At 40.9% G+C, this 72,089-nt stretch overlaps 1 long non-coding RNA gene across 1 annotated transcript; it reads right to left on the reverse strand.

The window, feature by feature from the left end:
• Positions 1-23,918: 23,918 nt before the first annotated feature.
• Positions 23,919-57,070, reverse strand: LOC125166212 (uncharacterized). The gene is made up of 3 exons (XR_007152397.1): positions 56,989-57,070; positions 56,600-56,638; positions 23,919-24,093 (listed from the first exon to the last, which is right to left on the reverse strand). It is a non-coding gene; the product is annotated as an uncharacterized LOC125166212 (long non-coding RNA).
• Positions 57,071-72,089: the final 15,019 nt, after the last annotated feature.

The following is a 72,089-nucleotide window of genomic DNA, read 5'->3' on the forward strand; positions in this document are numbered from 1 at the left end:
CAGACTTTGTGTCTCTGCCCCACTGGAGTAATACTTAAATATTTCAGTGAGAAACCTCTTCGCTCGAGCAGAAAAGATCAGTTTGAACATCATTACAGTGTTAACTCTTTTTGAAAAGGGCAGGGCACGCTCAAGCACACTCGCTGTCATTTGCTGGGTTTTTAATTTTTTCTTTCTTTTCAAAATGTTTAGCATCCTGTGGGCAAAACCTTTCTCTTCCCTGTTCTCAAATAAAATTGTTGGATGGTGCTTTCCTCCAAACTGCCAATTTGAAAATTGTCAACTACTCTTATGAAACGATAAAAATGAATTATTCTCTTTAATACTAAATCATAATATTTATTTAAAAGGCTCTGTATTTGTCATATTTGGACACTAAAAAGGAAAAGAATTATAGTATTTCAAAGGCTGTGTATAAACCTGTGTAAAATTGAAAAACCCGTGTCTAAGGGCTCCTGGGTGGCTTAGTCGGTTAAATGTCCTACTTCAGCTCAGGTCATAATCTCGTGATTTGTGGGTTTGAGCCCCCCATTGGGCTCTGTGTTGACTGCTCAGGGCCTGGAGCCTGCTTCAGATTCTGAGTCTCCCTCTCTCTCTGCCCCTCCCCAACTCTCACTCTGTCTCTGTCCCTCAAAAATAAATAAATGTTTTAAAAAAATTAAAAGAAAAATAAAAAATAAAACAAAAATTAAAACTCACGTCTATTTGACCTTAGGAAAACTAAACACCCCACAACAGTTACTAATTTCAGCGACTTAGAAACATTTTTACTACCTGTGGGCCCACATTTCCGCCAAAACAAAGCTAGCCAAATGAGAATTAACGGTCAACACATTTAAAATTATTACAAGAACTACAAATATCTAATATTTTATTGGCTATTCCAACCTAGAGAGTGATTTTAATTGTATAAGAGTAGTGTTGCCATTACTGATTTAATCAACACATCCATGTACGCAGACCATTTCAAAAAGGAGTCCCGGGGCGCCTGGCTGGCTCAGTCCGGTGGAGGGTGCAACTCTTGATACTGGGTTGTGAGTTCAAGCCCCATGGTGAGTGTACAGATTACTAAAAAATAAAATCTTTAATAAATAAGTAAATAAATAAAGGTTTTGTAAGCCAAAGATAAATGTCTAGATATATTTTTAAATTTTTTAAAATATTTATTCATTTTTGAAAGAGAGAGAGCATGACCGGGTGAGCGGCAGAGAGAGAGAGAGGGAGACACAGAACTTGAAGCGGGCTTCAGGCTCTGAGCCCTCAGCACTCAGCACATGGGGCTTGAACCCATGAACCGTGAGATCATGACCTGAGTCGAAGTGGGACGCTTAACCGACTGAGCCACCCAGGCACCCCTGCCTAATATAATTACATATACATCTAAGTCTTTCTTTCTGTTTATCTACATATCTATCTATCATCTCTCTATCACCTCTCTATCTATCGGTCCTTCTGTCTATCTCAATTAATCTGTTATTTGATTCAGTTTTGCACACTGCACACCCTACTGTAGCCTCTCAGGTATTGGAGTACCTGACACTACCACTCATCCTCATTTTTTTTTAATTTAGGTTTTGTTCAGAGATATTTATAAATATATAACCTATACCAATGCTAGAAAGGAGTCACCTCGCCCTTTTATTTTAAATCACAGACAAGCAATACATTGAACGGCTAATGTTCACATTCAGATGATACGAGATGAAAAGAGGCTAAAACACATAGCATAACCAATGATTATGTTGGCAGACTAATTCTATAAGCAGTGGTTCTCAAAGTGTGGTCAGGGAACCCCTGGGGTTCCATGAGGGGCCCATGAGGTCAGAGCTAATTTCATAACAAATTAAGATGTTATTTTTGCTGTTTCATTCTCATTCTTTCACAAGTGACCGATGAGGTTTTCCAGAGAGTACATAATGTACAAGATCATAACGGGCTGAATAGAGAAGCAACTCTAAGAATCCAGCTGTCTTCTATTAAACAAAACAATTAATTTTTTAAAAAAATCTAAAACCATGCTATTCTAATTTTTTGTGTTGAAAAAGATAGTTATTTTATTATTATTTAGATAATTATGTCTAAATGTAATGGGATTATTATTGTTGGTTTTAAGTAATTTAATGACTAAGTATTAAAAATTTTTCGGTATTTTAATTTCTAATATATATTCTTGACAGACATAACCCACACTAATAGAAGTTTTGGGGGCTTCTCAATAATTCTTAAGTATGTAAAGCGGTCCTGCGACTAAAACATTTGAGACTGCTATTTTACAGCTTTGGGATCTCCAAAGTTTTTTAAGGCCTCAGTTACTAATCTTACAAGAATCAAAATTAGGGTGGTACTTGCTAGAAAAGACTCCAAAATTACACTGTAGCAAGATTAGATCCACGTGTCTTGCTGTTCTCAGCTGTTAATCAACAAAGTATAGCCAAGTGAGTAAATGCAAATATAGTTTTAAATGTGATTCATCTCACCGCCTCCATTCCTGGCCAGCTACTTTTTCGAGACCTAACTGTGTGCTAATGCCAGTGTAGGCAGGAGGCATCTGGCCTGGTGTGCGTTATGCCTCTAATACACATTTGCTGACCTGATTTAAATCCAGGCTGCCTACATCTTCACTTGAGTTTACTTGGCTAAATCATTAAGTTTATTCCTTGTTTTGTTTTTGTAATTACCATTTTGGTCAGCAAAACTAGACTGGTAGGTTTTGGTGCAGTGGGTAACAGAAGACTCTCCGGAACCACCCTGATCTGGCTTACATCCTGGATCTCATCCTCGCTCCCGTACGACCACGGACAAGCTCTTTACCTAATCCGTGAGTGAATTTCCTCATCTGAAAATCAGGGATAAAAATAATACTTTCTACTTAATAACTCAGTTGTGATACCAAGTAACGAAGTTATTCACATTTGTAAAAAAAAAATTGAGAACTAAACTTACCATATAATAAATGCCACGTGAAGATGTCTTAAAATATAATCTAATTTCAACTGCCATTTAAAAAATTGTTTTAACATTTATTCATTTTTAAGGGACAGAGACAGACAGAGTATGAGTGGGGGAGGAGCAGAGAGAGAGGAAGACTCAGAATCTGAAGCAGGCTCCAGGGTCCAAGCTGTCAGCACAGAGCCCGATGCGGGACTTGAACTCACAGACTACCAGATAGTGATGTGAGCTATAGCCGGATGCTTAACTGACTGAGCCACCCAGCTGCCCCTCAACTGCCATTTAAAGCAAGTTCATGGATACCGATGCTTTTGTTTTCAGAGAAAATGTGTTTATTTAAATTCAGACACTTATTTAAATAAATTCAACCCATTTAATTCCAAGTTCATCCCCCACCAATAAAAGTTAAGAGTACCAAGTAAAACACGAGTAACAGTATAAACACACTGACAATGTTGAGAGAAAAACAGCAGGAAAATGCAGATCCAAACATAGACACAAGAGTTCAGAAGTATGGTAGAGAAATTCAAATGCGTTCAGCTAGCAAAGCATCAAAAAGCCAGTAACTGAAATGGTCTAACTTATTTGGGCAATAGATAGAAAGGTTGGCCAAGCCCTCTAACCAATTTTTTTTAATGCTATAAATGTGGACATTGTCATCAAAGTATCATTAATATTATCATCTTAACAGTGTCTTTGTAATTCTAGCTACTCTTTAAAAAAATCTTACAATAATAAGTATACACAGTCACGTAGTATGGTCCAGCTAAAAGCAAAGGGAGAATTACAAAATTTCTAGAACTCTTTCACTCTTTGGCTTCCACGATATCCTTTGGGTTGAGTTTCCAACTCACATCTTCCAACAAGATAAAATCCTCCTCCTACTTGCCAGGCTCTGCGTCCCAAAGATGTGGACGTAATGCCGAATGGATGGACTGTACTTATCAACGTTGGCACGTGTTCAGCGTCCATCAGCTTAACAAGCCAAATATCCCAGCCTTTGAGCTTGTTTGCAACCAGCAGCAATGCCTAACTTCCAACTCTCTAGTTGTTTTGTTTTGTTCTTTTCCTGTAAACTTATGTGAATTCAAGTAATTAGATGAAATAAAGTATGTTACCCCCCCCCCAAAAGATTTATTTAGTAAATCTGGTTAACTTGTCTCTTTAGCTATTCATATTTTACCCAGAAGAAATGAGATCACCTGATTTTTTTTTTTTTTTTCCGAAAGGCTAGTTTCCCTTAAAATGGGTTATAGACCAAGAATTTGCTAGCACCTTGTCACTAGTCATGGAGTGTAAAGTACCCTGGTCTGTCCCGTATTAAGTGGCTACACTGGGAGGAAGAGGGCACCCTCATCTTGTTGACCCTGTCACCCCACAGAACTGCGTTTTAACTGTTTAATGATAGTTCATTTCGAGTTATCAATAGTGAAAATATTTTGCTTTTTAGATAGTCCTTAAAACAATGAAGTGTAAAATCGGAAACAGACAGGAGAGCCAATGTTGTAGCATGGGAGTACTTAGGGGGGAAAATTGAGTTTTGAGATGGAAAACAAGGTTTGAAATGAATTATTTAACCCTAACAGGTACTTTTTCCGTGTGCGCGTTTAGGCAGGTGAACCCCAGGTAAGGAAAGCCCATTTCTGTGATAACTATCACATGCCTTCCAATTTGTTTTATTTACGACCAGAAGCCTGCCACTGAACACGGAGCATTGCTCTACTTGGGTTTCCATGGCAGTGAGCTGCCGTGTTTGGGGGTGCAGCCCAGAGGGGTTTGGGGAACAGTCAGGGGACAGGGCACGGAGGAGCTGCTGGTCCCTTGGCTCCTGTACTGTTGCCAGCACAGCATCTGTCTCCTCCTTCGTCCTGTTACCACAGTGAAATAGCTTCCCGATAGAGCTCTATTTCAACCAGTTTCCTGCCAGCTTCTGCGGGGAGCATGACGCAGGCACATCGCACCGTTTTTACATAGTGTGATAGGAAAAGGTCCGTTTTACAAAGCGATGCCATGAAGGCAAGAGCTCTGCCCCTGCCTGTCCTCCTTAATCTCACTCATAAAGCCAAACCAGATGAACCCTGCAAAACTGTCTGCAATTCACTGTCTTCTGCCAATATTAAGGGGAACGGGCTAGACCACCAAAAAGGAGTGAAAGTAGAAGAGAGCCATCATCATTTCTTTGGGGGTGGGGGGAACTGTTCGCCAGTGATGGGCAAATCAAAGAAGATTTTGGCTATAGAAGAATTAGAGAAAAATGTAAGTTCTATTAAGTATCTGAAATAAAACACTGATGGCATAGACACGAACTAATGAGGAGTAGGAATTAGTCTCTTATTTCAGATTAGCACCAGTGTGAATTTCCCTTGTTAAAGCAGTATTTGCACCCAGGGCTTGTTAATCAACTGTGGGGAAGCAAGGATCTTCAGTCAAGAATTTCTGGACTGAGTGAGCTATGGGAAAAGAAGATTTCCCCCAAGCTCAACAATTTATGTCCTCTGAATTGGGGCAAAGGTTTCTAAGCACATTTTCAAAACAACCCTTTGCCTTACATCATGATGAAATCACATTGGAAGAGCCCAGAAAGAAATGTAGAGCATATTTACAGATGGAGAATCAAAGACTCATTTGTTGACTTCAGGAAAACGTGCCTAAGTGCCTCGTACTTTGAACACTCATGACAGAAAAGGTAGAAACTTCAGGATTATCTGAAGGAAAGAATGTTCCTCAAACTATTTATATCACCATCACTCTTCTTTCAGAGGGGAAAATCAGTAAAGTATTACCACAACAGGTTTCTTAGAGGTTTCCCCAGTTTTCTGAAGAAAACAGAATTTTTCCAAAGCGCTGGAGACATTTAAACTGTATTAGATGCCTGATAAAATCATAAATGATACATGTATTTTGGTTGCAGAAATATTTATATCTTTCATCAAGAAAAAGGATCTGTGACTATTGTCAAGGTAGTCATGGTGATGACTTAAATTTTGAAAACTGTATCTGCGGGATAACAACCAGATGGACATAGGAGGCACAAAGACCATTTATTTAATTAGCTGATAAGATCAGTAAAAAGAAGAAATGCTGGTGGATAAAATTAAGATTTGTTTTTACTGAACTTAGTCAATTTAATATGTAAACCTAGCACAAATTATATAATTATATTGTTATATTTACATTTTATGTATTTATTGAATTATAGCAACTGTGCTTAAACACAATAAAAACTTTTTCTTTCCATCTTGCTGTTAAAGAAACTGAAGACCAAAGTAAATAAGTAGCTCTTTCAGAGCAGCAGAAGTAGTAAATGGCACAGTTAAAAATAGCCCTCAGGACTTTAGATTCTTTTTAGAAGCTCTGCTACGTTATACATTTTTATGGTGCTTCTCTAAGTTAAATTTAAAAGATATTTTGATCATGTAAAGAATTTGTTTGAAAACCTAAAATAGCATGGGATATTTAATTCTCTTTCTCTTCCCTAAATGGATAGAGAGATGATTGATAGATAGATATATGACAGATAGATGATTGATAGCTAGATAGATAGATACATAACAGATTGATTGACAGGTAGATAGATGATGATAGATGATAGGTGGGTGGGTAGATATATACATAGATAGATAAATAATAGATTGATAGATGATGATAAATAGACAGACATAGATGACGGATAGATAGATGATAGATAGGCAGGTAGGTAGATAGATAACACATAGATTGATTGATAGATTGACAGATGATATATGATAGGTGTATGGGTGGGCAGATGGACAGATGGATGGAAAGACAGATGATAGATAGATAGACAAGCCCAGATTGATAGATGATGATAGATAAACAGACAGACATAGATGACAGATAGATGCTAGATAGGCAGGTAGGTAGAGAGATAACACATAGATTGATTGATAGATTGACAGATGATGATATATGATAGGTGTGTGGGTGAACAGATAGATGGATGGATGGATGGAAAGACAGAAAGATGATAGATAGATAACAGATTGATAGATGATGATGACAGAGACAGAGGTATATATAGATACACATTTGTATATATCTATATACATCTCTATCTCTAGCTCTCCTAGTGTAGAAAATCATGTGTTGTTTCCCACTGGTCATCTGTTAGAACAAGAATGAATAAGAAGAAAACTCTACAAGGGAAGAATATGTAAACAAACCAAACCTCCGAATGTAAGGCAACTTCATTATCACAGGTTTTCTTGGTTTTCTTGACACTTCTACAGTGTTGATACTGTGTCAAGGGTGTCTATGAGGTTATGATCATTTGGATCAAGGACCCTCAGCCTTGCCTGAGGTCTTCGAATTCTTCACTCGGACATTAACTGACAGGAGCAGAATAGCTCAGAGAAGATTCTTGCATGATAGAACTGCTGAGCCACTGGAAGCTTCTCTACTCAAGGGCATGCAACACGTTACTGAAATGCTGTGTCCACAATTTTAATGACCCAGTCCAATTTCTCACACTGCAAGCCTATGTGAACTCTGAATGTAAACACTGGGCCAGATTTTGTTGGATACAGCAACACCACACTTTGAACTGAAAAACACTTGTGAATACTTAATCTTGAATATAAGGCTATCTGGGTACTCACATAGAATGGCAGAGAATACATATGACATAGAAGGACAACAATTATATTTTGTTTTTCTTTAGAATTAGATATCTTACTTTCTGTTATTGTCCCCAAAAACACTTCTATCTTGGATGAAAATAAAGGTAGAGAAAAGTATATTTCTAATAACTTTTATTTATAGCTGTTTATATCAACTTCACCATCCCAACTACTCTGCATATAGTAATCTTAATATCATACTATACTATGACCAAATAAAAATGGCATAAAATAGCAACAGACAATAGATGCACAAACCTGGAAAAGCCTTTATACAAAAAAATAACACGTAGATGTATTCTGTAAACTAAAGGGTAGACGGTCTCTGTGGAATGGAATTTGAAGAGAGGAATATCCCTTTAAAATTAGCCTGGTTTGTTTTTGGTGGTTTTTGTTTTTCGTGTTTTTTTGGTGGGTATTTTGTTTTTTTGTTTTTGTTTTTTTTTATTTTTTGTTTTTGTTTTTTGTTTTTTGTTTTTTTTTTTTTTTGGTCAGGAAAAGTCATCACTTCTCTTCAAGGAGTCAGAAATGCTTTCGAAAAGACACTATTTGAATAGCGAAATTCAGAAGTCTTGAAACTGTGGCACAGGAATAAATAGGAATTTGTGTGATGTAGAGCAAGTGTTGAGCCTGGTGTTCTCAGTTCTCATACATGTCTCATATGACTTGTTGCACTGGCTGGGCCATTCTGTCATGGGTCTACTTCTCTATCTTCACATCACCCTTTGCCTTCATGTTCTGCAGTGCCTGAGGCTGACTTCCCACGACAGTTCCCTAGGAACTTGACCAGTGAGTACCCCCATATCACCCCTCCTGCTTTCAAGGACATGTAAAATCAACCCGTGTAATGCCTGGAAATAACACTCAAAAATGAATCTCTTAAAATAAGAGAAGTGAAGTGGAAAAGATGGAGGCGGTAGGCATTGGTCCCCCATTTTTATGTTGGAGCAAGCCACACTGGTGCTCAACCTGATGTCAAGGTAATGTTCCCCATGGCAAACTGCATTCGGCAAACTAAAATAATGGAAACCCTTTCCCAACCCCCAGGGGGAGAAATGACATCATTGACTATACTCTCAACGTTAATTATTTTCCACATGCATATATGCTTAACTTCTTGGTGTCTACTACGGCTTGTCCTCTATCTAGGAAATGCTGGTGTTTAAAACATTTACAGAGATCACAAAACGGCAACAGCAAACCCTCATAACAAGAGCCAACTCCTTATTAAAAATTTATTTATTTATTCCTGAAAGGGTAGGGGGAGGGACAGAGAGAGACAGAGAGAGAGAAAGAATCCCAAGCAGGCTCCCCAGTGTCAGCTCGGAGCCAGACATGGGGCTTGAACTCATGAACTGTGAGATCCTGACCTGACCTGAAATCAAGAGTCAGACGTTTAACCGACTGAGCCACCTGAGAGCCACCCTGATAATCACTGTATGTATGAACTTTAAATAACTTCACTCTTATTTGATCTGTGAGGAAAACTGAAGTTGAGTGACCACAGTAGTTAAGGTCATACTAGTTGCTAGCAAAGATACATTCTGAAATCTTAGTAGCTAAAACAATAGAAGTTTCTCTTCTATACAACAGTCCAAAGAGTGTGCTAAGTGGATAATCTTCCTTGCAGTGATTTTAGACTCAAGATTTGCATTGTTATAGCTACATTCTCTCTTTTTTTTTAATATATGAAATTTATTGTCAAATTGGTTTCCATACAACACCCAGTGCTCATCCCAAAAGATGTCCTCTTCAATACCCATCACCTACCCCCCATCGACCCTCAGTTTGTTCTCAGTTTTTAAGAGTCTCTTATGCTTTGGCTCTCTTCCACTCTAACCCCCCTTTTTTTCCCCTGGATCCTGAGAAACTAAACAGCTACATTCTCTTCAAGATGGCTTACAAAGTCACTGTGGAAGAGGAAAATCACAGCACCCTACAAATGATACTCTTCACTCCCACGTACTGTCCATTAGTGAGAATCAGTCCTACGGCTTTGTCTAGAAGCAAGGAAGATTGGAAAATTGAGACCATAGCATAGAAGCCTCTGCCCAGAAGTATGTTCATACTACGGATGAGGAACACAAATCTTTGGTAGACAGTTGGCAATTTCTGCTAGAGAAGGCAGTGAAGCTGGCATTTGAACTCATCTTTGGCTCCAGATGTGAGTTCCTAGCCACACTGTCATACTTTTGAAAGTATGGCTTATGCTTTACTGGCTCCTTCACTGCCCTGCATGAAAGTCTTTATGGCTGTGACTATACATAGCAGAGTGAAATTATAATAATATTTTAAGGCATTCTGAAAAAAAAATCCCCATTGCTTCCTGAAATTCTGCCAGCAAAGTAATCTTGAGAATTTCCATTGTGGGGTAGGGTAGGCACGTTCTAAGATCTGAATGAGTGTCACAAAAAAGATATGATTTTCAACATTCAAAGGACACAATTTTCAGCACCTTCCCTGTAATATTCCAGTATAGAAAAAATCTAAATGTACAGTTCACCAAATCAATTATTATTCAATGGTGCTTTATCTTTTTGCCATATCAATCTTATTTGATGGAGTCATATGTGCCTTAGAATAGAACTGTTTTTCTTATTATCAGCTTTTCTAATAGAAAATTTCACAAAGCCAAGTTCCGTATAAAATTTAATGTTGGAAGGAACTGCCCTCTACCAATAAGCTTTTATCGGTCATGTCTAAGCATACCAGAATAAAGAAAACTACTTGTCTCCTGCTGTTCAACAGCAATGGAGAACTATAGAAACTCTAAAGATAAAAAAAATAGACACAAATGGAAAAGACAATATTACCCTCCTCCATTACATTCTTTAACCAAAACACCCTGGCAGGATTTGCTATATACATTGCTGAGTAAGTTGAGCTGAGCCTCTCTGAAACTGTACACAAAACAAAATTGCTATATAGTTCTTTAATTCAGCAAATTTAATTCTACCTACGTTTATTTAACAATGCAGCTGAACTCGGTATGTTGGCAGATCGGACTAGCTGACTGACAGTCTGCACTGGAAATAAACCGTAAAACTGCTGTCTTGCTATTTCCAACCTTTCTTCCTATTAACGACCACATAATTCTAATTTCTGAATCAAATGCACCAATGATCTACACTTATTTTTAATTCAGATGAAAAGGTCAAAAGTAAGGCCTGTAAATAACTATTAATATTGTTTTCCTAAAATGTCAAAAAGGGAGAAAAACGCAACAAAACTATAAGCAGAAAATTAGCCTTTTCGACTGACATTAATATCAGTTCTTTTCAACAAACGTTTATTGAGCACTAACCATGTGCTATGCGATGTGATAGCATCCCACAAGAATGATTCATATGCCCTTTTTCTCCTCAAGGTGTTTACAATGTTGTTGGGGGAAATATATGCTTCAATACTTCAAAAAACAAAACATGAGTAGCATCCATTCAAGTACCTCTTCTTAGAGTTCATCCGTGCCAAATCTGGGAAGAGGTTGTATATTTGTATCATCTTTATGGAGGTCGGAAAGTGAATCACTGAACTTAATCTACTCCAAAATACACGGAGTCAAGGTGAAGTTCTTTGTTACCCTGATTTACACCCATGAGATGAAGGAAGCCTTCCCACGCTGCCACAGGATCTTCTTTCCTACCTATGAGATCACGCAGTCCTACCCACACAAGAGACAGTGACAAATGAGAAGTTCAATCACCACTTTGTTGTAATTACCCTACTGTCCGTCACTCCCCCTTAAGCCCTGTAGTAAAGCTGGGGTGGAATGCTTGACTTCCACAGAAGTAGAGGCCCTTCCCTGGCTTTTAAGTTCTCGTCACAAGCAAGTTGCTGAGCCCAAATTAATGAGAAATCCAATGCATGAAAGCAGTTTTATAAGATGAAGGTGGCTCATCATCCCCTCCCTTCTCCCCCCTCCCCACCCCCCTGCCAAAAAAGTCAGGCCAAACTCTGTTTGTGGCTTTTATCATGTAGACAAGGGATCAAGGAAGAACATTAGAGGCAGGGATGTCTGCTTACCACATGGAGGCAAGACAGGATGACGATCACGGGCACCACTTTTCGCAGAGCTATCGCCCACTACAAAATGGGCCCAGTCTGTGTTTCGGAATCTGGCCAAAGTGGCAATTCCTGTGTGTGTTTGGGTAAACAGAAGGAATGTGAGGAGGACTAAGGAACGGGTCAATGGGGAAGAGACAGCTTTCCTAAAATTCAAATTCTGCTACTCTCTATCTCTAGAAAATGTTTCTGAGAAAAACTTCAATAACGAGCTGCTTTAAAAATATTAATTCGCGGGGTGCCTGGGTGGCTCAGTCGGTTGAACGGCCGACCTCGACTCATGGCTCGTGAGTTCGAGCCCCGCGTCGGGCTCTGTGCTGACAGCTCAGAGCCTGGAGCCTGCTTCGGATTCTGGGTCTCCCTCTCTCTCTGCCCCTAACCCACTTGCATTCTGTCTCTCTCTCTCTCTCTCTCTCTCAAAAGTAAAAAAACATTAAAAAAAAAAATAAAAAACAGTAATAATAATTTGCATTTGTTAGAGTGCCATTACAAAATGAGTCCAAAAACAAAGAAAAGATTGAGATATGGTGAACTCCATATACATAGGTTCTCTTTCTTTGGGACACAACAAAGTAAGGAATTCGTGAAGTGGGTGATTTCTCTCCACCACACGTAACATCATGTTATTACATGACATAAGCTACACTTTAGTCCTTCAACTTACAACAAATTTAGAATAGTACTTAAAAGTACTCTAAATAGGTAACAGACACTTGTAATTTGGGAAAATCTATAAGGTTATATAAAATTCAATACTTGGTCAATACATTTTGAAACAAGTCTAGTAAATATAACACATAAACCTTGCCCAAGTGGCAACTAGAGCTGTTGCTTTAAAAGCCAGCCTATGAAATTATGACATTGCATGTAACTTATGAACAATTTCTCACAGGTTCATTTTGCTTTGTTTCTTTCCAGAAGTATTACTACACTTCCTTTTGAACAGCCTTACATAGACCTTCCATTTTTAAAGGCCTATTGCTGCCTTGGGATATAATATAACTAATAAACAAACAAAAATTTTAAGAGAGTGACATCACCACACCCGGGTGGCTCAGTCGTTTCGGCCTCTGACTCTTGATTTCGGCTCAGGTCATGATCACATGGTTCCTGAGTTCGAGTCTCGTGTGGGGCTCCGTGCTGATGGCATGGAGCTTGGTTGGGATTCTCTGCCTCCCTCTCTCTCTGCCCCTCCCTGCTCACTCTTTCTCTCTCATTCAAAAATAAATAAGTAAACATTAAGAAAAAAAAGGGAGAGAGAGAGTGATGTCACCAAGGTGGTAGAATAGGAGACTCCCTCCATCCTTCATCCCTCACAAAGAACAACAATTAGGTGGCTATTCACCAACAAAAACAGCCCTGGAAGATCTTACGAATCCACTTGCAAAGCTTCAGTAACACAATGGAAGAAACATCTTGGGAATAACTGCACAAAAAGAAACAGGGGAAATGGTCTCATTTTGCCAGCATCATCCTATCCCCTAGGCCCGCACCATTCAGCACCAAGAGAGAACTCCCCAGCCTGAGACAGTTTTCCTCGACAGGAAAAGGAGAGAGGGGTGAGCAACAAGCTCCCTCAGCCTTTCAGGGCACTGCGTGAAGGACCGCTTTGGTTTCAGCCCACGCAGAGACTGGGGCAGCTGAAACATCCAGAGATGATTAGGACGAGGAGGAACAAGTACTACCAAGAGCAGCCACACAGTAGGAGTGACCATGGTTCCCAGGGGCCTTCACCACTGAGGACCTCAACAGCCCTTGTAAACAACTGGGAACCCCAAGTGCTTGCATCACTGACAACTTTGTCCCAGTCCTCAGCAGACTGCTCCACAGAGGACCCCAGCAGCTCTCACCACTGAGGAAACTAATGGCCAGCACAGTCACCATGAGCCCCTGCAGCTCTTGCCGCTACAGCTCACAGAAGGAAGTCTGGAAAATTCACAAGTATGGGGAGATTGAACAACATGCTCCTAAACAACTGGGTGGACAAAGAAGAAATCAACACATTGTCAATGCCTTGAGACAAACGAAAATGGAAATACAACACACAAAACTCATGGGCTGCAGCAAAAACAGTTCTCAGAGGGAAGTTCATAATGATTGATACCTACAGTATGAAAAAAGAAAGAACTCAAATAAACAACCTGTCTTTATACCACTAGAAGCCAGAAAAAAAAAAAAAGAACAATCTAAACTCAAAGTTAGTTTGAGGACAGAAATAAAGATTAGAGCAGAAATAAATGAAATAGAGACTAGAGTGACCACAGAAAAGATCAGTGAAATGAAGAGGGTTTTTTCTTCAAATATAAACAAAATTAATAAAGATTTAGCTAGAATAACTAAGGGAACAAAAGAAGATTCAAATCAAATCAGACATGAAAGATGAGACGCTATAGAACTTATACCACAAAAATACAAAGGATCATGACACTATTATGAATGATTATACACCAACAAATTTGACAACCTAGAAGAAACAGAGAAATTCTCAGAAACACACGGCCTACTAAGACTGAGTCAAAAGAGATAGAAAATTTGAACAGAGCAATAATGACTAAGAAATAAAAATCAGTAATAAAAAACCCGCCCAACAAAGAAAAATCCAGGACTAGACGGTTTCACTAGTGAATTCTACTGACCATTTAAAGAAGAATTAATACCATTCCTACTCTAACTTCTAAAAAATTGAAGAGGAAGGAAAAGTTCCAAACTCACTCTACAAGGCCAGCATCACCCTGATTACCAAAACCAGACACTACAAGAAAAGAAAATTACAGGCCAATATTCCTAATGAACATAGATTCAAAAATATTCAACAAAATACCAGCAAACTGAATTCAATGGCACATTAAAAGAATCATACACCATGATCGAGTTGAATTTATCCCTGGGATGCAAGGATGATTCAATGTATGCTAACCAATAAATGTGATACAGCACATTAAAAAAAGAAAAAATATAAACCATACAATCATCTTGATACAAAAAGAAGCATTTCACAAAATTCACCACCTTTTATGACAAAAAAAACCCTCTTAATAAGTTAACGTATGGAAGGAATGTCCCTCAATATAATAAAAGTCATATGTAACAAGCCCATATCATACTCAATGGCGAAAAGCTGAAAGCTTTTCCTCTAAGATAAGAAACAAGATAATAGTGCCTGCTCTTGTCACTTGTATTAAGTAGTAAAAGTCTCAGCCAGAGTAATTAGGCAAGAAAAAAAAAAGCATCCAAATTAGAAAGGAAAAAGAAATATTGTCTCTATTTGTAGATGACACAATCTTATATATAGAAAACCATAAAGATGTTATCAAAAACTGTTACCATTAACAAATATAGAACAAGTAATAGGATATAAAGTCAACATACAACAACCAATTGCACTCCTATACCCTAACAACAAACTTCCCAAAAAAGACATTAAGAAAACAATCCCAGTGGCTCAGTCAGCTGGGCACCCAACTTCAGCTCAGGTCATCATCTTGTGGTTCATGAGTTCGAGTGCCACATCAGGCTCTGTGCTGACAGCTCGGAGCCTGGAGCCTGCTTCAGAATCTGTGACTCCGTCTCTCTCTCTCTGTCCCCTCCCCAGCTCATGCTCTGTCTCTCAAAAACTAAATAAATGTTAAAAAAAATTTAAAAAAAAATCCCATTGGGGCACCTGAATGGGTCAGTTGGTTGAGCATCCAACTCAGTTTCAGCTCAGGTCATGACCACACAGTTGGGATTGAGCTCTGCATCTGGTTCTGTGCTGGGCATGAAGACTGCTTGGAGTTTTTCTCTTCCTCTCTTTCTCCACCCCTCCCCCCGACATGTGAGTACACTCTCTCACTCTCTTTCTCTCTTTCTCAAAATAAATAAATAAATAAATAAATAAATAAATAAATAAATAAAATTAAAAAAAACCAATCCCATTTATAATTACATAGGCAAGAATAAAATAAGTAGAAATAAATTTAACAAGAAAGTGAAAGATCTGCATGCTGAGAACTATAAAATCTTGATGAAAGAAATCAAAGGAGACACAAATAAATGGAAAGATATCCTGTGCCCATAGATTAGAACTGATACTGTTAAAATACCCATTCTATCCAAAGTGATTTAGACATTCAATGCAATGCCAATCAACATTCTGGTGGCATTTCTCACAGAAAAGACACCAAATAGCTAAAGCAACTTTGAACAAGAATAATAAAGCTGGAGGCATCTGAAGTCATAATTTCTAACTTCAAACTATATTGCAAAGCTATAGTAACCAAAACCATATAGTGTTGGCAAAACACACACACACACACACACACACACACACACACAGAGCAATGGAACACACTGGAGAACCCAGAAAGAAACCCACGTATAAAAAGTCAACTAATTTTTGACAAAAGTGCAAAGAATATACAAAGGGGAAAGAAGCGTCTTTTCAATAAATAGTGTTGGGAAAACTGGATATCCACATGCAAAAGAATTAAATTATATTATACTAAACACAAACACAATAATCAACTCAAAAAACTCCTAGAAGAAAACACAGAGGAAAGAACTCTTGAATATTGGTGTTAGCAATAATTTTTTAAATAGATAACAGAAGCAAATAATAAATAAGTTGGACTACTTTAAATAAAAATGCCTTGCATAGCAAAGCAATTAACAAAATAAAAAGGCAAGCTATGGAATGGGAAGAAATATTTGCAAACCACATATTTAATAAAGGGTTAACATCAAATCCCACCATTCGCAACAGCATGAATGAATATGAAAGATGCTATGCTGGGTGAAATAAGCCAGACACAGAGAGACAACTATCAAATTACCTCACTTGTATGTGGAATCTTTAAATTTTTTTAATGTTTATTTGTTTTTTGAGAGACAGAGACAGAGTGCGAGCTGGGGAGGGGTAGAGAGAGAGGGGGAGACACAGATTCTGAAGCAGGCTCCAGGCTCTGAGCTGTGAGCCTAATGCTGGGCTCGAACCCACAGACTGCGAGATCATGACCTGAGCCGAGACGAAGAGTGGGACGCTTAACCGACTGAGCCACCCAGGCACTCCTAACTAGAAGAACGCTTTCATTCAGAAAATCAAACGATTCACCCATGCCTTTCTTTTCTGAAGAAGAGAACTCCATTGTGCAACATACTCCATTTTGCTTTGAAGAACTTGGAATAGACATTTGCCGTCCTAGCATCAGGCGCTTCATCCGTTTCATCCGCCATCTTGTGAATTTCACAAAACAATTGCCAGAACGTTCATCGCCATGTAGTCTGTTTTTAAGATCTGGCCAGACTACTTTCAATAGACTTAGGCTCTACATGCCGAGCGAGAAATACTGGAGGAGGAGTCATCACCGCTACGTTTGGATGGTGGACTATAAAAGAATGGTCTCTCAGCCAAAGAGAGAGGGGAAAATGAGAAAAGGAAGCACACCTTCTGACCACCTGATAGAGTGATAGGATGGCATCCTCGAGCCTCCAGAATGCATCCCATAAATCATATTATGAGAAGGTTATTTAATTCTTTTTCACTGCGTCAGACATTTTTCCCCTGCTCTCAAATCCCGCCAGGCCTATTGTGCCAAACACTCCCAGGAGACACACGGGGTGACACCGTGCGTTTTTGCAACTGGGGGGAGGCAGCACAATCCTCAGCTTTAATGCAGGGCCCGTCTCCGCGCCCCGGGGCTCTGCTTCTTTGTCAATATCCTCAATGGCACATCCCTGAATGTTACTTAGTGCTTAATGAAAAAACAGATTGCTCTGCCTAGCATCTAATAGTTGTTAATATCCTAATAACATTAATGTATGCAATATTGAGCTGACTTGTGAGGCTGACAAGAGCCTACGTGTGTGGAAATGTAATTACAGTGGAAGTTTAATGGTAAATCACTGCAGTTTCTCTCTTCCTTAATAAACTGTGAGGTACTACCGAATAAAACAGAAGCAATTAGGGGAATCAACAGGATCTGGAGCTGAGGGACAGGAGGGAACGGAAGAAATAGAACCACTGCACCCCCAAGGTAGCTTGCATAAAACGCTGCCATTTAACAGGTGCTGAGCTTGGGTCCATCCCCTTACCCATCCGCCTCGAATACAGCAGTTTGATTTCTCATCAGAGGTACCTTATTTTCAACTGTGCTCAAGGACCTTAGCAATCCAGACAGCTCATTAAATTCCATCTATTATTTCTGTATTCCCCTCGTATCTATTGAAAGTGGTTATTTATAAAACACTAACATTTTATTTAGTTTTATTTAAAGGCAAGAAACCCCTTATTCCCGAGATCTTTCAGCTGTGATTGTCAGATGGACAGACCAGGACACAGACGGTGCAATGAATCTAGGACAGCACATGGCACAGGTTAGGGACCCTGCTGCCCAGCAGGGAATAACAAAGGATTTAGAGAGTGATGGACCGGAGTTCATAGCTCGGCTCCAGGGCTTTAGAGCTGGGCTACTTTGGACAAGTTGCTTCAATCACTTTGATACCCCGTTTCCTGATTTATAACATGAAAATATCAGGTAATAATATTGATGTCAGGGGCACCTGGGTGGCTCAGTCCGTTAAGCGTCTGACTCTTGATCTCGGCTCAGGTCATGATCTCGCGGTTTGTGGGATCGAACCCCAAGTCGGGATGTGTGCTGACAGTGCAGAGCCTGTTTGGGATTCTCTCTTTTCCCTCTCTCTGCCCCTCCCCTGCTCACACACGTGTGCGCTCTCTCTCTCTCTCTCTCTCTCTCTCTCTCTCGCTCTCTCTCAAAATAAATAAATGAGCATTTCAAAAAATAGTATCTTCATAAGGTTGTTATGAGGAACAAATTAAATAATGTACTAAACGTCTGACCTGGTACAGTTCCTACCGCTTCTAATGCACTCAATACATATTATTAATAGTTCATTATTATATCATCAGCCGCCTTGTATATATGTGTGTACCACCACCCTGCAGCCTCAACATGTTTGCTAGACCTTGTTCCTGCAGCGAGACTAAGTGATGGAATCATTACGGCATCTGGACAGACAGGATTATTGTAATTATACTGTCTAACCCTATTATAGGACACAGGAGGAAACGCAGTTGATCTGAATTCATATATCTAATCATTAACTGGTCAGATACAAGCTCAACACCAGGCTCTGAAACAGGCACTCAAAATACAAACATAAATAGAACAGAGTCCCTATTCACCCGAGATCCACCATCCTTCTATTGAACCAGACAGCTTGGAGGCAAATGAGAAATGCACCAGCCCATTCAAGCTGCTATTGACCCTCAAACCGCAAAGAGCGAGAACGTACCTCTCCGGCTGACAGTCTGAGAAGGTGTTTAGAGAAGATGACATGTGCTCTGTTGCCAGAGTCCACATAAGACGGAAACTTGAAGAAAAAAAAAAATCAGAGTACAGAAAAGCAAATATGACTATGCACAAATATCATCAGTCATTAAGGAAATGCAAATTAAAACCCCAGCCAGATACCGCTACATCACAATTGGAATGGCTAAAATACAAAATAAAAACAAACAACTACAATTCCAACCGCTGGAGACGATGTGGAGGAACTAGATGGATCATACACTGTTGGTGGGAATGCGAAATGGTATAGGTACTTTTAACACCAGCTTGTCAGTTTCTTATAAACATCCATTGAACAAATGATACAATCTTTCTCCTAGGTATACACCTGAGTGAAATTTTTTAAATTAGGTTTACATAAAAACCTCTTTGTGAGCATTTATAGTCTCTTGGGGCACCTGGTGGCTCAGTTGATTAAGCATCCGACTTTGGACCAGTCATGATCTCACGGTGCATGGGTTCAAGCCCCATGTCAGGCTCTGTGCCGACAGCTCAGAGTCTGGAACCTGCTTAGGATTCTGGGTCTCCCACTCTCTCTGCCCCTCCCCACTCACACTTGGTTTCTCTCCCTCTCTCTCTCTCTCTCTCAAAAATAAACAAACATTAAAAAAATAACCTCCCCGGGGCGCCTGGGTGGCTTGGTCGGTTAAGCGTCCGACTTCGGCTCAGGTCATGATCTCATGGTCCGTGAGTTCGAGCCCCGCATCAGGCTCTGTGCTGACAGCTCAGAGCCTGAAGCCTGTTTCAGATTCTGTGTCTCCCTCTCTCTCTGCCCCTCCCCTGTTCATGCTCTGTCTCTGTCTCAAAAATAAACATTAAAAAAAAAAATTAAAAAAATAACCTCCCCAAACTGGAAACATCCCAAATGCCACCTCCCACCCCTGCAATGAATGAATCGATAAACACACCATGGTACATCCTTACTACGCAGCATTAAAAAGGAACAAATTATGGATACATGTTAATAATGTGACTGAATCGCAAATGCATTATGTTCTGTGAAAGGAGGCAGGCTTAATACACTAATAACGTATGATTCCATTTGTGTAGCATTTTGGACAAGGGAAAACCATAGAGAGAGAATACAAAATCACCAGTTTCTACAGGGTTAGAGGAGGCGAACTTTAAAGGGGCAGGAAGGACACTGTGGAGTAATGGGGCAGTTCTGGATCTTGCCTGTGGCGGTAGTTACCAGACTTCAAGGATCATCCAACTTTACTCTAAAAGGGACAGATTTTACTGTATGTGCATTATATCTTATTTTTCAGAAGGGCCCAAACGCACGATGTTCAAAGACCTGGAAATATAAATATTTTTTTAATGTTTTTTATTTATTTTTGAGACAGAGAGAGACAGAGCATGGACAGGGGAGGGGCAGAGAGAGAGAGGGAGACCCAGAATCCGAAGCAGGCTCCAGGCTCCGAGCTATCAGCACAGAGCCTGACGCGGGGCTCGAACTCGCAAACCGCGAGATCATGACCTGAGCCAAAGTCAGACGCTTAACCGACTGAGCCACCCAGGCGTCCCCCAAAGACCTGGAAATATAAAGCAGAGCAGCAAACTCAGGTTTTGCAAGTATGACAAGAGAATCGGGGGGGGTATCATACAGCTATTGCTTCGCTAGCCACCTGGCACGTGGTAGAGATCCAAATACCACATGTAGCGTGAATGAATGGTGTCGAGAGACTGGAAATAGGAGCCAACTTGCCTCCAATCAACAAATCATTGACCAAGCCCGCACGCTTACATTTGGCTCAGCCATCTAATGAGTATCTCTGTCCTATGTATTATTTAGTGAGTCCTGTCTTCAAGGAAGGAAGAAAATGTGATAAGATGAGGCGTATAAGGGCAGCCACAGACGCCGGTTCCTTATAATCTATGCCGTCACACACAGCAGCCCTGGGGGTGTTTGCTGGGGAGACGGTTCTCTGTGTTCACGTCTCCAGGTGTCAGAGAGAACTTCGCTAAGGACAAACATAAGTAACAGCAGGAACACGGAATCCAAGGGCTGAAAATGAGAGCTATGCAATTCCACGGGTTTTATGCCATTAGGCCCACCTCGGTCAAATATTTTTTCAACAGTTTTTCCATATATATTTAGGCAGCCATCCATGTGTACATGATACTCCAGGGTAATGTGTGAGAAGATAAGGTAATACAAAATTATTTTCATAGGAGTAAAACATCACCTCACACACGGGTCATAATCGGAAGTCAACGTCATAACTCAGGACAGAGAGAGAAACACCTGGCGAGTGTAGAACCTCGTGGAGCTATGCACCCAAGTGCTGGGAAAAGGCTGGAATTAAGGGAATGAATGCAGGGAAGGGAGAGCTGTGCCTGAACAGTGTATGGCGGGATTCTTACCATATTTATTACTTCCGGAGCAGGAGGCATTTTGAGCGGTCTACTCACCATCCTTAATTAATCATCCCAGAATGCCTGACCTGCAAAGAAATATTAGTCTTTTGGAAACAATGACTTTAGAAGGTGAAGATGAGCCAGAGAGTCTAATGTCCACAAAAAGAACTCTTTTGACTATTTCAATACCGTGGTGCTCTACTCTGAAAGGGTGGGTGTTCAACAACATGCAGCTCTATTTCTTTCTAGAACGGGAACAACTTGGAGGGGTTTTGTGGGGTTTTTTGTTTTTGTTTTCGTTTTTGGTGTTTTTTTTTTTTTTTTTTTACATTTTTTTAAATAATACTTCTAGATAAAGGGCCAGATGGTATTAGGAGGAGGGAAGAGAGTCAGAAACAGGAAATCTGGTGTCAGGGCAAGAAAGGACGTGTAGAGAAAAGTTTAGAGAAGTTACTCTGTGCATCCACCAAGAATCCACACGTTGGGGTTTTATCACGACCGAGTCTTTTGAGATTCATCTGTCACTAGACAGTACTAAGCACGCTGTCTTTAAAAGAAATCTTTGTTCGGATTCCCCCCTGACAGGAAAAAGCTTCTGGGTTCACTCAACCCTATCTTTATCCTTTACAAAGGAAAACTATAGAGAGAATGGCTTTACTCCCAAGGGCTTTCCCAGGACTTCTTATTTAACTAGCTCGTCTAACCAGAGAAGTGTTCACACTCCCTCCATTCACCTGCTACAGGCCTCACACAACAAAAAAGCTTTTATTTTCTTTCCTTTGGGGTTCCTCAAAGTCTAGGTGCCCCAGAGAAGAATCCTTTGAAACGAGGTGACCTAGGTGATTGATAAAAGGGCTGGAACGTTCCAAAAGTTCCAGTGGTTATTGCTTGTTTTCCTCAACCCCACAATAGCGGAGAATACATGACCCAGATTCAAATCATCAGAAGAAGAGATTTCCAATCCTATATCGAAACACAAAAGAAATAGCAATAGTTCTCACATTACATTTAATCGCAGAGAGCCTCTCACACCCATGGTATATGGAATGCTGACCGGCCCTTGCTTCAAAGCATCCAGATCATTGTACAAAAATCAGCATGTGCTTCACTCTAAGGGGTTCCCGAAGAGAATATTCAATCTCAAAATCCAATAACCCCGGTCAACTTCTTACAGCATTCCCCAGTTGAATTTTCTGTTTTTTACCTCTAATCTCATGTTTATGCTCTGGATTATAATTTCATACACTGTACTGCAAAACTGCAGAACTTTTCCCAAGAAATATTGCTGGGCTTGGAATAAAAAATGATCGCTTCTCATTGTAATGAGTGCACAGTGCTCATCTCCTGTGTCTCAGGTACGACCCTCAGTTGCAGGCAACACAAAGTGGTCCTGGGTTATTTAAATAGAAATGTATTTATTGGAGGGGTGCCTGGGTGGCTAGGTCTGTTAAGCGTCGGACTGTTGATGTCGGCTCAGGTCATGATCTCGAGATTCATGAGTTCAAGCCCTTTGTCAGTCTCTGTGCTGACAGCATGGAGCCTGTTTGGGATTCTCTCTCTCTCTCCCCCTCTCTCTGCCCCTTCCCTGCTTGTGTGCGTGCTCTCTCTCTCTCAAAATAAATAAACTTAAATAAAAAGAAATGTACTTATTGGAAATACAACGGGTCCACAGAATCTGCACGAGGGTGGAGAATCAGCCTCAGGGAGTACGCCAGAAGTGAAGGAATTTGGTAAAGAAGCAAGAAACAAAACAATTGCCTCGTGGCAGAAATGCCCAACTGAGATATTACCTCAGGTCCCACAGAACACGGACGGGGCTGGACACCACACCCTCACCGCTCACATCGAGAGCTATGAATGCATCTTCATTCTCCCTGTCTTTGCACCTTCTGCTCCAGATTAAAATTCAGAGGCTGAAACATCTAATTGGCCAAAGCCAGCTCTTGTCCTGGTGTAGGCAGACTGCTAATTGCTTGCACAAACCCGCTCTACGAGTCACTGTTACGACTAGAACACCTTTCTTTAAAAAGTCTTCTTTAAAAATTTAAAAATAAATAAATAAATAGATAAATAAATAAATAAATAAATGGGACACCTGGGTGGCTCAGTTGGCTGAGCATCCGACTTTGGTTCAGGTCGTGATCTCACGGTCCGTGAGTTCGAGCCCTGCGTCGGGCTCTGTGCTGACAGCTCAGAGCCTGGAGCCCCCTTCGGATTCTGTGTCTCCCTCTCTGCCCCACCCCTGTTCACACACACTTTCTCTGTCTCTCTCTCTCCCTCTCTCTCTGTCTCTCAAAAACAAATAAGAATTAAAAACAAAAAATAAGGTCTTCTTGGCAATAAAAGTCTGAAACTCCAAAGGAGGGAAAATACCTTCTTTATGTCACTACATACGACAAAGCAGTAGCCCAAATATCCACAGAGAACCGTAGGATGATAGCAGAAAAATGAGCACTGACCATTGATATGCCTCTGCTCCTCTCCTGACATTAATTTTGGCTCAAGTTTGCTCACGTTTGGTTACGCCACAAACTCCTAGGACACTCACCAGAACCAACAAAGAGATATTTCCCTCCAGCGTGGTTATTTCTTGATTACAGGGAGCGGCGGCGGCCTGGGAACAGGTGGCTTCCTTCAATCAGCTGAGTTCCTGAGAGATGAGAGGGGAGGCAGGTCTTGCAAGATCTGTCGCCGTCTGGCAGTGGCTCAGACATCCCAAGATTTTCTGTCACTTTCTGGAAAGAAGGGGACATTTCAGAAACTACAAAGCTTCTCTCAGCTTTGATTTGGTGCACAGCTCACAACAGCTGTAAAAGTTGAAAAGTTGAATCTTGGGGGATGGGTGGGGAAGAAGGTCAAGTCTGATTATAATGTGGTTTTGCTAAAGTGTATTGTTTTCAGAAGAGGGAAAAACCACTAGGTACGAATATGCAGAGAGTGAAAAATGAAAAAAAAAAAAAAAACACAAAACCAAGATGTTAGTTTTATTTCAAGCTGTAGACACGGAGCCCACAATCCCAATTACATATACGCTTCTAGGGGCAGAAGGAATAACTATTTGTCTTTGAAATGCTCCAAGATCATCTCCAAAAACATGCACTGTTTTTAGTTTGTTTTAAACTGTCATAATCTGAATAGTGAGGGGTGGCAGCGTCTAAACGCTGAACAGGTTAGTGAAACCAAAGTATTCATTAAGAATTGAGTGGCTGATTTTCACTGTACCCTCCTGATTCAGCAGCAGAGTGGAGAATTTTCTCTTTGGACGTCACTTATTTCTTTTTACTTATTCCCTACTATAAAGACACACACCCCCCCCACTCCAAGTAATACAAACACGTCTCTGTCTTCTCTAGAGATTCAAACTGGAATTGTTTTGTTTTGTTTCCGAAAGCAATGGAGTTGTGTCTCCGAATAGCTCCCAGGTTTTTCATGGTTCTCTTATCAGTTCACACCACTTTTGACAAGAAATGCCAGCAGGAAGGTAGCTCTATTTTAATGATTTAGGATAGGAGCTCTTGACCCCCGCTGCATGGTAGAATCACCTGAAGCACTTCAACAAAATGGATATCTGGGCCTTATTCCAGACCAGCTCAATCATAATCTCTAGACATAGAGCCCAGTCCTGGTATTTTGTTTTGAAACTCTCAGGGGAATCGAATGGGAACCTGGACTAAAAACCACTTCGCCCAGTGAGCTGCCATTTCTTTGCAGCTGAGGATCAAATTCTGTACGAAAGGATTTCTATCAGGACACAAAGAAAGAATTAAAGATAAACTATTCCTGCCTCTTTCCTCTAGAGGAACAGCTAAGCTCCTGAGCCCAGATGTAATGTAACAACAACAAAAGTCACCTCACTGTGCCCCACACCTCTAGCTCTCTTTCTCCCTAATTAGTCTTTCTGATCCAGAAAGGGTACCTTAAACTTGTACGTTCAGTATGTCTGACCCTCTGAGATCCTGGCTCTCATGACATTACTTGCTATAAATTGTATTGTCCATCAGAGAATACAGGAATCCCAAGGCGAATGCCCTTGCCAATTTCTGGAAACATTTTTAAAGTACTTTTGAGATTCTAAGGGCGAGTTCCCCACCGGTATGCACTTGATGGGCAGAGGAAAGTCAGTTCAAAGGAGAGGAGAGCAGGCTGACACTGAGCCCAGCTGGGGCCCAACTCCCACAGCACAGAGCTACGGCTCTCCAATCTGACATTCTGATTCGGTACATCTGAGGGGAAACCCTACGATCGGCATTTTTTAATAGGAACCTCAGAAGATTCTGCAACAGATGGTCTGCAGACCACCCAGGGAAACGGGGCCATAGACTCTTCTATGAAAAGCTTTCAGAGAAACCAGGAATATTTAGGTGGGGAAAGCAAAGTTGTCTTCAAATATTTAAAAGGTCTTCCTGTTTGGGGGAAAAAAAAAGTTAAATAGATTTTTTTAAGCCCTCTTAAGACCCCAAGAGATAGAAAAATGAAATAGGGGTTGAAAATGTAGCAGAATTGATTTGGCCTCAATTTAGAGAAGAATTTCATAGCAATCAAACCGGACTGCCTTGGAAAGCAGTATTTCTAGATTCATCCTAGAATGACTGCCACTTAGCAAAGATATGATCAAGGGGAATCAAGTTTATGGTGGGCAGATGGCTCAGTTGCCGTGTCCCTTAAAATATGAATTCACTCAGGGTAATAAAACTCCTCACCGTCCTAAATGTGTATCTCTACAGCAGGATAAGAAAACAACAGCTCAACACTTGTGCACCATATTCACTAACTCAGTTTCCTAAACCACATCATTACCTCTTGAATATCTTATAGAAAGGAATCTTGAAACCAGCTTTTAAGAAATTCTAACCTAACCGGTGAATAGGGCCGCCAAGATAAAATGCTGATCAACCATTTATAACTTTAGAGTGTAGATCTAAGCTGATCTAATAAAGGGATGGCTACATAGATGGATAGATGGGAAAGTGGAGAGAGAGAGACAGAGACAGAGACACATTCACTTCTGGCTAAGAGAGACTAAGCACTCTCCACTCCAACTCTCGCTGAAGGCAGCTTTAAAAAAGCTGCATGGAGTGGTTCCTTGAGGACCCTGAAAAAGCAAATGGCAGCAAGTGGTTTGGATAAGACCAGAATTTAAAGTATCATCAAACAGACAATTCACCAACCTTCTTCCCCTCTGGAGTTCCATGGCCTGAATTCAAGATGGCCCAAGAACTAGAAGGGGTCCTTGGCACAGACAGAAATCCAGACAAGTATTACAGTTCTGGTTCAAGAAGTGCTAAAAGGGTCTCCTAAATGCTCACAAAGAGGATGGATGTCCCATTTTATTATTTTTTTTCTTTGCTCTCTCTAGGGCCTCAGTGGAGTGATCCTAGCGCAGTGGTGGCAAAGGCCACGTGTGGATCCAGTAGGAATCCTCGACTTTGAGAAAAGAAAACTTTCCCCTCCAAGCAGTGGCTTGGGTTTCAAAATAAGGGAAGAAGCCCCAGTTACCTCCATTCCTCCCCCCCAATCTGCGCCCCCTCCGTTGACCCCAAGGAAAGTGTGCAGCACAGCAGGAGGTATTATAGCTCCAGCTTTATGGCCAGAGGATTGAAAAAGGGGAGTGGAAGGAAAGTACTGGGGAGATAGCAGAGAGGGGAGAGCTTGAGAAAACTTGCTCCCTCCAGTTGTGGATGAACTCCCGGCTTCCCTGAGCTGCATGTGCAATGATCTGAGTCTGAACAGCACACACAGAGGGCGAGAAATAAATGACAGGATAGGGCCCCTGCCCCTCAAGGCCCAGACGGGCCACATGTAGGACACGCACGACAGATTTAAAAACCATATTGACCTTGGAAGCCAACCCGAAGAAGTCTGATCAAAACGTGTGATTTGAACCCAATCAAGTTGAATGCTGCCAGAACAAAAATATCAACATGCTCTGTAGGCTTTCCACTAGAGCCAGAGATGCAAGGTGGTATCCGAAATGTCAACATAACTGGAAGTTTCTCAGCATGCACAGAACCTGGGACGGCTCAACTGGCATAGGAAAGAGGGTGAGAAGATACAGATTTGGGAATGATCTGACAGAAACTTTAAAGCACTTATTTTAATTTAAGTGGTCTCCAACCAGAAAGGGTGGGTGACAGAAACACCCTTGACACAAACGCAAAGATAGAAAAGTCCCAGCAAAGAAATAGAAGACATAAAGAAGAACTTAAGTGGAAATTACAGAACTGAAAACTGTAAGAACTGAAATACAAATCTCCTAGTTTCGTCTCAATGACAGAATGGAAGTGGCACAAGGAAAGAGTAAAGGTGAAGATCGAAGAACAGATACTTAGTTCGAACAGAAGGGGAAGGAAGCAAAGAAAGGAGGGAGGGAGAACCGGAAGAAGGGGAGGGAAAGGAAGGAAAGATGGAAAGGAAGGGAAAGGAAGGGGAGGCGGAGAGGAGGGGGAAGGAAGAGATCAATAGAGCATCAGGGAACTGTGGGATAATATCAAATGGTCCAAGGCTTGTATCATCTCACGCAAGAAGGAGGCAGAAAAACGTGTGGGGCTGGAAAACAAATTTTGAAGGAATTATGGCTGAAAGTTCTCCAAATCTGGTGAAATATTACCTACAAATGATCCTGCGTGCGTGCAGCCTTGGGACCGGCAGCCAGAGGATAGAGAGCGAACCAGTCAGGGGGAGCAGCCCAGCCTTCTGGAACCGCAGCTGCACGAGACAGAGAGAGGCCCACCCCGTTCGGAGTTAGTTTGTCTCGTCTGCGCTTCCGTAGCCGCCGCTCCCATCGCCGCCCGCGGATTGGCTGGCGCTGCCACAGGTGGGGGTGGGGCTTCTCGGGATTTCCCAGGGTTCGCACTTCCCGTCTGGCTGCCGGAAGCCCGGCTCTTCCTGAGGCGTGCTGTGACGGCGCTGCAGTGCTGGCTTGCAGGGTCGTGGCCGTGCGAGGTGCGGGCGGGGGTGGCAACAGGGCGCGCTGGCCGCGGGCTCGCTCAGGGTGAGAGGTCTGCTCGCCTCCAGCCCGCTTGCTGCAGCGTTTACCTGGGGCCCCAAACAGCTGCCCTCTGCGCGCTTCTGCGCTTGCTCCTTGTTCCCCGGGCCTGGGACCCCCGTCCTTCCAGAAGGAGCCCCAGGGACACGAGAGAATACGTATTTGGGGGGAATTCCTACCTGTCACAAAACGCTGCTTCTTGAGTCTTTGGATAACGTTTTCAGGGATGAATGCTAAATAAGGCCCTTTTGGTTTTCTGTTTATAGATTATTCAAAGGATTCTAATTTCTTCGATTATATTCCTAGGCACTTTCCCACCCCATTGCCAATGTGTATTGAAGGCCTAGGAGGGTATTTTTAAAGTGTCCAAGAAAATCATCTTTTCGAAAGTAACAGCGTTTGTGCCTAAATATATAGACTTCCCAAATTTAAATAGTCATGATTTTGGACCATTCCGCCACCGAATGCTATCATTAGCACAAATAGCGGGAAGGTGGCTACATATTGAAAATACATGTACAGTCTTACGTGTTCATCATACATTCTGTATTATATTATTCAGGAGATGCTGAGTGTCCATCTGTTTCTGGCTTTCACAGTTTGGCAGTGAATAAATGGGGTAAGGTCCTGGCTTCATCCTATCAGTGTGCATATTTGAATAAAATACCATAGGCAAGCTAACAAGCACAATTGTTCCCATATTGTTGCTTTGAATATGTAGGTATTTTTGTCTTTTATTTTTTTAGAGAGCAAGCGTGAGCAGGGGAGAGGGGCAGAGGGAAAGAGAGAAGAGAATCTTAAGCAGGCTCTGGGCTCAGTGCGGAGCCCAACGAGGGGCAACATCCCACGACCCTGGGATCATGATCTGAACCAAAATCAAGAGTTGGAGGTTCAACCGACCCAGACGCCTCTAGATATTTTTTTCTTAATTCTGCAAATGCTGTTGGCCTGTAGTGATCTTTACAACACCATGGAGACTGAACCAATCACATTTCTCTTCAGATATACTTCACCTGGAGAAGTTCAGGGCCATTATATACTTCACCTTCAACTGAGTGATGTTAAAAATAGCCATGTGGTTTAGGTATGAATAACCCCGCTCGTTGAGCATAACACTCGCTTCTTGCCTTGAAATATTTTGCAAATTTTTGAAATTTGGGCAAATATGTCAGGTTTACAAAAGCAAAAAAAAAAAAAAAAAAGGAAAAGAAAAAGCCACATGTTGACTCAGGTCTCGTTTTCACGCTGATCCGTGCTCTCCCAGCTGAAGTTAATAATTATACCCCTTATTTTCTTAAGCAACTTTTTAACTTTAAGAAATTACACGACTTGATTAGCACAGTTTATCTTTCGCAGGGTGGTTTGTTGGATGTCACAGTTAACAACCCAAGGCCTGACAAATAAAGCTAAATTCTTAAAATGAATTTTTGTTTATTCACGTCATGTCACTTTGAGTTCACTGCAAAAAAAGGGCAGTAGCTACAAATTCATTCAGCGCACGAACCTGGGGGGAATTTTGTGAACTTAGTATTTTGCACTTCAGCTCTGTGGCAGAAGTCACATTTCCATGCCGGACACTCGGCATCTATGTATCGTCTCCGTTTCCTCCTTGTCTTTTCTCCTTCATCCTCTCCTTCATGCCTCCATCACACTCCCTCTGACCCACCTTTGGTCAGTTATCATCTTCCAGAATGTTTGAACTTGGTACTGGGAGCATGTGCATGCCGTCACTTCTCAAATACAATCAGGTGTGGTGCACAGCCAAGTTTAACAGACCACGGCCATTCTGTCATCACTATCACAGGGGGTGCGCATGCGTCTGTTTATAGGCGTCCAGGCATGCAAATAATCCTCACCTGGCAGAAACACGGTCCACTAATTAAAGCTGGTGGAAACTACAACAATTTCGCCGAGTCCCAGAAATCATATAACCTCTCAGTCTGTTTTGAGGCATTTTTCGCTAACATTGGTTAAATAGCTCTCATTTTTTAACATTTACCTTCCTCCCACCCCCCAAGGGAGGATAGTACTATTGTAATTACACTACATTCTTCTGAGGTTCCATAACGAGCTATTATTTTGCTAATGGAATATTCAAGTAGTCTGTAGTCATTTATCAAATAGTCCTAAATCCCATTTTCTCAGTGTGAATCTTTTTGTTCACAGGTAAATTGATGTGTGGGGGGTTATCAAGGCTTTTTTGTAATTCAAATTATCCATTCACCTCCCTTCACACACACACACACACACACACACACACATGCACTACATATATATATATATATATATATATGCATGTATATATGTGCAGTCTTCTAAGAGTTCTTACAAATATTTCAAATTAAAACTGTACAGACTGTGCAAGTGGTAATTTTTGCATTTTCATTTGTTTTATATTTTTTGCGTTTTGATACCTATTTTTGAAAATGCATCGAAACTGAGGCGGGGCAGGCAAACATGTCATTCGACTTTTTTCACACTACAGGCTGTTCTTTGTTTCACTACTGGCAGGAGAGCTCTATTTTAAATGAGATCCAGTGACAGGAAACCATCTCAGCTCAAGCTCTCCCACTTTCCTTCACTTTACAAGACAGGAATTTAAACTGATTCAGTTCTCATTGATATGGACACCACTTTTCAGCACAGAACTCCTCAACGTCTAATGGATTGTGCACGTATTGATGAATATATAAGGGCCCTTGAGCAAGAAAACTATGCAAACAGACCCAAGTTGGAAGAAGGGTTTTAAACTCTTTAAACGACAACAACAACACAAGCAAACAAATGCAAATTACTCGTGAAATTAACCGAACGACTGATTGGAGGGTTCCGGTTTTTGTCAAGGCAGCGAAATGGCTTGAGCTGCTTAGGTCATTATCTCACTGTTTGTGAGTTCGAGCCCCATGTCGGGCTCTGTGCTGACAGTTCAGAGCCTAAAGCTTGCTTCAAGTTTCTTTTGTCGTACTGCCACTGCAGGAAAATGTCTCCGAGAAGCTAACCAAAATCACTAATAGAAGGCCGTGAGAAGGCTGCAGGAGGTCTGAAATTGCAGCCTGTGGAAAGGATGAGGCAGTGCATCCTCCCAGGGGATTCGTATCGTCCCATGGATGCGCTCCAAAGAGGACCTTGGGAAGACCAAGTGGAGGAAAAAGCCTTTCGGATTTGGCACTTGCCTTTCCCTTATGTTGTCTGCGGACAACTTCGCCTTCCCGTTTGCCAGAAAGCTGCTACGGCGGCTCAGATCACTAATGTGGTGTCCCTGAGAGAATACTGAGGCAGCAAAGAGGCCCTGCCTGAGTGATCAGATGTCAAAAACAGGTGAAGACTGACCCGCTGCCCTTGAACATTCCCTGTCCCCCTCCTCCCCCTCTATATTCATTCCCCAATGAATATCAGCCCAGGGAGACAGCCTCCTCCCGGAGCTGCATGACCATTAAAAATGGGGCAGGCATCACTGGCAGGATGAAAGTCCTGTGAGACAGCTAACAGTCTGGAATCCACAAAGTTCTGTGGTGCCTGGATACTCTGCACAAGGGCCTACCCCCCCAAGCCACCCCCCCCCCCGCATTTGTAAATTCTCCACAATTCACAGAGGCTGGAGCCTGACATTTCGTCCTTGCCCCAAACTCATTTCCAGAAAATCAGGATCATCTTTTCTTTTCAGATGTCCCGCTGACACAGAGTAGCTGATGTACCAGGAGAACACGAACTCAACAAAAGTAACTAGATGTCAAAGCCTACGATTAATCTAAAAGAGAAAGCACAAACCGGGCAACATATACCATCTACAGCAAAAATATTGGAAGGGACAGATTAAGAACTAAAAATAGTATGATAAATATGGAGATACTAGACAAGATCAGCCATATAAAAGAAGAAAAATGAGCTACAGCAAAGTTCTCAGGGGGAATATAAACATATAAAAATTTAGGAACTTTTCTCAGAATTAAAGACAGATGGAAGATCTTGGGTTTAGAAGGACAACTGAGTAGCAAATAGATTATTTTTAATTAATTTACTTATTTTGAGAGAGAAGGATGGGGGCAGAGAGAGAGGGAGGCAGAATCCCAAGCAGGCTCTGTGCTGATAGCTCAGAGCCCAACTTAGGGCTCGATCTCATGAACTGTGAGATCTTGACCTGAACCAAAATCAAGAGTTGGATGCTTAACTGACTGAGCTACCCAGACGCCCCGCCAAAATGGGATTGCTAATGAAAAACTCACACCCAGACAGAGTACAGTTAAATTTAAGAGTACAAAAGACAAGGAGAAAATCTGAATACTGCTAAATAGAGAGCAAAGGAAGGAACTAATGCCCCAACTGAAAGCAATTCTGGAGGATGTAATCACATTAGAAACGGACCCATCCAGAACAGGATGGAAGAAATAGAATCAGTTGAATGAGCAAATACTGTGGTTAACAGTTATTGTTGGCAAAACCTGAGAGCGAGTGAATCTAGAGCAAATGAAGAAGCATATATACAATAATCCAGAACTAAAAGTCAACATGATTCAATCTGATGAGGTAGCAAATGTGAGTAATGAGACTGAATTAAGGTATTTGTCCTGTGAAAAAAAAATGTCCTTTCAGATAGTTACATGCATTACTTGTTTTGTCAGAAGAAAAATGTATAAAATTCTTAAAACATATATACATATAAATGTGTGTGTGTGTCTACATAATACAACTTTAACATTTGCTACAAGAACATAATCGTCATCATGGGTCATTGGAGAAGGACAACTGCCACAATAATGAAAAAAAGGTGCCATGTATAAATTTTAAACAGCAGAGCAAATTACAATCTATCAAAAAGAAAAGCATAAACAGAAGAAAAACATGTGAAGTTTACATGAAAAATAAATACGAGTATGACAGCACTTGTTCACCTAGCAGTTACACTTATCTATAAAAGTGAGTGGGGCGCCTGGGTGGCTCAGTCGGTTAAGTGTCCAACTTCGGCTCAGGTCACGATCTCACGGTTTGTGAGTTCAAGCCCCGCATGAGGCTCTGTGCTGACAGCTCAGAGCCTGGAGCCTGTTTCAGATTCTGTGTCTCCCTCTCTCCCTGCCCCTCCCCTGCTTGTGCTCTCTCTCTCTCTCTCTCTCAAAAATAAATAAACATTAAAAAAAAAAGTAAGTTAAACACAGGAGTTAAAAGGTATAGACTCTAAGAATGCATGCAAAAAAAAAAAAAGCAAAGATTCAGTAATTTGTAAAAGAAAAGAAAAAAGGGTGGATCAAGCAACTATGAGACAAAAGAGAACTGACAAAGTAATCTTACTACCTGACAAATATAACCTAATGTCAAGAAGGATGTTATCTACCCATAAGATTAACACTAGAACAAGCCACGTCCATCCACTTACGCATTGTCTATGGCTGCTTCCTCACGACTGTGGCAGAGCTGTGTATTTGTAACACACCAAACAATTTGAAAACCCTAAAGTAGTTACTCCCTGGTCTTTTACAGAAAAAGTTCACCAGCTCTTGATGTATTCAGCTGAGTGCTACAAGGAGAGAAAGTGAGTGGAACAAAAATACTATTTTAAGAGAAGCGGAATTACACAAATGATACAATTTGTAAGTAAGAACATTTCAAAAGCTATTATGTCTGTCTTCCATATGTTCAAGGAGCTAGAGGAAAGACTGAACATATTAAGGGCACTGAAGACAGCTTTTTAAAAAACGAAATTGAACTTATACCAGTGAAGACTACAATATCTGAGATGAAAAATTCGCTGGGGGGGATTCATGGCTGATTTGACATTGCAGAAGAAATTAGTGAATTTGAAGACATATCAATAAATACATTTTTTTAGTGTAGAAGATAAAAAGCTAAAAAAAAAATGTCTACAGCATCAGTGAGTATTGCAACAGATACACACATGACTGGAGTTGCTCAAAGACAGGAAGCCAGAGGTACAGAAAGAATATTTGAAGAAATAAAGGACACAATTTTCCCAAATTTTCTGAAACCCACATATTCCAAGATCCAGAAAACTGAATAAACCTCGGGTGCAAGTGACACGAAAACGACTCTGCCAAGTCACATCAGAATCAAATTGTTTAAAATCAGTGATAAAGAAAATCTTCAAGGCAGCCAAACGTAGAACAAAGTACATTTCATATAAAAGAACGAAGTGTCCCAGCGGATTTCTCATTGGATGGAATGCAAACCAGAAACACGAAAAGAAAAACTATCAACCTACAATTATTTACCCACTGACAATATCTTTCAAAAACAAATATTAAATAAAGATTTTTCAAATATACAAGACCAGAAGGCAATAAAGAGCTTTGGGAATCACAGCTATGTAAGTACATATAAAGATTTGTACGAAAATTATTTAAATATCTTTTAAAAAGGATCTGCTATTTAAAGCAAAATTAATAACAATGTGTAATATGGTTTATAACATATGTCAAAACAAAATATATAGTTACAACAACACAAAAACTCAGAGGGAGAAAATGGAAATACATCATTTTAAGTTTCTTATAGTATACGTGAATTTGTGTAATATAACTTAAAGGTGGAGTCTGGTAAGTTAAAGATGTATACTTAAAGACCCTTAAGTAAGCACTAAAATATCACATTAATGAGTTACAATGAGTGCTCCAACAAAAACAACAATGTGAAATCATAAACAATACTCCGTTAAAAGGAAGGCGGAAAAGAAAAAAAAGGAAAAATGGGACAAATAGAAAACAGATGGCGGGAGAATAGATTGTCAATATTCACATCAAATCTACATGGTCTGAACTCCAGCTAAAAGATAGGGACTGTGTTGTATAAATTTATACAATTAATATAATACATAGAGAATACAAAGTATATCTATATGTTGCCTATCCATTTTATAAAGAAATAAAAAGCAAAAAGATAAGAGATGTGATCTACGTGAAATAGATGAAAATGAATGATCAATATATGAAAATCTGTTTTTCTCTTATACGTGAACAAAAACTTGGCTAGAAATGGAACTTTTGCACTGAGGTTATCGCGCTGTGCTGTATGAACTGCTGACCTGGGGTTAGTTTAGAGACCATACTGCCTGCTGATGTGTTTTTCTTGGCCTGTAGAGTATTAACAGAAAAGGTGAATTTGTTGCTGGCTTTCAAAAATCTGGAGACTTCACATAAAAAGTCATTAATTCTGGCTTTTCTCAAAAGGCTAGCACAGTTGGCGCCCTGGGTAGCATTGTCACATAGCAATAAGGAGCTGAAGTTGAGTGGCCACTTCTCCCCTTCGTCTGCACCTGCACTCTTCAATTCACCAGGGCACTTACCTGCACTACTTCAAGACGCTTTCACAATACCCGTCTGACTTCTATCCGCAATTGAAAACTGAGATTGTGAGCCCTGATGTTGCTTGATTGGTTTCTAGAATTTTGTGTGACTGAAAAAAACACTGTGAAACAATTCTGGCTTTTGTAGTTTGGTTTGTCGTGGCTTGTTTTTTTGTTTTGTTTTGCTTTGTTTTGTTTAATGCTCTGCCTGGATTAAGATTTCTTTAAAAGGTGAAACTATGGGTGCCTGGGTGGCTCAGTCAGTTGAGCATCTGACTTCAGCTCAGGTCACGATCTCACAGTCCATGAGTTTGAGCCCCGTGTCGGGCTCTGTGCTGACAGCTCAGAGCCTGGAGCCTGCTTTGGATTCTGTGTCTCTGTCTCTCTCTGCCCCTCCCCTGCTCATGCTCTGTCTCTCTCTGTCTCAAAAATAAATAAAAACATTAAAAAAATAAAAAAGGTGAAACTACAAATATATGAAAAAAGAAAACGAAACAATAGAAACTTATATCTGTTTTTCTCCATTTACTTATCTAGTATATAATTTGTTTTGCATAGTGAAGTATGCAGCTTAGTAAGTTTGTCTTCCATTATAATTTATTTATTACTTGTATTTTTTTTATTATGATACCAGGTAAGCATATGTTGAAGATATGACTTTAATATCTATCATCTTTTCTATCATTGTTTCCATTTCCTTGTTTTTTTTTTCTTCTGGGTTCTAAGACAATATTTTTTTCGTTATTAAAAGCTCAATTTTCTGTAATGTTGACACAACTCTCTATTGTTTCTAATAATTTTAATTCTGTGATTACATTTTAGTTTTTTAATATATTAATAATAGTATTTATTGAGCACTTAACTATATGTGAAACACCATTTAAACGTTTTGAATATATTATCTCAATGATTTTTTCACCCAGAAATCCTATGAAGAATGTATTATTATTATCCCCTCTAAAGGTGAAAATAATGAGGCTTTCAGAGATTAGGTAACTTTTCTAAGATAAAAGAGTTAGATAATAGTGGCACCAGGATATATAATTAGGCATTTTTTTTTTTAATCCAAAGCCCATGCTCTTATTTAATGAGATGCATAGCAAGTTCTCTTTATCTCTAAATGGTGAAACAAATATTCCAACATCTGGATCTAAAAGGTTATCCACCCCCATGTTGGCCTCAGTAGTGTTTCATTCCCTAGGAATATTGGGCAGAGATGCGTTAAAGACTGAAGTGGGGCCAAAGAGTAGAACAATGTGTTTGGATTCCCCATCAAGGAGCTTTCCCCAAACAGAAGGGTGCTCTTGTGCCTCTGTGAGGCCATGTAGATGGAAATCCCTCACCTTATTAACCCACACGGCTTTGTGATTCTGCCTCCAGGCTAAGCTTTCCCTAGTTGTCTCTAACTTTTTTGTCTGACACATTTTTGATCAGCACTTCTAGTTTCCAGTGTTGTTGAAACTGCCTCATGTTTCCCGTTTTCGTGATCGTTACAATGGAGGGACCGCAGAGGGGGAATCAGGAACTGCTGACTGCCAACAATGGAGCCAGAACGCCCTCTTCCATATTGAAGGAAGATGAGGCTGGTGGTTGTGTTTGTCCTCATGTGCCGAAAACCCAGTGTGAGCCGATGGTCTTTTTTAAACCACACAATGGACAATGGGCCTTTTGACTATAACTTCAGCTGGTCTTTGGAGGGCCGGTTTCTCTTTACTACTATCAGCTTTTCCACTGTCTTATCTCAGAAGTATTGTATAGGAAAAAGTGCATATAAATTGTACAAATTACCTATATTGTATTGAGATGCTATTTGTGAGTTCTTCCTTAAAAATCTTCACTGTTGTTCAACACCTTTAAGACTAAGTATAATTCTGATGTGATGACTTTAATTTTTTTTAATGTTTACTTATTTTTGAGAGAGAGAGACAGAGAGCAAGTGGGGGAGGGGCAGAGAGAGAGGCGACACAGCATCCGAAACAGGCTCCTGGCTCCGAGCTGTAAGCACAGAGGCTGATGCGGGGTGTGAACCCACGAACCGTGAGATCATGACCTGAGCTGAATTCGGACACTTAACCAACTGAGCCACCCAGGCGCCCCCTGATGTGATAACTTTAAATGATCAGATGTCTTTTCCATCCATGGTAGAGATTTGATGACTTCCAACCTTCCAAACTCTAAGTCATGTCCCTAGTGCACGTTAGTTTAACGAACGGCCTTTGTGGAAGTAACAATAGCTAAATTACAAAATCTGTTAGAAATCCATTCTACCACGGTCTAGTTCTTTATTATACGATTTAGGGAGGGTAGGACATGTAGAAACAGAAACGGACAGAGTGTGAAATTTAGGCAAAAATGGTGGGCTAAAGCTTGAAATTAAAATTTCAACTAAAGCTTGGTTTAAGAATAAAAACTGAATCTAGAATGGGATTTTTTTGTATGCATGTATACATGCTTTTGTGTGTGTGTGTGTGTGTGTTCTCTGTGGCCTATGAACATTCGATGAATTAGCTCATGGCCATGACTGCAGTATTTCTTATGGAAAGAATGGGTAGCTTGTTAGCATGATCTCATCCATCCTCAAGGAGCAGGACGTTGTTTATGTGCAAAGGCTTTTAACAATAATAATTCTGAAGAGAGGAAGTGTTGCCCAATGTTTCGAGTCAGCTGCCTGGATTCTATTTCTGGACCCATCAGCTTTTCGCGGGAGGTGTTAGACAGGTCACCTTTTCTTAGGACTACTGTTTCTATATCTGCTTCTGATTGGCATACTAATAGTTTCCATTTTATTACTTCATGGCTATTTTGCAAGTTTTTAAAAACTTTAGGTACAGTAATCTGCAAAAATGCTTTACAGTCTTTGGAGAACCTCCAAACAAAGGAGGAAGTGTTACTTCTCTGGAGAAAATGTAATATCTTTTCATAGCGAGTGTTGTGTGGTCTTTCTTTTCTTTTGTTTTTTAATGGAAAGGCTCAGCATTGCCAAGTAAATTCTATAAACTTTCTTTCCAAAATTGGCACTTAGCAGCACCTTACCAGCCGCCATAAGAGTTTTACATGGCCTCATTATTAGACATGGTTTGTGACAAATACATTTTCTTAGTATGTTTCAAAGAAGAAAAATCACTGCGGGGGGGGGGGGGGGGCAAAAATTTGGGAAACATTTCTGGAGCAACAGCTGTCATACATATTGAAAACGTACTTGTAAGTTCACCCTTTTTTGTATGATGCCCTGGGCAGGCAAGTGTCCAGAAGCCCGTGATAACATTGTTTGTGTAATTGGGACCAAAGAGGAAATATAGGTGTTTGAGACTTAGCTTCAGGAAAAATGACTGAGCGAATGGGTCTGCAAGTATCTAGAAGCCAAGGATGTGTGTTCGTCTCTGTCAATTCATAAGGAAAACTGAAATCTGCACCACACTCAACAGTTTAAAATAGCACACTCATCTGTGCAGCTTCCCGAAAACCGTGAGGTAAAGCGACGCGTTGTTTCAGGATGAGAAAACTAACATGTGGAGTTTCTAATGGATTTGTCCAAGGTTGCACAGCTAGAGAGCTAGTCCTCTAAGGCAATATTTTGATTCCTCCAAATAGCTATTGATGCTTTACCTTTGATTCTCAATGAGGGAGTGGAGGGGGTCAGTTTTCAAATATTTCATGCTCCCTCTCCTGCTCACCTCCAAACTTTGAAAACCAACATCCCACCCGTTGAGAATCACTGACAAAGTCAGCCATCTTGATGCATGGCTTCCCTCCAATGTGTTAGGACAGAACACAGCTTGCCAACCACAGAATGTGGCTTTTTTTGTGGGTGTTTTTCTTTCCTTTTTATGTAAATGATGAAACGATATCATGAATGTGAAATACGTATCTTCATTTCCTAAAGAAAGCATTTTTTTTAATATTCCCAGATACTTGTGACAATGTTTATCCCCACTCAGAGTTGAAATTTGGCTGCTGTTTTTATGCCCTGATAATAGTCCTAGCCATCCTCCATTGCCTGTATCTAAAACTAACATTCTCCAGGCCTAATTCCTTTCACTGCTGGTGCCTGAGTTTTTCACTAATGTACATTTTAACTGAAAACACATGACACTGAAGAGATTAAAACCTTTCTGAAACATAACCAAGGAACATATCATACTTGATTTCCCTCTGGACCTTATTCCAATGAGATTCTCATGTGGAGGCAAATGTTGAACCTCACACTGGCATCTATGTTTTGGCATAAACTCGGAGAGAGAAATAAAACAGGTTCCTCTTCTCATGAAAATCTCCTATCAGCCCTCGGAGAAAGAAATGGGGAACTGTTTCAAGAGAGACATACCTTAATTTTGTTGCAAATCCTTTTCTGCCTTCCAGACTTCAATATCAATATGTCACAGTAAATTATTTCATTAAGTACTTCATCTGCTCTGTAACCTGCTTGTCTTTGAGGACAAACTTTAGATCTGCCGTGTACACGTCTGCAATATTTCGACTCAAAGGACACCTGCTGACTCTTAACCGGAAAGCTGTGTGCATTCTTTTCGTCTCCCCTTCATAAATATATATTGCAATTGCCACTGTTATTAAAAAAAATTATCCTTTGGTCCTTAGTGATCCACTGTGCTCTACCCTCCCTTCATTCTTAGGCTGACCTTGCTCCCTCAGAAAGACAAGAAGACAACCTTAAGTGACAACGAGACAAATTTCATTTTGTTGGGAACTGCCTTTTCAATTATTTCTCTCTTCTCGATTTCTCCTTGCTGGCCTGGTCCAAGCTGTTACTTTGACAGGGGTCTCTCACCTCTAAATTAAAATATGCAAATTGTTATGCTTCCTGCACTAGGACCAGGATAGCCTATGCATTGTAATTGCAAAAGATTGCTCAGTTCCGTTTTATGCCAGAAGAATACAGTTACCCACTTCTGCCATTTTCTGTTATGAGAAAAATAATATCCTGTAGACTGATACATTATAAGCAATACATTTAGGCATCAGTATATTTCTATCTGAAAAATGAAAGATTATTCTTTGTGACCCACATTCCGCCACAAGGAAAACAGGTCCCAATATATCCAAATGCTTTCAAAGACTTGGGGGATATATTTTAAGTGCTCCAATACAGAGACCTAGTCCACCTTAATCTGAAACATAACTACACTTTTAAGTACTTAATTTTTATGGAATGGACTTGAAATGCAGAACACTTACCGTCGGTGCATTTTTTCTTCACGTTCCTCTGCTAGTAAACTTTTGGAATCGGATGCTTCTCTAATCACCTGATCTGTCAGTACAGGTCTACACTGATAAACCATTTTCAAGGACATCCTACATACTGTTTGCCTCTATGTACAGATATGATATTTTCCTAATACATTAAAACAAGTTCTGTTTCTTACTCCCCTATAATTAGCTTTATAAATACATATCATGATGACAAACAGTATTTACAAAAATTGCTTAAGGCCTATCTCTACGATGCTGTCATATTTGCCATAATTTCAGAAATTCCCAAATGATCATGAAATGTCTCTGGAGACTAATGATTCTTCCCAGGTTGTCTCAGGATTTGGGGGTGAAAGCCTATTTGGAAATCACTGAATGGGAGTCAGCTACCTAGAGGAGAAACAACAATAATAATAAAAAACAAACTATTGGAAAATCAGAAGGTTATTGCTTTGGGATAGATTTGATATTTTCTATTAAATTTTCCATCAAAATTTGATCGTGATAGATTGTTTTCAAGTGAACTTCTAGGGGCGCTTGGGTGGCTTGGTCGGTTAAGTGTCTGATTTTGGCTCAGGTCATGATCTCACAGTTCGTGAATTTGAGCCCCATGTCAGGCTCTGTGCTGACAGCTCAGAGCCTGGAGCCTTCTTTGGATTCTGCATCTCCCTCTCTCTCTGCCCCTCTCCTGCTCACACGCTGTCTCTCCCTCTCTCTCTCTCAAAAATAAAATAAACATTAAAAAAATTAAAGTGAGCTTTTAATAGTTAAGCAGTTATTGACAGAAGGAAAATGTATCAAGTAATGAGAGGAAAACCATCTTGAGTTTAAAGTTTTACACAATGTAAAACTACAGGGAGCGACATGAACTCTAAATTCAATGCAAAGGCATTAAACACCAAGTCCTATCTCTGTTGGTAAGGAGTAATACAGACACGGGGTAAATAACTTAACTAGACCCTACTTTCCATATCAATTAAATTCCACATTCCATGTCAGTGAACTTTAGAGTTGAGATGACCTCATCAACCCCCCTTGGTTCAAACAGAGTAACAGGATAAATTATGTGACAATTAGCATACCATCAGTTATCTGGAAAGGCAGCTCTAGAATCCAAGTCATTTACTCTTCCATTTAATGAACACCCTACTGAGCAGCGACAGGGTTAGAAAAACCATGTGTGGCTATGAGAAGATGGTAGGTGTGTAGGTGATAATTGTTGACTCTTATCACAGCCCAAGGCCATTTGAACATGGCCTTGCTCCTATGGGGTCTCACTAACCTCTCACTTCATGAATGCTGTGGAGTTAGGACCTAGCTCTAGTATGATTCTTTTCTCTCATTGAGTTGGTCTTCTCTCCTAGAGATTGTAAAAAGTCATCCCTCAATTACTTGTTTCACAAAAGAGCAAGTGGTAATTGGATTTTAACAAGATGAGAACAGAAGCAAAAGGGACCAAATTTGTTTTGTTTTCTTCCCCACCACCCCCACTAAACAATGTTCTTAGATGTTTGGGTCTGACACGATGTGGCAGACTTCCTTGTTTCCCTCTTCTGCTGAGAACATGTGGTCATTTGACCATGGTATAAGAAGGCAGCTGGAGAAGCACTTAGCAGAGGCAGGGCTCCTGAATGCTGGGTGACTTGGAGACCCAAGCTCTTACATGTTAACTCAACATACTTTTGCCTCTGTGTGTGTGTGTGTGTGTGTGTGTGTGTGTGTGTGTGTGTGCATGCACACACACGCACATGTGCCCATGTTTCATTTCTGTGAAACAAGGGGCTGTTAAAAGTAGTAAAAACAGAACAAAAAAAGGCAGCAGGTACACACAGAAAGGTTTACAAACCCAGAATAGAAACAAAAGAAACAAACTCAGAGTAAAATATGTGTTTCTTTATCAATGGAAATAGTTTCATGGGAGCAAAAGATAGTCAAACATGCTAGAAAACAATGTTTCATGTCAGGCAGAGAGAGAAGTGAATGTCCCACCAGTATACACCAAATTTCAGGAAAACTAGTCTGCATACGTATGTATGCATGCATGTGTACATGTGCTAAAATCTAAAATTAGTTTCTAGAGACCAATGTACTGAGTAAGAAAAAGAGTATCCATGCTATAGTTTTACGTATCTTTTTTTCTTGTGTGAGGGGGTCTAAGGGAAAATGACAAATTTTTACAAACTAAAATAGAAACACAGAAGAGAATTTTCCCTGGTCTCTTAGAGATTATTGAAAATCTCCATTCTGTAACTATAATGCATCAGTTCTGGGCCCCCTTGTCTAACTTTTCTTGTTTATTGCAGGAATATAAAGAAAGAAGTGTATCACTACAAACCATCCTTTATAACTCTAAATGTCTGAGATTATTACATAGATTCTTTAAACAATCCATTTTTTTGTCTTCATTTTGTCTTTTCTCTTGAATCACTGTCTTTGAATTTCTCTCCACACCAACCCTAATCCTACATTTCATCTTTAGAAACTAAGGGAGTTCTGGTGGCATCAAAAAGCAACAAAGATCATTCCTGACGTTAGCTCCCCTCATAAGAAGACCAACTAACAACCATTCATAGATAAGATACCATGGTGAAAGTCCTAGAACAGAGGGGTGAGGCTGAACCCTGCCCTGGATCACGGAGACAAAGAAGGAGTACGTTAGAGGGGAGAGGGGAACAGCTACACTCTGACCACATCCCCTGTCCCCCAGGGTGACATGGTGCCACACCAAGAGGGCCCCCCGGGCCTACGCTTTTCCCAGTGGGAAGAAGAGAGCCCTAAGTGGACATCCAGCTCCCCGAGCATATGTGTCACATCCTGGGAAGCCCATTTGTGTCTCACTTCACAGGAATTGTAGGAGGAATGTGGGGCTTGACTATGGGAGGTCAGATTGTGGTGAAGAGGAGGGACAGGGCTTAAAGCAACCAGCACTCAGATCCTGGCATACTAAATTCCTATTCACAGAAGCACCCAACTAGAAAACCTAACCAGTAGACTTTAATACCCCACTTTCAACAGTGGATAAATCAATAAGTCATCCAAAAAAAGAATCAATAAGGACACAAACCAGATGGACCTATCATATATGTAATGAACATTCCATCCAACATAATTCTCTAGTGCACATGGAACCTTTTCCAAGACAGATCATATGTTAAGCCCCAAAACAAGTCTTAGCAAATTTAAGAATACTGAACTCATTCCAGGAGTTTTTTCTACCATAATGGTATGATAGTAGATATCAATAATAGAAGGAAAACTAGAAAACACACTAATCCATGGAAATTAAGCACTATATTCCTGAAAAACCAATGGATCAAGGAAGAGATTATAAGGGACATAAAAAAGTATCTTGTGGAGAATGAAAATGGAAATACAATATATCAAAATGTATGGGATGCAGCAAAATCAGTGCAAAGAGGAAGATATATAGCTCTACAAGCATACAAGAATACAGAATGACCTCAACTAATCGACCTAACATTGCACCTAAAGATACTAGGAAAAGAAAAACAAACTAAGTCCAAAGTTAGAAGGAAAATAATATTCTAATTAAAGCAGAAATAAATACTATCAAAAATAGGAAAACAAGAGAAAAGATTAACAAAACTAAGAGTGGCTTCTTTGAAAAGAAAAGACAAAATTGAAAAACGCTTTAGCAGGACTGACCATAAAAAAGAGAGATTAATAAAATTATAAGTGAAAGAGGAAACATTACAATTGATACCACAGATACACAAAGGATGACAAGAGACTAACCAACTCCACATCAGAAATTGGACAACCTAGAAGAAATGAATAAATTCCTATAAATATACAACTACCAAGTCTGAAACAGGAAGAAATAGAAAATCTGAACAGATCAGTAATGGGTATGAGATTGAATCAGTAATTAAACTCTCCCCCACCCAACAAAGAAAATCCCTGCACCAGATGACTTCACTGGCGAAATTTTACAAAACATTTAAAAAATAATTCATGCCGGCCCTTTTTAAACTTGTCAAAAAATAAATAAATTGGAGGGAACACCACCAAAGTCATTTTACCAAAGCCAGATAAGGAAATTATAAGCAAGGAAAACTACCACCCAATATCCCTGATAAATATGGAAATACACATTCTGAACAAAATACTAGCAAACCAAATTCAGCAGCACATAAAAATGATCTACATTGATCAAGTAGGAATCATTCCTGGGATGCAAGGACATATGCAAATTAATAAATGTGATATACCACAACTATAGAATGAACTATAAAAATCATACAGTCATCTCAATAGATGGAGAAAAAGCATATGGAAAAATTTGACATAAATTCATAATAAAAACTCAAAAAATGAGGTATAGAAAAAATTTGCCTCAACATAACTAAAGCTTGATATGACACCTATAGCTAACATACTGGATGGTAAAAGTTTGCAAACTTTTCTCTATGATCAGGAACAAGACAACAGTGCCCCCTCACCACTCCTATTCTACATAGTACTGGAAGTCATAGTCAAAGTCATCGGTGAAGAAAAAGAAATAAAAGACATCCAAACTGGAAAAGAGGAAGTAAAATTGTCTCTATTTGCAAATGACATGATTTTCATATAGAGAAAATTCTAAAGACTTCACTTAAAAACTATTAGAATCTAGGAGTGCTTGGGTAGCTCAGTAGGCTGACTGTTGATTTCAGCTCAGGTCATGATCTCCCAGTTTTTGAGATTGAGCCCCAAGTCAAGTCTGTGCTGACAGCATGCATCCTGCTTGGGATTCTCTCTCTCTTCCTCAGATTCTGCCCCTCCTCCACTCATGCTTGCGCTCTGTCTCAAAATAAATAAATAAACTTAAAAAAAAAACCACATTAGAATCAAATGAACAAATCTGGTCAAATTGTAGCATACAAAATCAACATACTAGAACAGTAGCATATCTATAAACTAACAACAAATTATCTGAAAAAGACATTTTTTAAAAAGTCCAATTTATAGTTCTATCGAAACCAATAAAATACTTAGGAATAAATTCAACCAAGGGGGTAAAAGATTTCTACACTGAAAACTGTAAGATTGATGAAATAAATTGGCAAAGACACAAATAAATGGAAAGATATCCTGTGTTCATTGGGTTGGAAGAAGTAATATTGTTAAAATGTCCATATTACACAAACCCATCTATAGACTCAGCGAAGTCCCTATCAAGAATTGAATGGTACTTTTTTTTTTTTTTTTACAAACAATCCTAAAATTCATGTGGAACCACAAAAGACCACAAATAGCCAAACCTATCCTAAGCAGGAAGAACAAAGCTGAAGGCATCACACGTCCTAACTTCAAACTATATACAAAACTCTGGTCATCACAAAAATAATTGTATTGGCATAAAAACAGAAACAGGGACCAGTGGAACAGATCTACAGTCCAGAAACTAACCCATGCATATACAGTAAACTAATGTTTAAAAAGAGAGCCAATAATACTCAATGGAGAAAAGATAGTTTCTTCAATAAATGGGGCTGGGAAAATTGAATATTCACATGTAAAGAATGAAATCATGTCCTATCTTACACCACTCACAAAGATTCACTCAAAATAGATTACGGACTTAAATGTAAGGCCTGAAACCATAAAACTTTAGAAGAAAACACAGGAGAAAAACTTCTTGACAATGACTTTTTGGAAATAACACCTAAAGTATAAACAACATCACTGAAAACAATACACCAAACCAGAAAGCTTCTACACAGGGGAAGGAACCATTAGCAAAACAAAAAGGCTACCTAAGGAATGGGAGAGAAATATTTGCAAAGCACACAACTGATAAAGGGTTAATATCAACATATATAAGGAATTCATACAACTCAATAGGAAAAACAAAACACAATTAAAAAATAGGCAAAGAGGTTGTTGCCTGCTTTCTCCTCCAGGGTTTTGATGGTTTCCTGTCTCAGCCACAGCAATTTCTTACTCGACACATCTCCAAAGGCAAGGGAATTAAAAGCAAAAGTGAACTATTGGGATCTCATCAAGATAAAAAGCTTCTGCACTGCAGAGGAAACAATCAACAAAACTAAAAGGCAACCGACAGAATGGGAAAAGATATTTGCAAATGACTTATCGGATAAAGGGTTAGTATCTAAAATCTGTAAAGAACTCACCAAACTCCACACCCATAAAACAACTAATCCAGTGAAGAAATGGGCAGAAGACATGAATAGACACTTTTCCAAAGAAGACATCCAGATGGCCAACAGACCTGTGAAATGATGCTCATCGTCATTTCTCATCAGGGAAATACAAATCAAAGCCACACTGAGATACCACCTCATGCTGGTCAGAGTGGCTAAAATGAACTGTTTGTAGGAATGCAAACTGGTGCAGCCACCCTGGAAAACAGTGTGGAGGTTCCTCAAAAAATTAAAAATAGAACTACCCTATGACCCAGCAATAGCACTGCTAGGAATTTACCCAAGAGACACAGGAGTGCTGACGCATAGGGGCACATATACCCCAATGTTTTTAGCAGCATGTTCAACAAAGCCAAATTATGGAAAGAGCATAAATGCCCATCAACTGACGAGTGGATTAAGAAGATGTGGTTTATATATACAATGGAATACTACTTGGCAATTAGAAGGAATTAAATCTGGCCATTTGTAGCAACGTGGATGGAACTGGAGGGTATCATGCTAAGTGAAATAAGCCAGACAGAGAAAGACAGATACCATGTTTTCACTCATATGTAGATCTTGAGAAACTTAACAGAAGACCATGGGGAAAGGGAAGGAGAAAAAAAATAGTTACAGAGACAGAGGAAGGCAAACCATAAGAGACTCTCAAATACAGAGAACAAACTGAGGGTTGATGGGGGGCTGTAAGGGAGAGGGGAAAATGGGTGATGGGCATTGAGGAGGGCATTTGGTGGGATGAGCACTGGGTGTTGTATAGAAGCCAATTTAACAATAAATTATATTAAAAAATTAAAATTAAAATAGGGGCACCTGGGTGGCTCAGTCTGTTGAGCATCTGACTTCGGCTCAGGTCATGATCTCACGGTTTGTGGGTTCGGGCCCTGCGTCGGGCTCTGTGCTGACAGCTCAGAGCCAGAGCCTGCTTCGGATTCTGTGTCTCCCTCTCTCTCTCTGCCCCACCCCTGCTTGCACTCTGTGTGTCTCTCTCTCTCTCAAAAATAAATAAATGGTAAAAAAATTTTTTTAATTAAAATAAAAAATAGGCAAAGGACCTGAACAGAGATTTTCCCAAAGAGGATATTCGAATGGTCAACAGGTACAAGGAAAGGTGCTCACTATTACTGATTATCGTGAGAATACATTTCCAAGCACAAGGACAGGTCACCCCACATCTGTTAAAAAGGCTATCTCAAGAAGATAAGAGAAAACAGGTGCTGGCAAGGATATGCCGGAAAAAAGAATCCTTGTGCCCTGTTTGGTGGAAATGGAAACTGATGCAGCCACTATGGAAAACAGCATGGAAGTTCTTAAAAATATTAAAAACAAACTACCATATGATCTATTAACTCTACCTCTGGATGTATATCTGAAGGAAACGAAATCACTATCACACAGAGGTATCTGCACCTCCGTGTTCTTGACGGCATTAGTCACAATAGCAAAGACTTGGAAACCATCTAAGTATCCATCCATGGATAGATGCATAAAGAGAATGTGGTATATGTACACACTGGAATACAATTCAGCCATCAAAATGAACAAAATCCTGACATTTACAACAACATGGATAGACTTTGAAGTACCATGTTAAATTAAATAGAAAGGCAAATACTGTATGATCTCACTTAATGTGGAATCTAGGAGAACCAAAGTCAGAAGAACAGAGACCAGATTGGTGGTTGCCAGCAGAGGCAAGGAGTAGGGGTATTGGGTGGAGATACCCAATACCTTCTCGTTATAAGACAGGTTCTAAAGATACAACGTTCTACATGATGACTTTAGTTAACAATACTGTATTGCGTACATGCAAGTTTCTATGAGAGTAGACCTTCAAAGTTCTCATTATAAAGGAAAAACTTGTTAACTATGTTGCAGTGATGGGTTATTATGGTTAATATATCGCAATGTATTCAGGTTCAAATCATTATGTTGTAAACCTTAAACCCACATAATGTTATAAGTCCATTGTATCTCAATAAATCTAAGAAAATTAAAAAAAAAACTAGTGGAGTTCTTATTTTTTTTTGTAAGGCCAATATTTTGATTACAAATATATCATTTTCCCTAAAAAAATATGTTAGATCACCTCCTTTATCATCTGGGGGCAGAGTGCTAATTGATAAAGGGGAAGCTAATTGATACGAGCATTAGGGAAAAAAGTGATTTAGGTTTGTGGAATCTTGCTAAGATTATCATTTTTAGAAAGTCTTTGAAGGAAAAATATCCCTATCACTGTACATAAAAATGCTATCAATATTTTGGTAAATCTAAGCTTTACCGTACTTTGCTGGCCTTGTTTAGTCTCACAGAGGGACATCGTTAGACATTACCATTATCAAATATGAGCTTGAATAATGCCTGGGAGTTAGCATGAAATCTCTGGTGATAGCTTTCCCCCTGGGCGAGGTGTAAGCACGGGTATGTGTGGGCAGAGGGTTCCGCCAAAAGCAAGGAGGGAAGGCACACAGTCTGAGAATTTCCAGCTTGGAGTGCGTTGACACTGCAATAATATTAGGATGGTTGGTTTTGAGTAGTGTCGTTTTGAAAATAATTTGCCAGGAGGGCATATGTATGCGTAGTAGGAAATTATGTGTGCTAATAGTTAACCCTAAAACACGAAACCAATAAAATCTCTCCCCCAATTCAGTTAGTGTTACACCTGCCAAAAGAGGCTGTATTACTCAACTTATAGGCAAAGCGGGCATAATTAGGAGACCTCAAGATGCAAAGTCTTTTATATGTATCTTTTATGGGAGTTTATTTCTCTCTGACATACCGGTGGTTTCTTTTTTTTTTTAATTTTTTTTAATGTTTATTTATTTTTGAGACAGAGAGAGACAGAGCATGAATGGGGGAGGGGCAGAGAGAGAGGGAGACACAGAATCGGAAGCAAGCTCCAGGCTCTGAGCCGTCAGCCCAGAGCCTGACGCGGGGCTCGAACTCACAAACCGTGAGATCGTGACCTGAGCTGAAGTGGGACGCTCAACCGACTGAGCCACCCAGGCGCCCCATGGTTGTTTCTTATTGGAGGATCTCCCACGCGGTGGGAAGGAGAAACGGGAGGTGTCCTTCTCTCCCGAGGCATCCCATCTCTTGTGCTGGACTGCGACCAGAACCTAGTCACTGGGCACTCCAAGCCATTTCCAAGAGAAGCTGGGAAAAATAGCGCTTATCTGGGGGGGGCTGTGTATCCAGGTGAAACTAAGAAACTTGTTTATTCAGTGAGGAAGAAAGGAGATTGGTAGACCGCGGCGGTTTCTGCCACTTTGCATTCGGTCGACGTTTATGGAATAAATGAATGCCATTTTTGGGACATTTGTTTAAAATCCAAAATGGTAATAGTGGGCGAATTCCCAACTGAATCGGAATAGTGTTTCTAAGCTAGTATTATTCTAAGCTAGTTTTAATACATATTTAAGTATCATTAATAAGAGAATGTAACTCACAAATATTCTTTTTTCTGGTCACCAATATATATTTTCTTTTTTCTGCATGACTACGCAATATGGCATTGTAAACTATGCCTGTGGTTAAGGAGGAAAGAGAATAAGCACACAAAAGTTTGTCTGAAAATATTAAGGGAACTCCATACACATAGCTATTCTGAGACATACAGTGAGGAAAAGAAATCAGTACTCTATTACTGGTTCCTACCCATGGAACAGCTCCCCGGTTCTCTTTTTACTTCTCCAGGCCAGTTGACTTGTTCTCACTGAGATGTTTCGGCACGTTCTTATTTTCCTAGCCATTTCCGGAGGATATCAACTCCAGCCCCTTTACCCCGTCTCCGTCCACATTCCGTAACATCTTTTTTTTTTTTTTAACGTTTTTTTATTTATTTTTGAGACAGAGAGACAGAGCATGAACGGGGGAGGGACAGAGAGAGAGGGAGACACAGAATCGGAAGCAGGCTCCAGGCTCCGAGCCGTCAGCCCAGAGCCCGACGCGGGGCTCGAACTCACGGACCGCGAGATGGTGACCTGAGCTGAACTCGGACGCTCAACCGACTGTGCCACCCAGGCGCCCCGATAATATCCTTTTTTTTTTTTCAAATTTTTTTTTTCAACATTTATTTATTTTTGGGACAGAGAGAGACAGAGCATGAACGGGGGAGGGGCAGAGAGAGAGGGAGACACAGAATGGGAAGCAGGCTCCAGGCTCCGAGCCGTCAGCCCAGAGCCCGACGCGGGGCTCGAACTCACGGACCGCGAGATGGTGACCTGAGCTGAACTCGGACGCTCAACCGACTGTGCCACCCAGGCGCCCCGATAATATCCTTTTTTTTTTTTCAAATTTTTTTTTTCAACATTTATTTATTTTTGGGACAGAGAGAGACAGAGCATGAACGGGGGAGGGGCAGAGAGAGAGGGAGACACAGAATGGGAAGCAGGCTCCAGGCTCCGAGCCGTCAGCCCAGAGCCCGACGCGGGGCTCGAACTCACGGACCGCGAGATGGTGACCTGAGCTGAACTCGGATGCTCAACCGACTGCGCCACCCAGGCGCCCCATACATTCCGTAACATCTTGCAAGGCTGTGGTTGCCTAATTAATTCAGGGCATGGGTACCAGTAATTAAATATCATGTACAGTCCACTTTAAGAAGAGTAGCAGCAAGTGACTTTGTTTCCCCTCCACCAAACCTTGTTTAAATTAGCTACGTTCGCTTTCCCGTTTGTTAGCCGGCCTAAATTGAAATTCAGTTGACGGTATCTTAGCGATTACCTACACATCATGCACCGTTTTGCCAAAAGCTCTCAAATACACTTATTTATATGCGCCCTTTGGATTTCCCAAAACCGTTATAAAAGCAAGCTGACCTAGAGAGGCTCGTGTTTTCTCGAAAGGACTGAACTGTCTGCTGCATAGAGGCAATTATTAAAGGCAACGCTTTATTTAAGTTTTGAAGCAGAGAGCCAGCACAGTTGCATATAAAATACTGACATCAAAATTCAGAGAATCGGAGAAAATAATAAAGGCAAAGAGAGATAACATAAAAGTTGATCAAATTTTAATCTAAAGTACCCTATGTAATTTTACTTAACTTCTTGTTCCTAAGGCTGCATAAAGTTAAATCATTTATACATGCTGTTTGTGTGTTTTAGGGACATTAGTTTCTCGTGTTTCATTTTTCTCTATTCACATACTGAATCCACCCCGTTGAAGTAATTAGCATAATCACCAACATTATAAGATCATTTTCCTCACTCCAAATAAATGACCATCAAACTCATGCCTTACTCTCTATATTCAGAAATGCTTAAATAGTTCATTATTACCCAAATGATGATGGGAGAAATGCTGTGCATAAGATAAAAGGAATAATGACTCATACCCCCCACAAAGAAGATGAAATTCTCCCACATAAGAATTAATTCACTGTAAGATATCTGAGTATAGGGATGATAATTGAAAGGACTAAAAATAAAATTGAATGCAATAGGCAATCTAAAGGTCATGAGACTTGTCACTAAACAATTAGATTTTTTTTAAAATTTTGATAGGTTTTATAAATATTACCATGGCTTGGATTCTGAATGTAGATTACTTTTAAATGGAGCTTTCTTGCATCTGAATGCATATCTAATGAAAATACTTCATATGCTGCAAGCTTTCTCCTATCATATCAAATTATATTGATAAAAAGCTAAAGGTCAGGAGACTTATCACAGAGTTGTTTTTTTTTTTTTTTTTAATTTTGGTAAGGTTAAGTTTTATAAATACGACTATGCTTCTGTTTGGAATTTAGAACAACTTTTAAGTGGTGTTTTATCTACCTAAATGTACATCTAATGAAAGTCGTTTTCTATGTTCTGAGATTCCCATTTCTTACAGTAAATCTAAAAGAACCTGAAACACTTAATAGTAGCCATTTAATTATCCAACAACAATATCTTCTGTTGGTAACAGGTTTTATCGATTTTTCAATCTCAACCTATATTGTCTGAAACAAATGAGGATTAATGAGGACTATAGTATTCTTACATTCAAAGATATAAGCAAATTTGCTTACAGGGATATATATTGATTTGCATGACATCACAATGGATTCGCGATACTGGTTAATAGCAGAATTTAGATTTCTTAACACTGAACCTAGGGGCCAGGTTTAAGCAAATCATATCATCTTTTTTGCGTGCAAATTTTTCTCCAAATACCTTCTGTGTCCATGTCGGTCCCTAGCATTCTGCTGCCCGGGACTAACATGCATCTGTTAAGCTATAAGCCTGTTACGGTTGGTATCCAGGTGACAGGTCGGTGGCTACAAAGACAGGTGATAAAGTACTTTGAAATTCACCCATGGTGCACACTCTCTAAGTCAAGTCTATCCTTTCATAGGAGACTTTCCTAACAGAACTCAGGGGCACAGCTGTCTCTTCCTCTCCTGAGTGTCTGGTCTACTTTAACTTCTTACGGTCCCAGAGAATCTTCTACAAGATCAGTGTCCCTCTTTCCTTTGGCCAATATAAATTTCTGAGGTGAGTTTCTAACTTACCTTTAATGTCTGCAGTGGTGTCTATCAGGGACTACAGTTCACTGCACACATCAGGTTGGGCACCAGACATCCCCAGACACTGTCATGAACCTTCAAGTCATTGTAGATATGTAAGGTTTTTGTGACAGTTTTCCCAGAAGACGGCTTTGGGGCATCTTGATAAATGGAGAATTTTTCCTAATTTGCAGAAAGGTCAATAAATATAATTTATTTCTAGTTTCCAAATGGTCAATGAATGCATCAAAAGCTACTCAACATCATGTATCATTAAGGAAACACAAGTGCAAAATATGATACTATTAAACATCCGCAAAAATGGCAAAAATTAAAATAACTGAGAGCAAATCAGACTCACAGACAGTACACCTTGATGCAATTACTTCCATAAATTCTTGGCCCATACCTAATAAATCTGGACATACAACTAACATACATACAACCAATAAATCTGGACACACATACACACATACAACTAATGCCAGTTGTGGGTATACCCAACACAGAGGCGTATATATGGACTCTAACAGAGTATTTTTAAAGACCCATAGCAAGCTTCATTAAAAACAAACTCTGGGAGGGGCGCCTGGGTGGCTCAGTCGGTTAAGCGTCAGACTTCAGCTCAGGTCACAATCTCGCGGTCCGCGAGTTCGAGCCCTGCGTCGGGCTCTGGGGTGATGGTTCAGAGCCTGGAGCCTGCTTCCGATTCTGTGTCTGCCTCTCTCTCTGCCCCTCCCCCATTCATGCTGTGTCTCTCTCTGTCTCAAAAATAAATAAACGTTAAAAAAAAAAAAAAAAAAACTCTGGGAATACAAACAGTACATAAGTAGATCAAAACAATTGTGGTAACGGACAACGGAATACTATATACCAAGAGAAAAGAGCAAATATTGCTACATGACGAAAATATGGATAAATACAGAGCAAAAGGGTGAATGCTATGTTATTCCACTTAGATGAAGTGAAAGAACAGGCAAAATTAATCTGTAAGGACCTCTGGAGTGGAATGAGGAGGTTCTTGATGTGAGTGGTAGACAGGAGTGTTCACTTTTTAAAAGCCGACTGGCTCTCTACTCGTAAGGTAGCACTGGAATACCATGTTTTGTTTTGTTTTGTTTCGTTTCGTTTTGTTTTGCTTTTAAAGGAAGCCCACATCCAAAACAAAGATTCACCTCTTAGGGATTGATTCACATTACCCAGGTACATGAGAGACAGCTAGGCAAACGGAATGTCAAATGATTCATTGGAATTAGCAAACGTAGTGGTTTCATAGACAATACGTGTGTCACTATGATCAACACATTTACTCCATGAAAACAAACCCCCACGGGAAGCAATATTATACGAATACAACAACAATGACCATTGACTAGTAAATGTCCTTTCACTTAGCAGTGCGCTGAACCTTTACCATGCTAAGCATAGAGGGCGCATTTGTTAATTCAAGAGGCATTTAGTTACATTCAACGACACTGGTTCAAGATGGCTACTCAAACACCAGAACCTTTGAGCAAGCTCATCTAACAGCTCTCCCACGACTACAGATACAATTTTGACATAGCTTGTCTGAAGAATCCCAAGCTACTTGGGAAGAGTGTGACTCTCGGAGATCAAGAATTGACATTACCGTATTTTATAAGGGGTAAACTCAAGTTCAAATCCAAGTCATGTTTATCTGGAGGCTACGGATAAAACCAGAAGAGGATTCAGGATTCAGGGCTTCAATTCAGAGATGCCACACTCATTCACTCAAGAGCTGTTTATGGAGAAACAGCTTATTTGTGGCCAACTATTATTGCCTTATGTGCTAATGACAAAGCTCTCATTGGAAAAGTCTTTGTCCTCAAGGTGATTACATTCTAGAGGGAAGACAGACAGACCACACGCCCATAGACAAATAGGAAAATTTCACTTAATGGGGCGTGCTCTGAAGAGAACACGAATCAGGGTTAGGAGTAAAGACCGACGAAGGGCCCAACGAAGAGCTCAGAAAAGAGCTGTCCAGGCAAAGGGGACAAAAAGTATAAAGACCCCGAGGCAAGAACAAGGTTGATGCACTCAAGGAACAGCAAAGGGCTCAGCATGGCTAGGGTCCGGTTCAAGGAGAGGCGGGAGCAAATGAGGTGGGAAAGGCAGGCGGGGGCCAGACCACACTTGGCCTTCAAACCCATACTGAGGGGGCTCGGGTTTTAAGCAAAACGAGGAAACACTTGCGGGGCTTTAAGCAAAACAAACATAATGCCTATGCCTTAAAAAGACTACTCTACTCTCAAAAATAAACATTCAAAAACGGGGGTGGGAGCGCCTGAGTGGCTCAGTAGCATAAGCGTCTGATTCTTGATACTGGCTCAAGTGAGCATCTCACGGGTTCGTGGGTCTGAGACCAGCGTCAGACTTTGCTGTCAGCGCAGAACCTGCTTCAGATCCTCTGTCCCCCTCTCTCTCCTCCACCCCTCCCCTCTGTCTCAAAAATAAATATGCATTTTTCAAAAACAGAATACTCTGGCACGTTACATAGAAACATACGTCCATACTGAGGCAATTTGGAAGTGAAATACTTTTTAAGCACCAGCCCACTTACTTTCCAATGGATAAAACATTCTCAAAAACGTTTTACAGTAACACCCAGCTCAGTGCCTTTTTCTCTACATTTCCCAGGCTCAGTGGATTTCTTGGAAGTCTATGGTTGATAACTTTACCACTGTTTTCATAGAGATCTAAGGAGCATCTGAAATAAAGGGCAGTCTCATCTAAAGGCTGTCTACAGAGAAATGTAAGTATAAAATAACAGCATAGGACTGACCACTGTCAATATATGATAGAAAAAAATCCTTTGGTGTCAAAATTTGTAGCAGCGTTTATGGCTTGCCTCTTCCACAGCCCCACATACTTTGGACCAGAGGAACGAGGGGGCTTCTTGGGTATGTTTCTTAGGTTTGGTGGAAATGATCATGTCTGGTCCTTCCCAAACTCAGAGATTGTTTCCTGTAGGAACCCAGATCTCTTCAAATAAAAAGCAGTGACTAGGTCGTCCGCTCACTAATTACAGATTGCATATTTGCTCTGGACTCACTTGAACATATGAACTGCTACTTACCTCTTTGTTATACTGAAATCCTCACTTGCATCGCTTGCCCTGGAAAACAAATGTGAGAGGCGTGCTTAGGACATTATCTCCCAATTGGCTCTCCCTCGAGTTCACCCTCAGGTGGAAATGCCACGCACAGGGAAGTGGGTCAGGGATGAATCCAATTTCATGAACATCTGAAAGCTTTCACCTGGTGGAACATACCATCCCTCTCGAAGAGCAAAACAGATCCCTCCCCACAAAAAGTTATTAGTTAAAAGGCCAAACTGGGGTCCCCGTGGTGATACTTTTAGTGCCATAAGTACTGGATGAAGTGAGGTAAATAATAGATGGCCTGTTCGCTGGGGGATTTATGTCCGCCTTTCTCAAGAAGCAGATGGAAATTTTAACCCACTCACATCTGATCTCAGTTTGGAGCCATCTTTCTTTCTCTCCGAAGAACAGAGACTGGATTTCAGGCCAGTGAAGTCATTTCCCTGCTATCCTATCAGTGCAAACAACAAGTTGAAAATTACGTGATGAATCACTGCTCTGACCTTCTGCCCAGATATAGTTAACTGCCTTAGTTATTTGTCTTGCAAACCTAAATAATCAGGTTTTAGCACTTGACCTTATGTTGGGAACGGGGGGAGGGGGTACTCAGGGTGGAGATCCTGGAATGAGCCTCTTCCGACTTTGATTTTACATACACGTGTGCGCGCGCGCGCACACACACACACACACACACACACACACACAGTGGGATAACCTTTGTTCCCTTTCCCAGATTCGCTCTGGCTTCTCACTGAGTTCAGGCAATGGGAGACTCCAGTAGAAAAGGCATGAGCAGAGTGAGGTCAGGATGTGTGTCCCAAATTTGACCCTGCTCGCCCACTGGCTGCCAGTGGGTGGATTTCTTCACGAAAGGCCACAGCTCCATCCATCTGGCTGCCCGATCCTATGGCTTGGGATCTCTCTGGTTCTCTCAACCTGGCCATACTTCTGGCCAAGCAAGCACATTAATGTCTTTTCATCTGAGCGTACCGCTACTGTCCCCTTCCTGCCTTGCTATACCCGTACAGAATTTGATTTCAAACATCTTACATGGCAGTTACATTTCCTGTGGTATATGTTGCTATTATTAAGATGATTTTACTACAGAAGATCAAAGGTACATCTAAAATTTGACATTAGAATAATTAGTAAAAAAAAATTTTTATATAACTCTCAAAACAGTCACCTGGTGAAAGTCTGCCTTAGTACGCGTCAGCCAATAAATCAGGGTTAACTCTTCAGCTAAACAGAAGATGAGAGCTAACATTTATTGTAAGTCCTCTGTGTCCTAGACAATTTACATACTGTACTCTAATCATTGTAACAACTATATATGAATTAGAGTGAGTAAAAACCAGAGCAAATATTCAAAAGCTAACCTCACCTTGAGATTCTTGTACCTTATTCAGACCGCTGCCATTCAAAGGTGTTAGCGTGTGGTTTCTATTTTCATTATTTGCTATCAAAGATATGAGAAGTCAGCATAAAGAGGAATTGATGAAAATTCTGCAAACGCTGTCGTCATCGCCGCCTCAAAGCATTCCTTTTCGGAGGCGGCTGTGATCTGAGAGCTTGTGTTCCCCTAAAACGGATATGCTGGTATCGTAACCCCCAATGGTGATCGTATCAGTAGGTGGGAGGTGCTTACGTTATGAAGGTGGAACTCTCAGGAATGCCACTGGTGCTCTTTACAAAAGAGGCTCCGGGGGCCCCTGGGAGGCTCAGTTGGTTGAGCATCTGACTTTGGCTCATGTCATGCTCTCACGGTTCATGTGTTCGAGCCCCTGGTCAGGCTCTGTGCTAAGACTGTGGAGCCTGCTTGGGATTCTCTCTCTTCCTCTCTCCCCACCCCTACCCTGCTCACGCTCCCTAAGTAAATAAATAAACTTAAAAAAAAAAGAGGCTCCAGAGAGCTCCCCCCCACGCCACTCCCTCCATGTGGATGCAAGAGGCTGCGACCAGGAGGGGGTCCTTCTGACACATTCTGGCACTCCGATCTGTCTCCCGAACTGTTAGAGAGAAATCTCTGTTACTTTAAGCCTTCTGGGCTGTGGCATTTTATTGCAGTGGCCTGAACAGAACAGTAGAGGCACCCCCTCTGGATGGCAGCTGGCTCCCACTTTACTCTTCAAGCCTCAGAGATCGGGCTCTTCCAGGAGGCTGACGACTTGGGGGTGAGTTCACAGGCTGGTACAGCGGTCTTCTGTCCACAGTCCTTGCGAACTTCGAACCACTCTCTCTCTCAGCTGAAGCCACTGGTTCTTATATCTGGGTGAAAATTAATATACTTCCTTATTCGGGTAGAATGCAGAGTACACGTACTATCTCAATAAAGCCACAGGTTTTGAACAGTTTCCCCTCTGGCATACCAGCCAAAGTGCCAAAAATGCAGCACAAATGCTTTTCCGCATTTTTTTCCTCCTGTTTCCATTCACAAATGGTTATTTGGGCTGAAGGATTCTCAGCTCTCCCCAGACTCATTAGTGAAGCAAGTTACTGACCCACATCTTTCTTCCTTTGCTCCGTGACTGGGAAGGGGGAGGCACCGAGAATGTCCTGCAGTTCAGATTCCCACAGCCCTTCTCTTCCTGCCATTTCCTCCCTCCAGTGTCCGACTTTACTCTGGGTCAGTCACCAGGTCCCCGCCCACGACAGAAGCTACTTGAGCATGTCGCCTTTCTATTCTCTCAGCTGCCCCCGTCCCCCGCCCGCCCCCATCTCCACCCACCTCTGCGACACCATGGTGCACCTGCGGCTGTCTGGCTGTCTTCGGGGGCTGCTCCCCTCCCAGGGCTCAGAGCACAGGGTAGGGGTGGAGGTGAGGGAGGCCTGTTGCACTTAGCTGCTCCAAGCCTAACTGCAGAAGACCCTGTGGATTGCAGGAGGGCAATGTCCCGGTCGGTGTCCCCAGAGGAGGCTGGCTGTGAGGGTTCCAGGCTTTTCCACTGCCCTTTTAAGGACTGGTTTTCCTTTCCGCTTGGGATTGGCTGTTGCAATTAGTCTCCAAATCTGCGTGTTCTCCTCTCCCTCTTCAGGTTCCTATTTTCATTTCCTCTCCCTCTTCTTCGGTCTCATTCCCTTCCTTCTTCCTCCTTCTGCTCTTCTCGGGGCAAAATGGTAAGCCAATTTTCAAAGGTGGTCATTAAGAGGAGAACCCCATATGCTTCGTAGCCTGGAGTTGGGAATACTTTTGTTTTGTTTTGTAATGTTTTTTTATTTGAGGGCAGAGGGAGGGGCAGAGAGAAAGGGAGACAGTGGGTTTGAAGCTGGCTCTGTGCTGACAGCCGAGAGCCCAATGCGGGGCTTGAACTCATGAACCATGAGATCGTGACCTGAGCCTAAGACGGATGCCTGGCCGACTGGGCCACCCGGGTGCCCTGGGAATACTTATTTTTAAAGAGAGGATGCACTTAATAAAAAGGGTCACGCCCTTGGCAGAAGGCATACTGAATAAAGGCACAGCTTTTAGTAGTATAAATTTGACGGAATGTGCTTAATTCTCCACAAATAAGGAGTGGCCCAGCTCGCACACAACTCAGGGTTTGAGAGCATTTTGTGCACCTTCAGTATCCAATTTCCTCAGGAATTAGCCTTATCCGTTCAGGAAAAAAAAAATGAATTCTACACATCCTTGTCCACATGGGTATTTCATTCAAAATCAAGGCTAGCAACTGCATGGCATGGTTCCCACACTTTCCCTCCAGGGCCCCTGTTAGTCTTTACTAATCAATCACCATTAGTTTTACATTTGGGCACAGAAGCAGCTTCTGCTTTTCTCAAAACAGTAAGCCAAGTTGCTTCCACCAGTTAATGGCAAATTGCTGGAAGAGAAGTCCATTTCCACTCCTGTAAAAAGATACCAACTACTCACCATAATCACCTCCACATATGACACTAAGGGTTGTATTTTATACTCTGTAAAACTTATCAAAATGTGCTACCATGATTACACATTATTAAGCTGATACACATGGACTTTTATAAAGTTTTTTTTTTTTTGCTTGTTTGTTTTGAGAGAGAGAGAGAGCGGGAAGGGGCAGAGCGAGTGGGAGAGAGAGAATCCCAAGCAGGCCCCACATTCAGCATGGAGCCCAACGCGTGGCTTGATCCCAGGACTGTGAGATCATGACCTGAGCTGAAATCAAGAGTCGGCCACCCGCTGAACCCAATGAGACACCCAGGCACCCCAAGAGGTGCTTTTAATGAAGAAATTGACTACCTTATATAATTGGAAGACAGAGTTGCCAACACTTAGATTTCCTTTTGACAAAACCAAAGTAGGAAGTCATGTCAATTATCCGAGCAATTCTTTGCGTCCTACCTAGTTCTTGAAGTATTATAAATACCCTGAGGTAGTCATATTTAATTATGGCATTTAAAAAACACGAAGACCAGTATTGATTTTCCAAACTATCTTAAGACATTTTTTATGATTTACATAGCGGCAAAGAGGGAAGGGTGATAATAAAATACACTGCACTGTGATGATTAGCAAGAAACTTGCAAGCAGAACACAAGGGGCTATTTAAAAAAAAAGAATTGTTCTTAAGGGGGAAAACATTTCATTTCTATTTCAATTGATAAGGCTTCAAATTAGTTTCAGCATAACACTTGTAAAAATGTTAGTTAATATTCACAGGCAATATTACCCTAGCTTGAAGCGTGTGTGTGTGTGTGCGCGCGCGCACGCACGCGCGCGTACACTTTCATCTAATTCACTCTTACATACCTTTACCCTGACATTTACCTGGACTTTGGTAATGGCATTTATACTTAACAATTTATTCTTAACACATATCTTACAACGTTATTCTCAAAAGAAGCTCTTGGTAAATATTGATCAAGGGTACGGAATCTGTCAAGGAGGCTAATATTGGCTTTCACTTTTGGCAATTTTTTTTTCCATTTCTACATAAGGAAAATCAGAAACCATTAGCACTCAGGATTTAAGCTCTAACAGATATCTCATGTACAATCCTGGGTATGATATCAAAGCTAGGGGAAAATGTGAATAATATTACAGTAGATTGGTGTGAGGCATGATTACTAAAATGACTCGGCTACATTTCACTTACCAGATACTCCTATATACCAACTCTCCACTTACAGAGCCCTGGAGAGTCAAAGAAAAGTCACAAAGTTTACACCTTTATTTATTGGAAAAAATTATTGAGGGTCTCTTACGATGAGGTTGTATGTTTCTTAGAAAGTGAACAAGACAGATATGTTCCCTGTCTCACAGCGCTCACAGTGTAGTGAAGAATACAGACAAATAAATGCCCACCTACAATGCTGTGTGTTAGGATGATTCATGATCGTCCCGAATCAATACCACCTGGGGGGCTTTTTAAAAAAAAATACATATTCTCGGGACTCTGCTCCAGACATCCCGACTCAGAGCCATGTTTCAGCATGCCCTGGGAGGCAAGAGAGAAAGCTCATTTCCCAGAGGAAATGAGTCTTTAAAGGAGATGGGAATTATCAAGGAGAAGCTTGCGTGAGGTTGTTGTCGGGGCCAGGCCGGGTCGGGGGCAGTGGTGCTGGGTGGGTGGAATAAAATGGGAGAGATCAGTGTTGCGATCTGAGGAGGGCAGTGTGTATGCCTCCTTAAACGTGAACAGGCATTTATTATGGTAACATCATAATGTACGACCTGGAGCGGTGCAGGAGGGTGGACATGGTGGAGACGAATTCGACTAATGAAACAAGGCCGAGCTCATAACAGGACCTCGGGGGTTCAGATGATTTTAAAGAGTTTAGACTGTTTCACTAGTAGTGGGCAGAAGAGAAATCTGCTTGGGGTCACCGTGACGTTGTTTCCGGCTCTTGGGCCACGGTGCAGGTGGCTGTTCACGTTTGCTGATGTACAGAGCACAGGAGGAAAAAGTTATTTGGGGGGGAAGGTGAGAAATTGCATTTGTTAAAAATGTTTATGCATTTTTAGAGAGAAACAGTGTGCAGGGGAAGGGGCAGAGAGAGAGAGGGAAAGAGAGAATCCCAAGGAGGCTCCACGCTGTCGGCTCAGAGCCTGATGTGGGGCTTGATCCCACGAACCGTGAAATCGTGACCAGAGCCCAAATCAGGAGTCAGATGCTTAACCGACTGAGCCACCCAGGTGCCCTGAGAAATCGCATTTTCCACATAATTTTGAGATCCTTGTATTACCATCTAGTGGCAATTAATGGCTGTAAAATCCAGGAGGAACTTAAGAGTCACCAATCATTTATTCAACAGGTATTAACTGAGCCCTTCCTCTGCACCTACACCTTGCGCTAAGTCTAAAGACACAACGGTGGAAAAAAAGGAGAGGCGGTCCCCACCTTTGCGACCCTGTCTCTGGATGTTCATGGACGCTCTGGAAGGGCAAGGGATCACCCGAGACGGGGTCTGCTTAAAACACGTAAAAGGATTTAGATGATGAGCGACACACAGGAACCTCTATGTAAACGCGAACCACTAACAAAACAAACAAAATCAAAGGGCATCCTCGCAAAGCAGAGAACTAGAATAGGATGGAGTGCCGCCAAATGATCCGACAGCCGTGAAAGGCCTCTGAGAACCAAATGACATTAAAAACGAAAAAAAAAAAAAAAGCCATGGATGTATCAGAGAGAATCGCTAATGTGAAGAACCCAGACATGAGAGAGGGGGTGCACGCGGGTCTGAGAATCTGGCACTGGGCTCCCAAGGCCCCCTTCGTGCACTGGAATTTTTAGCCGAAACAGGAGGGGAGGCTGCTAGATGGTTTTAAGCTGGAGAGGAACTTGATCTGACTTACGTTTTTAAAACTACTGCTGTGGCCATTGTGTGGAGAACCGACTCTGTAAGAGCAAGAGTGAGAGCAGGGTCATGCTCTAGGAGACCGCTTCAGTCATCCAGCAAGGTGATGGGGGCTTGACCTCAACGTGATGGACTCAGTTCATTTTCTGAGAGCGGAGGAGGATGGCCTTGCTGACGAATTAAATGTAGGCAGATGAGGGGGCACTGGGTGGCTCAGGCGGGGGAGTAACCGAATCTTGATTTCGGCTCAGGTCATGATCTCACCGTCCGTGGGCTCGGCCTCGCGTCGGGCTCCGCACCAAGTGTGGAACCTGCTTAAGATTCTCTCTCTCACCCTTTGCCCCTCTCCCCTGCTTGCTCTCTCTTTCTCTCTCTCTCTAGAAAAATGAAATAAAATGAAGTAGGGAAAGGAAGGAAACCAAGGAAACATTTGATGACGTGTTGGCATTTCTCCAAGTTCAGAGTGAATTACTTGGGGAGGACGACCACGGTGCCTACCACAAATCATTTGTTCCCCTTGCCCCTGTTTTTTTCCAGTGCTTTCTGATATGGCCGTCTGAGAAGGAGTGCTTTCTGAATGAATCAGTAAATGACAGAATATGTCCATACGTGGAAAATGAGGCTGCTTCTTTCATGGAGCTCTTTTCCACCGCCTAATTTCACCTTGTTCCCCTAGGACATTAATCTCTCCCGTGGAGTATGTGTGGTCTTTATTTACTCAAATATCAGTGAAAACAGGTTGTAGCTTCTCTCTCCACTTGGAAATAAAATTAACATGTAAAATAAAGGAGATTTCGTCACACAGCCTTTTCAGAAAGCAAATTTATCCCTGTAGAGGCTATCAGGCTTCTGGAGCTATTTGACTCCAGGGGTGATGGATGTGGAAGAATTCAGTAAGTACCTCCATATGCTCCATACCATGTGGATGTGATTAAACCTCACAGCATCCCAAAGGGAGGTGATATTATTATTATTATTATTATTATTACTATTTTATTTTTATTATTACCATTTTAGAGATGTGGAAACTGAGCCTCTACAAGAGGAAATGGGACTCAAACCAGGCCAACCAATGATCACAGTTTTTGCTTCTCACCCCGAGGTTTCCAGGCCCAGATACCAATAAGACTCATGTCCGACAGGTCAGTCGCGACCTAGGAAAGGTCTATCTGTGACTTTATGGGAACTCACCAGTCATTTCTCTCCATGTTTTACAAATGAACAGAGCAAGTATTCTCCATGAAGACCTGCCAAACATGGGCACAACTATTTAAGGGCAGTCAAGGATAGGGAACCCCCTTCCTGATTTGGGCAATACACATATGTTGGTAAGAAAGCTGAATCCAATGAATGTGGTACCAGAGACTTCTTTCCCCACTAAAATTAGACCCAGATCATTGAGGTGGCCAGCCCAAAGCCTTCAAGTCTGTGGCCCAGCATCAGGGCTCTGAAGGCTCCAGCTGTCTGCTTAACTCCCCCACCCCAAGTGCCTATTTTAGTTCATGAGCCTTTTTGCCCACAGGAAGATATGTCAAGGCAGGAGATGGGTTGAGCTGAGAGTCCTAGCAAATGGTTCTCCATGAAATTCTCTTCTGCCATTGTACGCACTGACTTCAGAAAAGCACACCAACTTCATTCTTACTCTAGTCCCTTCTTCTCCTGGCCCTACTTTGCTAGCTGCCCTGATTCTAAAAATTCTGTTCGCGATCTCAATCCTATCCCTTCTGCACACACGCACACACCACATTCACTTATTTCTATGATGTCGCATAAACAAAGAGATTAGGCAGCTAGGTTTAATTTTGGCAACAGGCCTGGCATTGAGGGAATCTTCTCGGATAGGGTGTTTCTGTTTTTAATATTTTTTAAACAGTTTCTTTTATTTTGAGAGAGAGACAGAGAGAAAGAGGTAAGAGAAAGGTGGGGAAGGAACAGCAGAGAGAGAGAGGGAGAAGGAGAATCCCAAGCGGGCTCCCTGCATGCTATCAGTGAAGAGCAGGGGCTATTCCTAAGAACACTGGCTTTGGGCCTTCCTGAATCCCCACATTCGACCCACCCAAATATGAGCAACATTACCAAAATATTTTAGCCAGGTCACATCCCTAGAACAATTTTCATTTTACCTAATCAGAATACGGTTCTACCAGCGATCATGCTAAACAAGCCACTAATTTCCCTGAGCAAATCCATGTCTGACCTTCATTATGCTGATTAGAAAACCCTCAGGTGTTGATTGAGCTATCGATAGTTAAAGGGCTTTCAGTAGCCATCTTTGGAATTAGCCTTTTTCATATAATGTTAGGCGCCACCCTTGGACTATGGATTCTTGGTTATAGAAATGGAATGGCCCCAGCAGTGCAGCTTGAACTAAGTGTCGCACACATAATATCATACAGTGTGCCAAAGTGTCTTCAAGTATGTTATTACAGACACTGTAACAGTTCCCCGTTCAACATGAATACAGCAAGTGTGATATTTTAATAAGTTCCCTCACCAAGTATTTCCGGGTGCCTGGAGACTGTTCACATGTTCCGAGATCTGCCAGATCAGTCACTTGTTACCTCAATTGTCTACTGCTTTTTCTCGTTTCACCCCTCGCCATTCCTTCTTCTACCCGATGCTTTAAGAACGCGGGACTGGGGCGCCTGGGTGGCGCAGTTGGTTGAGTGTCCGACTTCAGCCAGGTCACGATCTCGCGGTCCGTGAGTTCGAGCCCCACGTCGGGCTCTGGGCTGATGGCTCAGAGCCTGGAGCCTGTTTCCGATTCTGTGTCTCCCTCTCTCTCTGCCCTTCCCCCGTTCATGCTCTGTCTCTCTCTGTCCCAAAAAATAAATAAACGTTGAAAAAAAAAAGAACGCGGGACTGAATTTCAGGACGGATATGAGATCCTTCCTTAACAAACTCTGTAGTTTCTACTAATCATCTCAAATTGACTTGTCTAGTAAGATCTCCCATACATTCAAGGGTGAGCTATTTATTAGTTTAGTTTCTTCCTTTCATTTCAAGGAAGGAAGTTAAAAGGTAACATTAATTCCAGTTATTATTGTGAAAGTCTGAACATATTTTTTTTTTCCTATACCAGGTAGCAGCCGAACGGATTAATTCTAAAGGAACTAGAAAATATATGCTAGTGGCACTTGCAAGTTATTACAGTCTAATTGTAGTTAATTTTATTCTCTGGGACAACTAATCTCTCGATAACGTTTGCAGTGATTGATTAAAATCCACTCCTTGCTAAAATCAAGGTCTTTAGGTAATTGATGTGCTAATAGACCCGCAATTATTTGAGGCTGTGCTTCCTCACAGAGAGCAAGTCAAGGAATGGATAAAGTCCAAATAAAGTACCTATTTTGCAACAGGAGTTATGATAATTGCCAGGAGACAGCCTGCTTATCAGCTGTGAGCGTTTGCCATCCTTCATTAATATGTAGTTCAGTTGGACATCAGAGAAACTGGCCCCCACGGGAATACTCTTTGAATCTCCCATTATCTCATTTTCCATACACTTGGCTTGATCCACTTTTTATCTACGTTCACAGAAAGATCTGGCTTTTCACATAGGAGCTTTCTCAACAATCGGCTAGCCGTGAACCCTTGCCAAAGCTCCACGCGGTGTCGGCTGCTGTAAATTTGGACAAGCGTGTGCACCAATAAAGTCTCCGTTTAAATGTTCCAGACTAAATATTTTAGAAGTAGACAAAATAAATACTCCAAAGTGCTAACCTGTGAGTTTTCCATTCTGTGGCTCATGTCTACGCGTCCTCCTGCGGTAGACTCTCGATCGGGGCTCTAGGCCTTTACTGCCTTCAGGCATCTTGGGAAGTGCTCCTGTTCTGCTGTCCACTAACTCCTCGCTGCTTGTCCGTCTTATCGAGCTCTCTGCTGAGTCTAAACACACCCACAGAGAGACTGGGATGGATGCATTAAAAACTCATTTAGTGGGGCGCCCCTCTGGCTCGGTCGGAAGAGCACGTGACTCTTGATCTCGGGTTGTGAGTTTGAGCCCCAGGTTGGCTGTAGAGATGACTTATAAAAAAAACAAACAAACTTAAAACTCATTTAGTAAAATAAAATAATAACCATCTTCTTCTAACTCAGCCAGACACGATCCAAGTGGTCAAAATAACAGAATTGTACTTGACACTAATCAACTTTATTTTGTCCTGGGCTTGTGGGCGAATAATTTTTAAATGGGGTGCAATTCTTTGGGGCATTGGCTCTCTTTATCCTTGGCCTCGTAAAGAATATTCTTGCCTGAGGGCTTATAATTGAAGTTTATTAAAGATGATTCTTTCCAATTATAATATGAGGGATGACTGCTTTATCTTTATATTTCATCCTCATTATGGCTCAAAACAAATATCCAATGTGGCCAATTACTAGGGACAAATAAAAAGGAAAGCACAGCCACTCAAGCGTTAGTTAAATACGGTTTGCAGGTCCTAGAATAACGGCTAACGTATAATGCGAACGGATCGCGTGCCAGACTCTGTGCTAAGCACGTCCCTCTTACCACGCCATTCAATCTGTACAACAGGTAGCATTTCACTTATATTACATCCCGGCCAGCACAGTTATTCTCCCCATTTTAAGGATGAGTTCACTGAGGAAAAGGGAAGTTGACTAAGGTCTCACATGGTGGTAAGGAGCAGACCCCAGACCAAAACCAGAACAATAATCAACTGTATGATGAGAACACAGCCAGGTGTGACCTCGGCTGTTCTGAATACAATTGAGCAAAGGAGAAGCGCCCATCAATCATTTTAACCAAGTTCACCTTTTGTTGTTGCTATTGAAGCAGGATTTTTGGCCCAGGAAATTTGTAGTGAGTGATTATGATTACATTTTCCTCATCTACATGCCTCTGACGCTCTTGTTGAAGATGCTAATCTTGTATGAAGCTGTCTTTGGAGTTGATGATGCCTGCCACATGCTACTCCTGTGGGAAAGGGATAGATGTCATGCAGAAAATAGAATAAAATGCACTGGGGCAAGTTAAACTGCTAATAAGAGTAATCACAGTCATAGATTTTAAAATCATTTTAAATCTAGTTGTAATTACATAAGTCCATTTCAGAAGTCCTACTGATGTGATGAGAAATTCATAAACTCTATACGAATTGAAAACAGAAATTATACACTTTATTAAAATACTACTGTCTCTGTATTATCATATATGTAAATTTATGCATATATCCATAAATTATACATTTATATGTATAAACTTTAATTTATCAGGACTAATCAATTTCATCTCCTCCTTAATTTAGTCCTTACTAATTTTCAATATTCCCATCAAAATATATTCTCCTATCAACGATAATAAAACGTAAAAGCATTCTAAGATTACTGAGTGTTTTTTCTAAACAAAATTTGCTTCCCATTTTAGAAACTTGATGTCACCAAGGCATCACCATCAAATTTCTGTATTTTTCTTTAAGATAAAAATAGAGGAGAAATCTTTCTAAATGTGTAACTCCAAGAAAAACTTTAATTAGAATCCCTGGCTCTTGCTTAGGATTCATTCTACATCTTATTTCAGTGACAGTAGTCAGGAAACTTCCCCTTCAATTTTAGGTGGAAGCCAGAATGAAAAGTGTTTTGGAAAAAAAAAAGAAAAATGAACTCTGGTCTCTGGTCCCATAATTCCTTTCTGTCCATAAAATAAACCTATGCAGAGTATCTGAAATAGTATCTCACACCTACCTGGCTCCTCTCTGTCACTCGTCTCACTTGGTCACAGGACACTGGATGGCCAACCCCTGGGGCACCCATGGTTGATCAGATTGGAAGGCTGCACCTTGAGTGGATCCAGGGAAACCTTTCCGACTCACTGGCATAGTGGTCAGGCTAGAGGTTTCAAGTACTCTAAAGAGTCTCGTTTATTTTGCCACTCAGGTCTGGAGGGCTTTCCCACCAATGGCTTTGCTGTGGGTTCAAAACACTGTTATTTTTTGCCTCAACAGTCCCTGTGGTTAATGGTTGGCGTTACTTATTGCAAGAGCCTCGGGTTTTGAAACCTAAGACAGCCTCCGTAATCTCTCAACTTTCTTTTCAGTTAAGGACAGGAGACCTTCAGTCCATCCACCCCTGTGGCTGTCAAAAATGCCTGGTCTGAACATGGGTAGGCCTGCAGCCAAGAACTTGCTGGCCAGGAAACCTAAAATGGCAGGGCTCAGCACCTCTCCGGAAGTTATGCTAAGGAACAAAGTGAATGAGGTTGAGTCCTAAGTTCAAGGTAAAGGTGGAAACATTACCCACCCAGAGGATGGCCTAACTGGCTTAATTGGCCTCCTAATTTGCCTTATTGTTTCCAGGGGAGTGAGATTTCTCACGGGTGGTGTTGATCATGCTCCCCCCTTGGTTAAGAAGGGCTTGGGGCAAGGTGGAATCTCACATACAGACAGCTAAATGCAGTAAGAGTACAATTCCCATTTAATAAACTGAGAAACAGAAGATATCCTGTGAGACGTATGCCTTTATGTGGACAAAATATCACCACAAATGTAAGATGTTATTTATATGAATGAAATCAGGAAAACAATAAAACTAATTATATTATTATTGTACATGCTTGAGTGTTCTGTTTAGAGTCTGATGATGTGAGAATGAGTCATAAAAACACACAAAAATATAAATTATTATATATCCTCTAATATTCACATTATTAAAATTATGAAACATATTATTTTAATCAATATTTTTACATAATTCTAGTGACTAGTGATCTAAAAGATGAGAAATATTCCAAGATTACAAAAGCTTACTATATTTTCATTCATTAAAGATGTAAGTTAAATGTACAAGTGAAAAATGAATATTATTTGTCATATTTTCAAAGTCTTTTCTCCTAAAACATTGAGAATTAAAAAGGCAAATGACAAATTATAATAAGTATTTCAAAATGTTAAATGAAAATATTTTAAAATAAAGCTGAAATTGTATGTAATTTTAAAGAATGTAATATTTTCATGGAAAGAAAGCCATTCAAATTTTAGCAATGTAAAATTTTCATACTTTGTGTTTTATGTATATATTTTTATGTATCTATTGTGTGTATGTGAGTGTGGTCTCCGTATACATATATGGAGAACAGAAGAGGGGAAAATGAGAATTTTTTTAAAGCAATATGAATATTTAACACCGTAAAATATTCCTGAGCCTTCACGTGCAAATTTTTGGAAGACCACCCCAGTTCCTGTGCACCTCCTTGTCTACAAACTAGAACATAAGGAGAAGGAAACGGATCTTTTCTTGGTCCTGTTTGAAACTACCCTTCATTAGGCAATAATTCTCGCATACATTATTATTTGAGAAGTTTTATCCATTTAGCATAAGTTCATAAAAGCAAATTACTTCCACTTTTCCCCTCTCAAGTTCTTTCCATTTCTCAGTGTTCCTTTGCAATGTTGGGCCGTGCAAACCACAGATCCTCAAAGAGCGAGGACCCAGTCTCCTGTGGACATCAGGCCAGAGATGCCTTCCTGGGTCCTGAATGTTTGTGGAGGATTAAGTGCTGAACTGGGTCACCATGGTTCATGGCCACCATGAACCCAAGTATGGAGGTAGCCTTGTGTTCTTTAAAAATTTATTTATTTATTTATTTAGTCACTAATTTATTTAGTCATTTATCTATCTATCTTTGTTTATTTATTTACCTATGAATATTAAATGAAAGCCTCTTAAAGCATGGGCCCCAGAGCAAGGGCCCCTCCAGCCTGAACGAGAGCACTTCTGTCATAACCACCGTGGCCTTTCCAATGAAATCCACATATTTTTAACAAAACATAGAAGACAAGACTCCCTACGGGCAAACTCCTGTTTTCTTTTTTCCACTAGATGCCTTCCCCATCCTCACTGGCTCTCCTCTCCAGCCAAAGGGAAGTGATTCTGTGCCCCATTATCCCTGCTTTTTCTTGTGTTGGGTGTTTTGGAAAACTGTAGTCCCTTTGCTTTCAGACTCTTTTACTTCACACACCACCGCCCCCGACCCCCCATCTATTGGTCATTAAAGATGTAAATCAGACAGCTGATATTTCTGGGAAGCTTCCTGCTCAGACCCGTCTGGGTTGGGGTCCCTTCTACGTCCTCCGACAGCACTCTGGGCCTCCTTCCATCATAGAACGGACCACACTGTATTGTAATTTTCTGTCTACGAATCAGAAGGCCCCTCCTAATTACGAGCATGTTAAGGGCAAGAACTGTGTTGTATCTGATTTTGTAATCCTTCCACCCAGTAGGCTGTCAACTGCTACATCACTGATGCCTAAAAAAGCGTCTGATAAAACAACACATTCGATACACTGTTTTTTAAGTTTATTTATTTATTTTTGAGTGAGAGAGCACCCGAGTGCAGGGGCAAAGAGAGAAGGACAGAGAGAATCCCAAGCAGCCTCCACGTTGTCAGCCCCGAGCCCCGTGCAGGGCTCGATCTCACAGTTCGTGAGATCGTGACCTGAGCCAAAAATCACGAGTCGGACAATTAACAGACTGAGCCACACAGGTGCCCCAGAAACTCAATAAACTATCAAATAAAACTGAACTTTGTCAAATCATCACCAACACACAGATATTATAAATTATATTTCTATTCATTTGGTTGTTGCTAGAAAGCAGAAGGCACGCTCAGGCCAAAGCCAGTCCCTGGGCTGTGCCGTCCAGAAGACACAGAAACCCTTAGACAGGG

Source organism: Prionailurus viverrinus, chromosome B2 (genome assembly GCF_022837055.1).
Source record: "Prionailurus viverrinus isolate Anna chromosome B2, UM_Priviv_1.0, whole genome shotgun sequence".
Taxonomy (NCBI): domain Eukaryota; kingdom Metazoa; phylum Chordata; class Mammalia; order Carnivora; family Felidae; genus Prionailurus; species Prionailurus viverrinus.